The sequence below is a fragment of the Chiloscyllium plagiosum genome, chromosome 11, assembly GCF_004010195.1.
Source record: "Chiloscyllium plagiosum isolate BGI_BamShark_2017 chromosome 11, ASM401019v2, whole genome shotgun sequence".
Taxonomy (NCBI): domain Eukaryota; kingdom Metazoa; phylum Chordata; class Chondrichthyes; order Orectolobiformes; family Hemiscylliidae; genus Chiloscyllium; species Chiloscyllium plagiosum.
The window spans coordinates 65,443,836-65,515,924 of record NC_057720.1 but is presented as its reverse complement, the minus strand read 5'-3'; the positions used below and the strand labels follow the sequence as shown (position 1 = coordinate 65,515,924).

The window sequence follows — 72,089 nt, the reverse complement described above, 5'->3', positions numbered from 1 at the left end:
AGTGCCATGCCTCTAGGAATTCCCTGGCTGTTCTCTGTTTGGCCTGTCCTATGATAATAGTGTTGTCCCAGTCGAACTCATGTTGCTTGTCATCTGCGTGTGTGGCTACTAAGGATAGCTGGTCGTGTCGTTTCATGGCTAGTTGGTGTTCATGGATGCAGATCGTTAGCGGTCTTCCTGTTTGTCCTATATAATGTTTTGTGCAGTCCTTGCATGGGATTTTGTACACTACATTGGTTTTGAGTATCGGGTCCTTCGTTCTGGTGAGTTGTTGTCTGAGAGTGGCTGTTGGTCTGTGTGCTGTTATGAGTCCTAGTGGTCGCAGTAGTCTGGCTGTCAGTTCGGAAATGCTCTTGATGTTTGGTAGTGTGGTTAGTCCTTTGGGTTGCGGCATGTCCTCATTCCATTGTCTTTCCCTTAGGCATCTGTTGATGAAATTGCGCGGGTATCCGTTTTTGGCAAATACATTGTATAGGTGTTCTTCTTCCTCTTTTTGCAGTTCTGGTGTGCTGCAGTGTGTTGTGGCCCTTTTGAACAGTGTCTTGATGCAACTTCTTTTGTGTTGTTGGGGTGGTTGCTTTCATAGTTCAGGACTTGGTCTATGTGTGTGGCTTTCCTGTATACTTTGTGGTGAATTCTCCGTTAGGTGTTCCCTGTACCATCACGTCTAGGAATGGGAGTTGGTTGTCCTTTTCTTCCTCTCTAGTGAATTGGATTCCTGTGAGTGTGGCGTTGATGATCCAGTGTATGTTCTCTACTTCTGTGTTTTTAATGATTACAAAGGTGTCATCCACATATCTGACCCAGAGTTTGGGTTGAATTTGCGGTTTGCCGATACCCAGCATGAGCAAAACCAATGTAGTGTACAAAATCCCATGCAAGGACTGCACAAAACACTACATAGGATAAACAGGAAGACAGCTAACGATCCGCATCCATGAGCAACAACTAGCCATGAAACGACACGACCAGCTATCCTTAGTAGCCATACACACAGATGACAAGCAACATGAGTTCGACTGGGACAACACTACTATTATAGAAAAGTCTGTTTCGAATGGGCAACCTTTTACTCTGAGATTATGTCGTGTGCTTCTAGACCATCTTATAAAGTGAAGCTAATTCTTCTGCCTCTGCCATGTCAAATGCCCCAAAAGGAGATTCTGTGTTGGGCAGCATGGTGGCTCAGTGGTTAGCACTGCTGCCTCACAGCGCCAGGGACACAGGTTCAATTCCAGCCTTGGCTACTGCCAGTATGGAATCTGCACATTCCTCCCTTGTTTGCGTGGATTTCCTCCCACAGTCACATGGATCTGCAGGTGAGATGGATTGGCCAATGGTAAATTGCCCAAAGTGTCCAGAGATGTGCACATTCAGTGTGTTAGCCATGGAAAATGCAGAGTTACAGATATAGGGTAAGGGGGAGGTGGGTCTGGGTGGGATGCTCTTTGGAGGTTTGGTGTGGACTTGATGGGAGAGTTAGGAGGGGGCATGAAAAAGCCTTGGTGGGAAGGATTATGGAAAAAACAAAGGTGTTTTACATGTATGTGAGGAATAAGACAATGATCAGAGAGAGGGTAGGGCTGATCAGGGATAGTGGAGGCAAATTGTGCCTGGAGTCTGATGAAATAGGGGGTCTCTAAATAAGTTTTTTGCTTCAGTATTCACAAGAGAGAGACCTTGTTGATAGTGAGAACACCGTGGACCAGGTTAATAGGCTTGAACAGATTGATATTAAGGAAGTGGATGTGCTGGAAATTCTGGGAAGCATCAAGATAGATAAGTCCCCAGGGACAGACCAGATATATCCAAGGTTACTACAGGAAGCTAGGAATGAGATTGCTGCACCTCTGGTCATGATCTTTGCATCCTCACTCTCCATGGGAGTAGTACTGGCTGATTGGAGGAAGACAAATGTTGTTTCTCAGTTCAAGAAAGGGAATAGGGGGAAATCCCTGGTAATTACAGACCAGGCAGTCTTACATCTGTGGTAAACAAGGTACGGGAAAGGATTCTGAGAGATGGGATTTATAACTATTTGGAAAAATATAGTTTGATTACAGATAGTCAGCATGGCTTTGTGAGGGGCAGGCCTCACAAGCCTTATTGAGTTCTTTGAGGATGTGACAAGACAAGGGGTCGAGCAGTTGGTGTGGTATAAATTGATTTCAGTGAGGCATTTGATAAGGTTCCTCACGGTAGGCTCATTCAGAAAGTTAGGAGATATGGGATACAGGGAAATTTGGCTGCTGTCTGGATACAGAATTGCCTGGCCGAAAGAAGACAGCAAGTGGTAGTGGATGGAAAGATTCAGCCTGGAGGTCGGTGACCAGTTGTGTCCTGCATGGATCTGTTCTTGTGCCTCTGCTCTTTGTAGTTTTTATAAATGACTTGTATGAAGAAGTACAAGTGGGTTAGTAAGTTTGCTGATGACACAAAGGTGGTGGTGTTGTAGATAGTGTCGAGGGCTGTTGCAGGCTACAACAAGACATTGACAGGATGCAGAGCTGGGCTGAGAAATGGCGGATGGAGTTCAACCTGGATAAATGCAAAGTGATTCATTTTGGAAGGTTGAATTTGGATGCTGAATACAGGGTTAAAGACAGGATTCTTGTTAGTGTGGAGGAACAGCAGGATTTTGGTGTCCGCGTACATAGATCCCTCAAAAGTTGCTACCCAAGTTGATAGGGTTGTTAAGAAGGCATATGGTGTTTTTGGCTTTCATTAGCATGGGGATTGAGTTTAAGAGCCAGGAAGTTTTGCACGGCTCTATAAACCCTGGTTAGACAACATTTGGAATATTGTGTCCAGTTCTAGTCGCCTCATTATAGGAAGCTTTAGAGAGGGTGCAGAGATTTACCAGGATGCTGCCTGGATTGGAGGGCTTGTCAGATTGAGTGAGGACTTTTCACACTGGAGAGAAGAAGGAAGAGAGGTGACTCTTAGAAGTGTACAAGTTAATGAGATGATGTGGAGGAGCTGGTGTTGGACTGGGGTAGACAAATTAAAATTCACACAACACCAGGTAATAGTCCAACCAATCTGTTTGGAAGCACTAGGTTTCGGAGCGCTGCTCTTTCATCAGGTGGTTGTGGAGTATAAGATCGTAAGACACAGAATTTATAGCAAAAGATTACAGTGGGCCTTTGTTTCCAAAGTGGAATTCACAAAACATTATATGGATTGACTGCCTGACTGCCTGCAGATTGTGCATCTTTTGAGCAAATAGAATGTATCTGCAAATATAATTCAGCAAATACAAATCCACCCCATAGACGTGTGTGTGTGTGTGTGTGTGTGTTGGGGTTCACAGGGCCTGTACTGTTCTATGTAACCTAGTCAACCTTCTCTGGACTGTTTCCAATACCATTATGTCTGTCATTCGATAAGGGACCAAAACTGTACATGCTGTGGTCTAACTAGTGCCTTATATCAGTTTAGCAAGACTTCCCTAATCTGTGGAATGTGTTCCATCTCTACGAATGATGCTGCCACTTCAGAGAGAGACGCAGCACCTAAAGAAAGAGAGTGACAACAAGAGAGAAAGGCAGCAGCTAGAGAGAAGTACTAGCAATAGAAAGACAGTACAACAGCCAGAGAAGGGGGCAGCCTCTAAAGACTCGAAGATAAAGGGCAGCACTTAGAGGTAAGGGCTTACAGTTAGAGGCAGAAAGGCACACCCAGGGAGAGGGGCCATACCCAGAGAGAGAGAGAGAGAGAGAGAATGGAAGCAGCCAGTGTTAAAGGGGAGCACCCAGAGAGAGGGTCAGCACTCAGACTGAGATGGTGAGTTACTCAAGGGTATAAACTGTCTAATCAAAGAGGAGGTGCTGTTTCTCAAGCTTATGCTGAGATTCTCTGAAATAAGCACCTCTTCAGGCACACAGATAGCAGTGTTAAAGTAAGATGAAGAATTACAATTACAGGCCACCACAATCTCAGGGACATGCTTGCAACCTGAATGGAGTTTATCCACAAAGCGGTCACCTAATCTCCATTTGATCTCCTCAGTGTGTATAAGATGGCACTGTGAGCAGTAAATACAGTCAATAGATTGAAAGAATAATTCACCAGGAAGGACGTTTTGGACCTTGAATGATGAGGATAAATAAAGTAATGGAGCAAGTATTCCATCTTCTATGCCTGCAGTGGATGGAGAGAGTTTGTTGGCAGTGAATGATCAGTGGATTAGGGTGCCATAGAGTGAACACTCCCTTCAGAGTACTGAAAGGGAGGGAAAGATGTGTTTGGTAATGACTGCACACAGGATAATTGAATATAGAGGCTAGGGGGATGAGGATAGGGTGAAGGAGAAATCTAGCATGGTTCTGAGAGGGAGGTGCACAATTGCTGAAATATGGTGGAGATGGTCAAAGGGGCTATCAACAACCATGTGGCGACTCCTCAGTACAGGAGAAAGGATGACATCTCAGAAACAGTGAAGTGGAAATTTGCATAATCAGAACAGTTATTCCCGAGACAGGGGAAAATGGAGAGAAATCTTTCCAGAAGCCAAGGTGTGAGGAAATGTACACACTGAAGCTGAAATAGTACATTGTGTTATAGTGAATACTAGTTGATTGCTTATTACCAGAAATGGCAACAGAGGAATTAAGGAAGAGAAGTGTTGGAGAGGGACCATGTGAAACTGACAGAAGATTGGAAACTGGACACAAATTTGATTAACTATTTCAATTCAGGGAAGGAACAGAACAGGACATACTGTCATTTATCTGAAATCAATTATCATCAATGATCTTCCCTCCATCATAGGCTCAGAAGTCAGGACGTTCACCAATGATTGCACAATGTTCGTCACCATTTGCAACACCTCAGATACTGAAGCAGTCCATGTTCAAATGCAACAAGATCTGGACAATATCCAGGCTTAGGCTCACAAGTGGCAAGTAACATTCGTGCCATACAAATGCCAGGCTATGATCATCACCAATAAGAAACAATCTAACCACTGCCCCTTGGCATTCAATGGTGTTCCCATCACTGAATCCTCCAGTATCAACATCCTTGGGGCTACCATTGACCATAAACCCAACTGGACCCATGACCATGGCTACAAGAGCAGGTCAGAAGCTAGGAATACTGCGGTGAGTAACTCATCTCCTGATTCTTCAAAGCCTGTTCACTATCTACAGGCACAAGTCAGAAGTTTGATGGAATACTCCCCACTTGTCTGGATGGGTGTAGCTACAACAACACTCATGAAGCTTTACACTGTGCAGGACAACACTGTCCATTTGATTGGCACCACATCCACAAATATCCATTCTCTCCAGCACTTGATGCTCAGTAGTAGCACTGTGTAATATCTACAAGATACTACAGCAGAAATTCACCAAATATCATCAGACAGCACCTTCCAGACCCATGACCATTTCCATCTAGAAGGACAAAGGCAGCAGGTACATGGTAACACCACCATCTGCAAGTTCCCTCCAACCATTCACCATCCTGACTTGGAAATATGTCACCATTTTTTCATTGTCACTGGGTCAAAATCCTGGAACTCTCTCCCTAATGGCATTGTGGGTCAAGGAGGCAGCTCACCACCACCTTCTCAAGGGCAACTAGGGATGGGCAATAAATGCTGGTCCAGACGATGGCATTCACATTCCATGACTGAATAAAAAAGATTATATGCCAGGTTAAAAGTTAAATTGCGAGATGGACCTGAGTACGTCTGGAACAGAAAATATCTGATATATTCTACAAAAGACAACTATAGACAGGACCCATGCAGGAACATATAGCAACTCTTTTCATTTAGGAGAAGTGAGATGAGTTTAAGCAGTAGTTGTTTAATTCATGGAAGTGTTTAGCCTGGCAAAGAAGAGTTGTAGTCAATGGAAACTAAGTAGACCCCAGTTAAAGGAAGAAGTCAAGAGCTCTCTGACCATTTTGTCAGGGTGGGGCTACAGGGAATTAGACATCCATGATAAGGAGGAGTTACATTTGGGTTCATCTGTTGCTCCAATTAATTTTAATGAATATATTGAGCATATGTATTTTTCCCTTAAAAAAAACCTATCCCTTCCCTCAACAGAGAGTTTCCTTACTCAGGAGTAACTACACAATGGGACCAACTGACTGATTGGAGTCTTGAGGGGAGGAGTGCAAGTGAGGAGGTGGACGAATAGGAATAAGCAAGAGATTAGATTAGATTAGATTACTTGCAGCGTGGAAACAGGCCCTTCGGCCCAACAAGACCACACTGACTCTCCGAAGAGCAACCCACCCAGACATATTTCTCTACATTTACCCCTTCACCCAACACTATGGGCAATTTAGCATCCAAAAGAGAAAATGTTGGAAAATCTCAGCAGGTCTGACAGCATATGTAAGGAGAGAAAAGAGCTGACATTTTCCCTTTTGGTTTTAGATTCCAGCATCCATGGTAATTTGCTTTTATTGGGCTATTTAGCATGCCCAAATTACCTAACCTGCATATCTTTGGACTGTGGGAGGAAACCAGAGCACCTAGAGGAAACCCACACAGACACAGGGAGAATGTGCAAACTCCATACAGTTGCCCGAGGTAGGAATTGAACCTGGTTCTCTAGTGCTATGAGGTAGCAGTGCTAGCTACTGTGCCACCCACAATAGATAGATAAGAGTGAAGCCTGTTTTGTACATCACCAACAATGGACGAGTAGCTGTTGTTTCAATCAACCTTCTGTTGTTTATCTGTCTCAGTGTCACCGAAAGAATGCTAAAATTAGTGTGCATAGTATCACCAGTGACCAATCTTCCTTAATTAAGAGTTCATGCATAGTTCTTTCCTGAGCCCTACAGAGGATGTTTTCCTCTAAAATTGCTGCTCTTTCTGTGTTTGGATGTTTCCCCTTTGCACCTGTTTCCTTCCCTCCACCATCTTTTTAATTGCATTAATGTTTGAAGATGTTCCACATTCGTGATTGAATATGTCAATAATCAGAACTTGGAGGAAGAAAATATCTATCCCTTGCAAAATCAGAATTTAACCTCTTCACCCACATTAGGTAAAAAGTACTGTTGTTCACTGATGTCTGCTGTACGTTAATGATTAGAAGACTATTAAAGTCCAATCTAACCAGAGTACTGTATCTCCTTATGCGTCTTCCTCTAGTTTACACTGCTACTTTGCATAACCTAGTTGATTGAACACTGGTTCACACATGTAGTGAAATCTATATGAAAAAGCTTTCACAGCTAAACGTTATTTCTAAGTAATAAGCTCAGAACTTGCCAACTAAAAACATGAGAAGATCTGCATGTTTGGAGAGGCTAGAATCACTTATGTGGGATGGCGAGACTGCATATCTGAGCAACCAAGTAAGATTCATTGTGCGGTAATGTCCTGCTCTCCTGTTACTACCACCATTTACATATTCTTAAAATGCTTAAGCTTCTACCCTGTGGCACAAAGAATAACCTCTTCTCTCTGATATAGAGATTATTCACATCACACAACCTCTGATCCAAAGAGGCCAACACCACACCCCACCAGCTCCTCTTCTCTATCTGAGGTAGAAGCCATAAATCCCTCTATGTTTGCATCAGTAATGATTCTCTTATATTCTGCACCATCTCAGACACTTTCACCTCAATGTGTTGGTTTTCTGGATTAATTAGGGGAGCACATTCTATTGAGCAAATCACTGGCACATGTCTGTAGCTATTAAATGTCCAAGGTTGCTGGCACTCAGGGAGCGACCAGAGACCAGGACCATGCTCAGCCCCAGGAATAAGCTGACCCCATGGTGTCAACCATTATCAACTACAGCGAATACACTGAGAGTTACAACAGGCAAGTTTGTTGGAGGTACTCAGTAAACTGGATTGAAGATTGCAGGGGTACAGCAATGTGATCACTATTATGCTGGTTCCAGCATGCATATGTCTCACTGTCTCCATAGACAGGTTGCTGCCGGCAACGCACATGGATCTGCACTCCATCACTATGGCCATTGATGCTCAGCATAACAGCACAGTGAGAGGAGTGGTGGTGGTGGAGGGGGTGGGCTTCGACCTTATTCCAGGTTCCTCTCCCTCTCAAGAGGACAGAATGGTGCCACAGGCCCCTAGACAGAGAAAAGATTACACAGGGCTCGCCAAATGTTTCCTCTCTGGACACTTTAGAGATGACTAAACCCTCCGTTTCCACTCTCCCTGCAATCCCCAAAGTTGTTGAAGTTGCAATCCAGGAGAAGAAATCTGGGCAGGTGAATCTGAGTGTGCCTGGGCCTTTGAGACACAAGTGCACCCTCGGCTTTCTGCTCAAATCTGCCAAACCAAAATGTCTATTGCAGAGCAGGATCCCTTCACCCCACTGCAGGACCCAAGACAAGGTGACACATCATTGTAAAAACCTTCCACCTCTGTAAGTATATAGAACATAGAAAAGTAGAGCACAGAACAGGCCCTTAGGCCCATGATGTTGTGCCAAGACTTAATCCTAATGTAAAATATAGTAACTTAACCTATGCACCCCTCAACTCACTGCTATCCATGTGCATGTCCAGCAGTCGCTTAAATGTCCCCAATGATTCTGCTTCCACCACCTCAGCTGGCAACACATTCCATGCATTCACAACTCTCTGCATAAAGAACCTACCTCTGATGTCTCCTTAAACCTTCCTCCTAATATCTTCAAACTATGACTTCTCGTACCAGCCAATCCTGCCCTGGGGAAAGGTCTCTGGCTATTGACTCTATCTATTCCTCTCATTATTTTGTACTCCTCGATCAGGTCTCCTCTCTTCCTCCTTCTCTTCAGAGAGAAAAGTCTGAGCGTATTCAACCTTTCTTCATAAGGCAAGCCCTCCAGTCCAGGCAGCATCCTGGTAAACCTTCTTTGCACCCTCTCCAAAGTCTCTGTATCTTTCCTATAGTACAGCGACCAGAACTGGACACAATATTCCAAATGTGGTCTCACCAGGGACTTATAGAGTTGCAGCAAAACCTCGCAATAAGGCTCTTAAGCTCAATCCCCCTGTTAATGAAAGCCAAAACACCATATGCTTTCTTAACAACCCTATCCACTTGGGTGGCAACTTTGAGGGATCTATGTATTTGCACACCCAGATCCCTCTATTCCTCCACACTGCCAAGAATCCTGTCTTTAATCCTATATTCAGCATTCAAGTTCGACCTTCCAAAATGCATCACTTCGCATTTATCCAGGTTGAACTCCATCTGCCATTTCTCAGCCCAGCTCTGCATCCTGTGTGCACTCTCAACCTCCACATGTCTGATGGAGTCACATTTTAATTGGAGGACCTGGTAAAGTGGTCTCCCAATCAGGGATAATGGAAGTTATACAGCTGAGACAGTGCTCATCTCTGAGAAGTCTCCTAGATAGCAGCAAATCGGTTATAGATCCTTTGACCTCTCTATACTCATGAGTGTAGTCTTGGCTTGACATGCCTTTATGAGGAGAGTATCAAAGTTCATGGCAATGTAATGTCTTGTGATTGGACCTGGCCTACACTCATCTTCCATACTTACAGCAACCTTGTGTGTATAACTATGTGATCATTCGTGACTGAACATTTCTCTGAGGGCAAAGGTTCATTCCATTTATATGCTCTACTTATATCCGTACTCTGCCACATAACACATTGTCCTGATGGAAAAAGATGGTCTAAGAGCAACCTCTGTCAATTTAGATATTAAAGTGAAATGGACTTCAACATCAAGCTTTTTTAACAGTGTGTGCAGAATTAGAAATGCTGAAGACTGAAGGGAGGGTCGAAAGGCCCAGCCTCAGGATACCTCTCAAACTGATACTGGTCACAGGAGAACTCACTAAGCAGCTCACCAAGGAATAAATGAAGTCTCAGAAGCTAACTTTCCCCAACATTATATGATGTCATAACTCTGTCTGAACGAGTGCTACTCATTCCTAATGCCCATCAGAACATATAATATTCTCATACATGGATGTGGGAGCAATATATGTTGCAAAGTGTTCAACAAGTTGTTAATTGTAACTTTTATTGCCCAGCGGGAAAGGCAAAACAAAAATGTTGCATTTGCTTTTGCCAGCTGCTTTTCTTTGCCATGACAAAAGATACAACAAATCTGAATGATGTCTTCAACCAACCCTAACGTCTTGAAAACAAGTTGTGTCTGGCTTCGTGTGCCCAACAATGCACCACTCTATCATCCTAAAAGTGGTGTTCTGTCCAGTTAATGTCCTCACCTTCATCCTCAGAATGTTGCTGCTACTCTCCTAGCCCCACAATTACCGCAACATCCTCTCTTTGCCTGTTCCAGTCAGACAGAGTACAGCATGCAAGGATTATGTGGCACTCTCTGCCTGGGGTGTACTGCATGGCCCTGACTGAGCAATCCTAAGTATTTGAACCTCATCTTGAGGATGTTCCACAGTGACTCTGGCAATTGAGTCAATTGCATTGTATCTGTGTTATGCCTCAGCTAATGGTTTCCATATTGGAATCAACAACATAGAATCACAGCACTGTTTTAAAATTAAAATTGTTTTGTTCAGCTCCCTCAAACACAATGCGAGTTTGCCCAGGCTGTTCCCTTAAAGTTCCAAAACTGCTTCCAGGACCAATTCATACACAGTTTAGAATATCCCTTTTACCTCATCATAATCTCTATAACCTCTCTCTGACAGGAATGCATAATTTCAGTCTAACTGTTAAAATTTTCTTCAGGATCCAGATCAACAAGCCATTTGTAGTTGTTGCTGTTTTGTGGATTTGCCAGCAAAAAAGTCCCATGAGACCAAAATTGTGTAAGAGAACTCATAGAACTCAAGGAGAGTGCACCCCCTGGAAAGTCCACCTATGTTTGGTTTGGAACAGTTAAATTGCTTAGCAACATCCAAATCAGAACCAATCAAAATAATACTGGGGAACCTTTGCAGATGAAGGTAACAACTTTGGTTCCAATCTCCTAGGAGAAGCAGCTGGTTCAGTTAGCACTGATTGTAGTAAAATACTCAGGCCTAACTTGATGGGGCGAAATTGGTTGAGAAAGATCCCCCGTGATTGGCTCAACGGTTTTTCAATTAGAAAATGTCTGCCTGAGTGAAATTCTAATTAAATGCCCAGAAGGAAGGTCTAGGCACTATCAAATGAGCCAAGGCCACCTTGAATGTTGACCCAGAAGCAATTCCAAGCTTCTCCAAGGCCTGGCCAGTGCCATTTGCCTTATGGGCAAAAGTGAGACAGAAATCAGAAGGCTGGAAAATGAAGGAGTCATCAAACCAGTCCAAAGCAGCACTGATCTTATCTTTTGTGAAGCCTGATGGGATGATTTGCTGTTTTGGGGATTTTAAACAAACAGTAAACCGCTTTTTGCAGCTGGACAATAGCTAATCCATTGCCTAGAGGTCATATGTGCAAAGTTGGCAGGAGGGGCTGTTCTTCACAAAGCTGGACGTGAGCCAGGCATACTTGCAATTGCAGTTAGGTGAATATTCCTAGAAGTATGCTAAAATTATTACCAATAAGGGTTTGTACCAATATATGATACTGTTATTTAGGGTATCGTCAACTTGTGCAATTTTTCAGTGGATGATGGAGAATATTTTACAAAGTCCCTCCTGGTTTCCATTTATCTTGATGATGTGCTAAAAACAGGGAAGACCAAGGAGGAGAGCTTAGAGGACTTGGGCATTGTTCTTCAGCAGGTGTGTGCCTTAGAAGGGAAAAATGTGTGTTCCAGGCACCCCGGGTGACCTACTAGGGCTAAGAAGACCAGGTTACACCCATTGAAAGAAAAGTGAGGGTGATCAAAAGTGCCCTGGCTCCCATGTCTGCACTAGAGCCTAGGTCTTTCCTTGGGCTGGTGAACTATTCCAGAATGTTCACACATAACCTGGCCTCCATCCTGGCACCATTCCATCGACTCTTAAAAATGGGTCAGCCTTAGAAATAGCTTTCAGGGAAGTTAAGAAACAGCTATCATCCTCTAAGGTGTTGGCACACTGTGATCCTAAGCAAGATCTGGCATTGACATGTGATGGTTCCCCATACAGCATTTAGGTTCTATAAGCTCATAGGTGGCCCAATGGAGAGAAATGGCCAATAGCATATATGTCCAGGACTTTGGCTAATGGAGAGCAAAAATCTGCCCAGATAGAAAAAGAAGATTTGGCGATTAATATTTGGAGTCAGGAAGTTCCATTTATATCTTACTGATGTAAATTTGTAATAGTAATGGACCACAGACCCCCTTCTAGGTCTACTTAAAGAGGACAAGGCCCCGCATTGGTAAGAGGCATAGCCAAAGCAAGGTCAGGCACAGTGACTTATAAAGTCACTGAACAAGCACGTGACCATGTGAAAGATGCAAACTTGCCAACTGTGAGGGAGCAAAACATGCCCGACTCCTTGACTGCCTTTCCGACTCTTCTGGAACCTGGGGTTCTCCCTTTCCATCAAGCATTAAAGATACCTCGGAATCTGAGATGGACAGGGCAGATGTCGCCACCTTTACCACCTGAAGAGGAGAATGAATGTCTTACATTATATGTCGCCTGTACAGAGGCAGAGTTGGAGGAACCTGACCCAATGCTAAAACACCCCAGGAGGAGTTATAGCAAGGAAGAACTGGCCTATATCCTTGGATTCATAGGGGGGCGGGATGTGGTGATGCTAATGAGGTCAGCTAAGTGGACATCATAGAATATAAGTTCCCTGATTGGGGCTGTTAATCTGGTCCAATCTGGGAGCCCTGGCTGAGGAGTCTCAGACATCCTGTTCACTCTGAGAGCTGGCTGTGAGGGAGCTGGATCAGTGTTAAGGACTTGCCTTGTAAATAAAGTGTGTGACTTGATTGTGGAAGACCCACCTCTGCGGATACATTTCACAAAGAAGATGAAGAATCTCTGAATTGGCAGCAGATAGCATATATTAAACTAGTATTGTAAACAGATCATTAAACCAATAAAATATCACAACGTACAGCACACAAAAATATAAATCAGATTATAATTACATTCACTGAAAATGTAGCAAACCCGTTGGTCTGTGGTAGCTAATATTACCTTGTTTATTTTGGAATCATTTGTTTGGCTGGCTATTATGTCAAAGAATGAGTGGTAATGTTTGTAAGGGTACATTGCAAATGCTTTGAAAATTGCTAACGATACAAAAAAACTGTAAAAGCTTGTTCCTTTTTGACACATCAAACAGAACAAAAGAAGATCTGGCATTTATATAGTACCTTCCTTAACAGCAGGACATCTGAGAGCACTTTACACCCAATGGAATTTCTTTTTAAGTGTAGTCACTATTGTAATATAGGATCAATTCAAAGTGCTCACCAACTTCCCTCAATTTTCTTTTCCCCCAGAAATGTTTGTATGACCTGATGGTCCCTGTTTCCTATGTGACTTATTTCCAAAGTTAAAGCCTTCGGTGTAGCAATTTAATTTTCTCTCTATTGCTGAAACTTGTTAACGTAATGAAAAATGTGTTCGTTCTCTTAAGAATGTCAAACCAATCTCCAGGTTAGGTTAAATGTCTCAGCACAAGAACAGGAATTAAGCCTGGAACTTGCTAATCTGAGAGGTTCAGCTGTGTGCTGCCCTTAGTAACTATACCATTAAAGGAGCTCTTCCTGTCACTACTGAACTCTCAGGTCACATTTTCATCTTCCAGTGGAACTGGGTCATGAAATGCTGAACACAGTTTCTTTTGCTTGAAAAAAATACATTTTTGTTTCCTGCCTGCCCAACCCCACACTCTTCACAGGTTGAGAAAGCAGCGGGTAAAAAAGAATGCACAGTCAAATACAGTCTTCTGAAGCTGGGATCCCAACTGTGACAACTACAGGAACACTTGAACTTCCTTTCCTACTCGATTTTTGTGAACTATCTGGAAGACCCTCAAAAAACACACCTCCTTGGAAAGTTTATGACCATTGGGGAAACCTGGTGAAGGATCTGGATTATTCTGACAGAATGTTGAACAGTGGGGCGATGGACAGTTTTAAAAAGTTTCAATAGCATAACCTTGGTTCCTGAATAAAACCTTTTTTTTAAATAGACATTTCAGGAATTCAACTTTTTCTATAGGCCTATAATTTGTGATGTAATGTAATGACAGATTTGAATGTGAATTTGATTGCTAAAGGATTTTTATCCCTTAATTACAATGCTTGCTGTGGCAGAGTTCTGAGGGCTGGTACATAATGATTATTGGGTTACCGATGGAGGTTATATGATGAGAATGGGGAGTGCATAGGGGCTTGAAAGGGGATTAGAGAGGATATGGAGAAAATGAGATAGCATGGAGGTTATGAAGGAGAGTGAAGTGATTTCTGGGACTTATGGTGCTGTATGGAAGAGTCAGCATGCAAAGGGAACCTTGGTTGGAGGTTATTGTTAGGTTTCAACACCTGAACAATGACGTTGGAAGTTGGCCTTCTACCAGCTGCCTGGTCATCCATGTTTCTCTCGCTCTGCTTTACTGTCGCTGGTTACCTTTGTTAGAAAATGAAAATCTTGGTGTCAAAAATCAGACTTGAATTGAGTGTGCATTTCTGAAACAAAAAAGGTGACTTGCATTTTGTTAATGCAAGACAAAAATACCATCCTCAGGAAGTTACTTTTACCAATATTGTACACATTTTAAGAAACTTTTATGAGATATGGGCCAGCTATAAGGATCTCCAAAAGTGCACAGTGATGATTGCTCACATGGGACATAACCTCCAGTCTTTCTTCACAATCATCAGAAATTTAATCATAATCTCACTCCATTGTTTTAAAAGGTGGTATTTTTCTCAAGTTGAATACATTTTGCGTTTTTCTAGTCAGTCATGTGACAAAATCCTCCAACTTTTGTGAAGAAAATATGTGTCTCAGCCGTCGAACATTGCCTTTCTTCTCTGGTTGAGTCTTGGAATTGGCCAGTTTATTTAAGTACTGTAATAAAGGAGTAGAAGTGAGAAGCTGTTTTCATGATTTGATCAGAGCAGTTCAAACACAGGATTCTGATTAATGTGGTGCACATTGGAGGCAGTCTAAAAAGGGCGTTAACTAGTTAGTTGCTTTATTATATTCATAACTTTTGATGGCTGAGTTACAATTTGAAGAAAGGTTTACCCTTATTAAGTAAAAGATCAAACCACACTTAATTTACATAGATTTCTGAACAGATAGAATCATAGAATCACTACAGTGTGGAAACAACCCATTTGGCCCCACACCGATCCTCTGAAGAGTATCCCACCCAGACCCATTCCCCAACACTATTATTCGACATTTACCCCTGATTAATGCACCTAACCAACACATCTTTGAACACTATGGACAATTTAGCATGGCCAATTGACCTAATCTGCACACCTTTGGATTGTGGGAGAAAACCGGAGCATCCAGAGGAAACCCACACAGACATGGGGAGAATGTGCAGATCGTAGGAAGGTTCTTGATATTTCTTTGCTTTTACAGATTCCACTGCATTTGGTGTTTCATTTAAATGTCCCCTTACAATGATAATCAAGGGAAGGTTGTGGATTGCAGTGCCAGCTCATTAGACTGAAGCGCCACTAGTTCAGAACTAATCTGATTGATTTTCATTTACCTGAGCAAATGCTTCAATGTACAGGAGCTTGGTGAGACCATTCCTGGAGTATTGTATCCAGTTTTAGTCTCGTTATTGGACAAATGATGTTCTGGCTATAGAGGGAGTGCAAAAGTTTCCAAGATTGGGATGGCAGGACCGATATATGAAGGGAGACCGGAATAATTAGGATTATATTCACTGGAGTTTGCAAAAATGAGAGGGGATTATCACAAAAATCTATTACAATTCTAACAGCACTAGATGGAGTAAATGCAAGAAGATTGTTCCGATGACCAGGGAGTCCAGAATCAGGGGTCACAGGTTAAGGATAAGATGTAGGCCATTTAGATGAGTTCAAATTTCTTCATTGAGAGAAAGGTTAGCCTATGGAATTATTTTACACAGAAAGCAATTGAGGTCAAAACATTGAAGACTTGTAAGAATGAGTTACATTTAATTTTTAGGGTTAAATGGTATGGGAAGAAAGTAGAAACAGGATATGGAGTTGGATGATTATCCACAGTCATATTGAATGGCGAGCAGGCTCCTGTTTCCTATGGAAATCTCCAACTCCTTTGGAAAGACCCTTCACTCTGGTTTCGAAAATAAATTTTTGAATTTGTTGAATTCTAAAACTGTCTTCTGATCCAGGCAGTGACTGGTTTTCCCAGATCCCTGCTGGTACTGGGGACAATCTCCTGATCACAAACAAGGGCAGCTGAGGAGCACCCACATAGTGACTGGTAACATTGTACAACTGTACTGTGTGATTGATGGTGACACTAACCAATCACACAGGGATGAAGACACTGGTACCATTTTAGACCACTTGTGTCTGTCAAGGACAGAGTTGGGTACAGAAACAAAGGCAATTGATGAAAATGATTTGCTCCTTAAATGTTTTCTTTTCATCAATAAATAACTCCAGGTCAACACCAAGGTTCAAATGTGGAGAAAAGAGAACCAATGATTAGATGATACCAAGCCTGAGGAGGAGAAAAGTGAAGGAAAGCCATGCTGTCAGGCCTGTAAAAAAACAAAGTGAAAGGAGGAAATGGTCAACAATGGGAGTAATAAGTTAGATGGAGTGATGGAGAAAATCTGAAGGGAGGGACCATAACACAAAGTTGAAGAGATTGATGGCAAAATGAGATGTAGGAAACAGAAAGTGAGAGTTAAGTAAAGGAAAGGTAATCTGATCAGAGGATAATCTGTGGGACTTGGAGTGTCAGTGAGAGATGATAGTGGGTCTACTGTCTGGTGATCCAAGTGAATGAATAACCTAATAAGCCTAATTATCTTTGAAAGTTGCCACTCAGGTGGATAGAGCTTGTAAGAAGGCCTATGGTGTATTAGCGTTCATTAGCATAGGGATTGAATTCAAGAGTCGTGAAGTGATGTTGCAACTGTACAGGACTTTGGTTAGGCCACATTTGGAGTACTGTGTGCAGTTCTGGTCGCCTCACTTTAGGAAAGATGTGGAAGCTTTGGAGAGGGTGCAGAGAAGATTTACCAGGATGTTGCCTGGAATGGAGAATAGGTCGTACGAGGATAGGTTGAGAGTGCTAGGCCTTTTCTCGTTGGAACGGCGAAGGATGAGGGGTGACTTGATAGAGGTTTATAAGATGATCACAGAAATAGATAGACAGTCAGAAACTTTTTCCCCGGGTACAACAGAGTGTTACAAGGGGACATAAATTTAAGGTGAAGGGTGGAAGGTATAGGGGAGATGTCAGGGGTGGGTTCTTTACCCAGAGAGTGGTGGGGGCATGGAATGCGCTGCCTGTGGGAGTGGTAGAGTCAGAATCTTTGGTGACCTTTAAGCGGCAATTGGATAGGTACATGGATGGGTGCTTAAACTCGGACAAATGTTCGGCACAACATCGTGGGCCGAAGGGCCTGTTCTGTGCTGTATTGTTCTATGTTCTATGTTCTATGTTCTAAGCCATGTCGGTACATAAGAAGCTAAAGCTGCAAACCTACTGGCTACAGTCGCCATTCTATGTATAAATTCAATAATTCAAACATCAAAACAGCAGCTAAAGGAAATGCATTTTATTTCACACAAATAGCTATGAGGTATTACCTTATAGGTGAGAAACCTTTCTTCATCACTAGAAAGTAAACACAGGAATTATATTAATGTACATCTCAGCTCTCAAATAAACAAAACAGTATGTGATAATTTTGTATCAATGTACATTTGAAGAACCACTTTCAAGCTGATCATTGTCACATCTGATATCTCCTCTTGCCAGAAGATGGCCAATACTATATAAAGGTTTTCCATTCCTCTCTGAACATAAAAAATTAACTTTAATATCTGTGGAGTCCCATTCTGTCAGCTTTGAATTAGTGGTGGAAATTTACAAATAAAAAGTCCTATTTTAAACTTTATCTGGCACTTTTATCTTTCTCTCTTTATGCAACCTTCCTTTTCTTCTTTTTATTTGATTTTGTGCACCTGATTTAACACTTATTTGCTCCCCGATACAGGTTTGCCTGTTCTCTTCACAAAAGTTTCAGATTTCCTGAGAAGTTTTACACACTATAGCTTGCCAAGCAAAACTTCATAAAGAGACGAAGAACTAAGGGGCCCTTCCAGCAGAATCTACCTGCTGTGTGCAAACTATGATTTGGAGATGCCGGTCTTGGAAACTAGGTCTGTTTGATTAGGAAGTGACAGTTACAAAAGTCTGAAGATAATGCCCTCTGCAAGTCCCTGCGTGTGTCAGCTGCTATGCCTACAACTTTTTCCCTGATTTGGAGACGCTGTTATTGAACTGGGGTGTACAAAGTTAACAATCACTCAACACCAGGTTATAGTCCAACAGGTTTATTTGGAAGCACTAGATTTCGAAGCACTTCTCCTTCAACAAGTGGTTGTCATCAGGTCACAACCACCCAATGAAGGAACAGCACTCCGAAAGCTAGTGCTTCCAAATAAACCTGTTGGACTATGACCTGGTGTTGAGTGATTTTTAACATTTTAACAATCTGACCATAAACCTATAACATTGCTATTTAATTATCACTTATTCATGACATCTTTCTCACTTAAATTAATAGATCATGGATAAAATTGATACACAGAATGTGTACATGAAAGAAGACATAATTTTGGATGATAACATACCAAAGAGTAAAAAGGTGAAATTTAAGGAAAGATAAACATTACCTTTCCTTGTAATGAGTATGACAGCACTTAACACAGAAATTAAGCAGACTGAAGAAGCAATACCAATGCTGATAATTTTTATTGAATTATTTTCCTTCAGGGTACCTAAAAATAAGGGAAGGAAAATTGTAAACATGATGAATAAATCAAAGAAGAAGACAGTGATGTATGATGTGAGCCTGAGCTGGATAAATTCAGAAATTCAACTTCTCGTTCATAGTGTGGGCAGTTAGCCAATTTGACTGAAGTGGAGATAGAGCAGCTTGAATTAGTTCGAACACTGCTGAGGTCAGTAGAAGAGAGAAATTACCAGGCAGAAGTCCAACTGTTAATTATATCCAATTACTGTTGCAGCAAAAGAGAGGTCTGGCTGTCAATTTGGTTTTAATTTGCCTTCTGGTTGCTTTTCTTTGATTTTTACATCAATTTAAAATTTAGACATTTGTTGACTCTTTGTTAACAGTATAAATGCTTGACTTCCTTAATTGAGAGTTTGTCTCTTGAACCTTTGTAAAAATGTACAGCTGTTTATCAATTTCAGTCAACCTCAACGTCATCATTATATTGAGCTCTCTGTGTGTTGACAGTTCAAGGAATCTCATTATGAATGTTTGGATTCCAAAATGGATACTTAGAGAGCTGTAATGGGAACTGCAGGCTATATTTAATGGGCAGTTTTATAAAGTCCTTCAGTAGATGCTGGTTTATTTTGATCAATTTGGTCAAACCAGGTAAAGATGGCAGTTTCCTTCCCTAGAGGACATTAGTAAACCATATGGGTTTTCCTGACAATCAACAGTGGATTCATGGTCATCACTGGACTCAATTCCAAATTTTTAGTTATTTCAAATGCCATCCTCTTCTCTGAGTACACACCTTTACATTGGGCGATCATTGCTGTTGCATTACGCTGGAGCCTCTGTGAGCCCTGCAGTGTAAACCCTGCAGCACAATGGAAGTCACACATCAGGCTGAAGCTGAAGTTTCCATCAGGATGGATGCAACTCATAGTCACTTGGTCAGGAACATTGAGAGTGGTGCACTGCTCAACTGCACAGGGTAATTGGAATCTCTTATTTTCCAATAAAGAGATTGGAATTCCAATATATTCTGATACTTGTATTGTCAATACAAATGCATAGGATTCATTTTTTGCCAGGTATATATTTTCTATGATGCAAATATATTTTAAATACAAGCATTGTCAGAATTTTACAGACAGGGATGAAGCTCGTTACTAAGCGTGTCCCACCCACAATGACTCCTCATCACCTTATGCAGCTATTGAGTTTCTATGCCCATTCACCTATCCCACAAAATATAGAAGCAAAAAAATCCTATAGTGACAGATGGATGTGACAATTTTATTTCCACAATGTCGTCAACTAGGTCTGGTGTCTGGAGTGCAAGCTCATGGTAAGAACTAGTCTGTACCCCTAAAAGGCATTCCTAAAAATTGGAACGCCTCAAAATGAGAATTAGGAATTGTAGAATAATGGCCTGCCCACCATTTTGAATGGGCTCCCAAGTAATCCATACTTAGTAAGAATCCAATCCATGACCTGATTAAAAATGTTCAGTGAGTTGTGGTAGAATTACCAAAACAAGAGTATTTATTAAAGCTGAATCTGACACACACATTACCTTCACAGGTTGGGAATGGTAATGACCACATTCCTGAGGCCTCACACTGAAGATTCACTGACCCATTCAACAAGAAACCTTCCATACATCCAACTTCACACGTTGAGCGATAGCTGAAAATTCCGATTGGATGGGAACATGTCATTGTTCCATTTCTAGAGATCTTTGGAATTTCACATTTCACAGCTGGAATGGAAGATTGAAAATTGAATAATACATGCATTTATATTAAAACTGTTATCTGGGAATATCTCAATGCTCCGAAAAACGATTTCTTGAATCATCATTAATGAGACTTATAATTGACATTGTGACTTTATTGTAATTTTAATTACTATTTTAGACATCCATTAGAAAAATAAGCGCATTGACTTGTAATGTATAATAAACAGATCTATGTGAGAATATCATCATTTGTTACAAATAAGTTGAAAATATACATAAAATTTGCTCAACCACTGATATTACAAGTTCACCTATATCCAAAGTCTCCATGAACAAACATCTTTGCCCAGGCGTCTCCTAACATCATACATTCATGGACCTTGAAGTAAATTCACTGTTACATCTGCATAATGGATGGTCACAGTGGATAGGAGTATTTATAAGAGACAGGACAAAATCATTCATTCCAATTCTCTCACCCATGCCCCCTTCAAGTGTAGCTGCTCGAGCTGAATGCAACATTGATGAATTTATCCATTTGATGTCAACTCAAACACAGACTTGGATATTCCTGCTAATATGTTCTAAAATTTGCTTCTAAATGTTCTCTTTCTATTAGTGGATCCAATTTGAATCCATGCCATCACAGTTGGTTTGGCGGGGGGGAGAGGGGTGGAGGTCATCGCTGTCCACATTGCTGTTGCATTACATTGGAGCCTCTGTGAGCCCTGCAGTGTAAACCCTGCAGCACAGTGGAAGAGACATGTAGAGCTAAAGCTGACGTTTCCATTAGGATGGGTGCAGCTCATAGTCACTTGCTCAAGCATTGAGGGTGGTACACTCTTCAACTGTTCAGGGGAAATGGTATCTTTTATTTTCCAATAAAGTTTATATTATGATATTGATGCTGTCAACATCAAAGCATAAAATTAATTTATTTGTCAGGCATATATTTCCTATGATGCAAATATATTTTAAATACAAGCATTGTCAGGCACTTAGAGACAGGGATAAGGCTCGTTGCTAAGTTCCTCCCACCCACAATGACTCCTCATCACCTTATGCAGCGATTGAGTTTTTATGCCCATCATCTACCCCACAAAATATAGAAACAACAAACTCTATAATGACAGATGGATGTGACATTTTTATCTCCACAAAGTAGTCAGCTCGGTCTGGTGTCTGGAGTGCAAGCTCATGGTAAGAACTAGTCTGTACCCCTAAAAGGCATTCCTAAAAATTGGAACGCCTCAAAATGAGAATTAGGAATTGTAGAATAATGGCCTGCCCACCATTTTGAATGGGCTCCCAAGTAATCCATACCTAGCAAGAATCCAACCCATGAACCTGATTAAAAATGTTCAGTGAGTTGTGGTGGAATTATCAAAACAAGAGTATTTATTAATCTGATAATTAATCTGATACACACATTACCTTCACAGGTTGGGAATGGTGATGACCACATTCCTGAGGCCTCACACTGAAGATTCACTGACCCATTCAACAAGAAACCTTCCACACATCCAACATCACACATTGAGCGATAGCTGAAAATTCCGATTGGATGGGAACATGTCATCGTTCCATTTCTCGGGATCTTTGGAATTTCACATTTCACAGCTGGAATGGAAGATTTAAAATTGAATAATGCATGCATTTATATTAAAACCTGTTACCCAAGAATATCTCAATGCTCTGAAAAAAGATTTCTTGAAACTTTATTAATAAGAATTATAATTTAAATTACGACTTTATTGTGATTTTATTTACGATTTTAGGTATCCATTAGAAAAATAAGTTCATTGATTTGTAATGTATAATAAACAGATCTGTTGAGAATATCATTATCTATTACAAATAAATTGAAAATATTAATAACTTTTCCTCAACCATTGATATTACAAGTTCACCTATATCCGAAGTCTCCATGAACAAACATCTTTGCCCAGGCGTCTCCTAACATCATACATTCATGGACCTTGAATAAAGTTCACTGTTACAGCTGCATAATGGACAGTCACAGTGGATAGGAGTATTTATCAGAGTCAGGACAAAATCACTCATTCCAATTCTCTCACACGTGCCCAGCTTGAGCTGAATGCAGCATTGATGAATTTATCCATATGATGTCAACTCAAACACAGATTTGGATATTCCTGCTAATATGTTCTAAAATCCGCTTCTAAATGTTTTCTTTCTATGACTGGACCATATTTTAGTCCACACCTTCACAGTGAGGCATCATCGCTGTCCACATTGCTGTTGCATTACATTGGAGCCTTTGTGAGCCCTGCAGTGTAAACCCTGCAGCACAGTGGAAGAGACATGTAGAGCTAAAGCTGACGTTTCCATTAGGATGGGTGCAGCTCATAGTCACTTGCTCAAGCATTGAGGGTGGTACGCTCTTCAACTGTTCAGGGGAAGTGGAATCTTTTATTTTCCAATAAAGCTTATATTAAGATATTGATGCTGTTAATATCAAAGCATAAGATTAATTTATTTGTCAGGTATATATTTCCTATGCTGCATTTAGAGACAGGAATGAGGCTAGTTGCTAAGCGTTTCCCGCCCACAATGACTCCTCATCACTTTATGCAGCGATCGAGTTTCTATGCCCATCATCTACCCCACAAAATATAGAAGCAACAAACTCTATAGTGACAGATGGATCTGACATTTTTATCTCCACAAAGTAGTCAGCTAGGTCTGGTGTCTGGAGTGCAAGCTCATGGTAAGAACTAGTCTGTACCCCTAAAAGGCATTCCAAAAAATTGGAACACCTCGAAATGAGAATTAGGAATTGTAGGATAATGGCCTGCCCACCATTTTGAATGGGCTGGAAATGTGTTGCTGGAAAAGCGCAGCAGGTCAGGCAGCATCCAGGGAACAGGAGAATCGACGTTTCGGGCATAAGCCCTTCTTAGCTTATGCCCGAAACGTTGATTCTCCTGTTCCCTGGATGCTGCCTGACCTGCTGCGCTTTTCCAGCAACACATTTCCAGCTCTGATCTCCAGCATCTGCAGACCTCACTTTCTCCTCAAAGATTTTGAATGGGCTCCCAAGTAATCTGTACTTAGCAAAAATCCAACCAATGACCTGACCAATATGGTTAAAAATGTTCAGTGAATTGTGATGGAATTATCAAAACAAGAGTATTTATTGAAGCTGTATCTGATACACACATTACCTTCGCAGGTTGGGAATGGTGATGACCACATTCCTGAGGCCTCACACTGAAGATTCACTGACCCATTCAACAAGAAACCTTCCATACATCCAACTTCACACGTTGAGCGATAACTGAAATTTCCGATTGGATGGGAACATGTCATTGTTCCATTTCTAGAGATCTTTGGAATTTCACATTTCACAGCTGGAATGGAAGATTGTGAATTGAAAAATGTTTGCATTTATATTAAAACCTATTACTCATGAATATTTCAATGCCTCTAAAATAAGATTTCTTTAATCTTAATTAATGAGACATATAATTGACATTGTAGTCAATAGATTTTATTGGGATTTCAATTATTATTTTAGATATCCATTAGAAATATAAGTGTTTTGATTAGTAACATATAATAAACAGATCTGTGTGAGAATATCATTATCTGTTACAATAAATTGAAAATATTCATAGAATTTGTTCAACCACTGATGTTACAAGTTCAGCTGTATCTGAAATCTCCAGAATGTACATCTTTGTCCAGGCGTCTCCAGGCATTCATACATTGGTGGGTGGCACGGTGGTTAGCACTGCTGCCTCACAGCGCCTGAGACCCGGGTTCAATTCCCGTCTCAGGCGACTGACTGTGTGGAGTTTGCACGTTCTCCCCGTGTCTGCGTGGGTTTCCTCCGGGTGCTCCGGTTTCCTCCCACAGTCCAAAGATGTGCAGGTCAGGTGAATTGGCCATGCTAAATTGCCCGTAGTGTTAGGTAAGGGGTAAATGTAGGGGTATGGGTGGGTTGCGCTTCGGCGGGTCGGTGTGGACTTGTTGGGCCGATGGGCCTGTTTCCACACTGTAATGTAATGTAATCTAATGTAATGTAAAAAAAAAATTCTGGACCTTGACATTAAATTCACTGTTACAGCTGCATAACGGACGATCACAGTGGATAGGAGTATTTATCAGAGACAGGACAAAAACAGTAATTCCAATTCTCTCACCCACACCCCCTTGAAGTGTAGCTGCTCGAGCTGAATGCAGCATTAATGAATTTATCCATTTGATGTCAACTCAAACACACACTTGGATATTCCTGTTAATATGTTCTAAAATATGCTTGAATGTTCTCTTTCTATTAGTGGATCTAATTTGAATCCAGTGGGGGGTCATCACTATCCACATTGCTGTTGCAATACACTTGGGCCTCTGTGAGCCCCGCAGTGTAAGCCCTGCAGCACAGTGGAACTCACATATAGGGTTGAAGCTGAAGTTTCCATTAGGATGGGTGCAGCTCATAGTCACTTGATTCGGAACATTAAGGTGGTACCTTCTTCCATTGTACAGGGGAAATGGTAGCTTTTGTTTTTCAATGAAGTTTATATTCTAATTCTTGTGTTGTCAATATGAATGCATAGGATTCATTTTTTTGCCAGGTATACATTTCCTAAGGTGCAAATATATTCTAAATACAAGCATTGTCAGGATTTTAAAGACATGGATGAGGTTTATTGCTAAGCATCTCCCACCCCCAATGACCCCTCATCACCTTATGCAGCCATGGAGTTTATATGTCCATTCATCTATCCCACACAATATAAAAGCAACAAACCCTATAGTGACATATGGATGTGACATTCTTATCTCCACAAAGTAGTCAGCTAGGTCTGGTGTCTGGAGTGCAAGCTCATGGTAAGAACTAGTCTGTACCCCTAAAAGGCATTCCTAAAAATTGGAATGCCTCGAAATGAGAATTAGGAATTGTAGAATAATGGCCTGCCCACAATTTTAAATGGGCTCCCAAGTAACCCAGACCTAGGAAGAATCCAAACCATGACCTAATTAAAAATGTTCAGTGAGTTGTGGTGGAATTATCAAAACAAGAGTATTTATTGAAGCTGTATCTGATACACACATTACCTTCACAGGTTGGGAATGGTGATGACCACATTCCTGAGGCCTCACACTGAAGATTCACTGACCCATTCAACAAGAAACCTTCCACACATCCAACTTCACACGTTGAGCGATAGCTGAAATTTCCGATTGGATGGGAACATGTCATGATCCCAGTTCTAGGGATCTTTGGAGTTTCACATTTCACAGCTGGAATAGAAGATTGAGAATTGAACGGTATTTGTATTTATATTAAAACCTATTGCCTATGATTATTTCAATGTCTCTAAAAAAATTTCTTTAATCTTCATTAATGAGAATTATAATTTATATTGTGGTCAACAGACTTTATTGGGATTGTCAATTACTATTTTAGGTATCCATTGGAAAAATAAATGCTTTGATTAGTAACATATAATAAAGAAATCTGTGTGAGAATGTCATTACCTGTTATAAATATATTGAAAATATACATAAAATTTGCTCAACCACTGATGTTACGAGTTCAGCTGTATCTGAAATCTGCATGAATGAACATCTTTGTTCAGGCATCATACATTCATGGACCCTGAGAGTAAATTCACCCCTCAGCTGCAAAATGGAAGGTCACAGTGGATAGGAGTATTTATCAGAGACAGAACAAAAACACTAATTCCAATTCTCTCACCCATGCCCCCTACAAGTGTGGCTGCTCATGCTGAATGCAGCATTAATGAATTTATCTATTTGATGTCAACTCAAACACAGACTTGGACATTCCTGCTAACATGTTCTAAAATCTGTTTCTGAATATTCTCTTTCTATTAGTGGATCATATTTTAGTCCATGTCATCACAGTGGGGGGTCATCGCTATCCACATTGCTGTTACATTACACTTGATCCTCTGTGAGCCCTGCAGTGTAAACCCTGCGCACAGTGGAAGTCATACATCAGGCTAAAGCTGAAGTTTCCATTGGGATGGGTGCAGCTCATAGTCACTTGGTCAAGAGCATTGAGGGTGGTACACTGTTCAACTGCATAGGGGAATTGGAATCTTTTATTTTCCAATAAAGTTTATATTCTGATGCTTCTATTGTCAATACAAATGCATAGGATTCATTTTTTTGCCAGGTATATATTTCCTATGATGCAAATATATTTTAAATACAAGCATTGTCAGGCACTTAGAGACAGGGATGAGGCTCTTTGCTGAGCATCTCCCACCCACAATGACTCCTCATCATCTTATGCAGCGATTGAGTTTCTATGCTCATTCATCATCCCCACAAAATATAGAACCAACAAACTCTATAGTGATAGATGGATGTGACATTTCTATCTCCACAATGTAGTCAACTAGGTCTAGTGTCTGGAGTGCAAGCTTATGGTTAAGAACTAGTCTGTACCCCTAAAAGGCATTCCTAAAAATTAGAAAGCCTCAAAATGAGAATTAGGAATTGTAGAATAATGGCCTGCCCACCATTTTGAATGGGCTCCCAAGTAATCCATACCTAGCAAGAATCCAACTCATGACCTGATTAAAAATGTTCAGTGAGTTGTGATGGAATTATCAAAACAAGAGTATTTATTGAAGCTGTATCTGATACACACATTACCTTCACAGGTTGGGAATGGTGATGACCACATTCCTGAGGCCTCACACTGAAGATTCACTGACCCATTCAACAAGAAACCTTCCACACATCCAACATCACAAGTTGAGCAATAGCTGAAATTTCCGATTGGATGTGAACATGTCATGGTCCCATTTCTAGGGATCTTTGGAATTTCACATTTCACAGCTGGAATGGAAGATTGAGGATCGAATATTTCTTGCATTTATATTAAAACTTATTATCCAGGAATATCTCAATGTCTCTGAAAAAAGATTTCTTTAATCTTCATTAATAAGAACTTTAATTTACATTGTGACGAATAGACTTCAATATGAGATTTTGAATCATTTTGGACATCCATTATAAAAGCAAGTGCTTTGGCTAATGATAAGTAATAGATTTACGTGCAAAGTATGTATTTCCATGTGATGAATACATTGGGAGCGATAGATTTAGACCTTGTTAGGCGCAAAATTTTCAAGTTGACTTGCAATCCAAATCTTTGATGACATGCAAATCTTTTTTAAAGAATATCCAGGCTCCTGAATGGTGTGAGTCGTATTGATGGACTGATATATTCAGCATCAAAATGTCAGGATTTTATTTCTCCGAAAACTGCCAAACATACTACCCTTTGTCTCGTTCTCTTTTTCTTCCCTCTTCCTTATAACTATTTTTACTCTCTATACTGTGTTTTTCCTTTCTTTCTTATTACTTTTCTTTACTGTTTCAATCAATCTTTGTTCTTCATCTTTGATTTCACTCTCTTCATGCTCCCTCATTCTCTCCATTGAACTTGCAGACGCTATTAAGACCCTGGCAATAACACATTGACCTAAGGCATGACATCTATGTTCACCTTCCAAGGGCAAAATCATGTTAGACTTAAAATGTACTCAATACACACAACAGTTTATTATCCCATGTAATGTACAGATATAAATTAGGGCTGTATTACAGCACAAAAAGAAATAACTTAGTGTGAATGATAACATTGCAATAAATGGTTTATGGTTTTGTTAATCCAACAAAGCAGGCAAAAGTGACTTCACATATATATGTTAAGCAATTTGTAATAATTCACTGCAATTTCAGACTTCAATTTAAATTCACTGCAATGATATTGTTCTTACCAGATTGACACTTTGGTCCATTGAATCCTTCATAACATTGACATGTATAACTTCCAATAGTTTCCACACATTGTCCATGACCACTGCATGAATTTGGTTTGCAAGAAGCTGTTAGGAGATAACAATATAAACCCATGTACATCACAGCAAACATGGCATCATGCACTCATCTTATCTTACTAGCACGTGTAGTTGTCAATGAGCCTCACACCAGTGGAGAACAAACCATTTAGTTTGGATCTGCATTGCTTAGGAATTTCTAAACTTATATCTGCAAAGTCATTATTGATACACATTCCAACCTCTGACGTGTACTATTAGACAGCAAGGACTCCTCTACATGTGAAATGGTATGTGAGAATTTCTACCACTGATTATTAACCACATAAGACCAATGAATATTTTATATTGACTTGATTCCAAACTCTGTTTCCTTCTCCTGGGGCTAGAGTTTACAACCTCCCAACATACATACTTTCATGGGAGGAGGTATATTAAATATTTCGGGCCCCAGTCCCACTTATCCCTATTTAGATTTTCCATTCATTTAGTGGGATGTGGGTGTCACTGGCTGGCCAGCATTTATTGCCCATTCCTAGTTGCCCATGAGAAGATGCTGGTAAGCTGCCTTGTATAACTGCTGCAGTCCACCTGCTGTGGGTTGTCACATGATGCTATTAGGGATGGAATTCCAAGATTTTGACCCAGTGTCAGTGAAGGAATGGCGATATATTTCCAAGCCAGGATGGTTGTGGCTTAGAGGGGAACTTGTAGGTGGTGGTGTTCCCATGCATCTGCGGTCCCTGTCCTTCGAGAAGGAAATTCTCAGAAATTTGGAAGGTGCTGTTTAAGGATCTTTGGTGAATTTCTGTAGTGCATTTTGTAGGTAGTACACACTGCTACTACAGAGCGTCAGTGGTGGAGGGAGTGGATGTTTCCAGAGGTGGTTGCCAATCAAGTGGGTTACTTTGTCCTGGATGGTGTCAGGCTTCTTGAGTGTTGTTGGAGCAGTGCGGAGTATTCCATCACAGTCTTGACTTGTGCCTTGTAGATGATGGACAGACCTTAGGGAGACAGGAGGTGAGTGACTGAGGAGTCGCAAATGGTGCTGAACATTGTGCAATCAGCGGCAAGCATCCCCGCTTCTTACCTTATGATGGAGAGAAGGTCACTGACAAAGCAGCTGAAGATGATTGGGCTTAAGTACTACTCAGAGGAACTCCTGCAGAGATGTCCTGGAGCTGAGATGACTGACCTCCAACAGTCACAACCATCTTCCTGTGTGCCAAGTATGACTCTAACCTATGGAGCATTTGCTCCCTAATACCCACTGATTAGAGTTTTGCTAGGACTCCTTGATGCCACATTTAGTTAAATGTGGCCTTGCTGTCAAAGGCTGTCACTCTCACCTCACCTCTGGAATTCAGCTCTTTTGTCTATGTTTGAACCAAGGCTGTAATGAGGTCAGGAGCTGAGTGGCCATGGCGGAACCCTAACCAAGAGTCACTGAGCAGATTATTACTCAGTAGGTGCTGCTTGACAGCACTCTTGATGACATCTTCCAAGACTTTGTTGATGATTGAGGGTAGACTGATGGGACAATAATTGGCTGCGTTGGATTTGTCCTGCTTTTTACATATAGGACTTATTTGGGCAATTGTCCACATTGCCAGGTAGATGCCAGTGTTGTAAGTGTACTGCAACTGCTTAGCGCAGGGAGCAGCAAGTTCTGGAGCACACGTCTTCAGTACTATTGACAGAATGTTATCAGGGTCTATAGACTTTGCAGGACCAATGTCTCTAACCATTTCTTGATATCATGTAAATTGAATCGAATTGGCTGAAGATTGGTATCTGAACCACTGCAGGAGGCCTAGATTGATCATCCACTCAGTACTTCTGGCTGAAGATTGCTGCAAAGGCTTCAACCTCATCTTTTACACTGATGTATTGGGCTGTTCCATCATTGAGGGTGGGGATATTTGTGGAGCCTCTCCTCTAGTAAGTTGTTTAATTTCTGACTGGATGTAGCAGGACTGCAGAGCTTAGATCCGAATCATTGGTGTGGACTTGTTTAATCCTGTCTATCACTTGCTGTTTATACTGTTTAGCATGAAAGTAACCCATAATATGAGTTGGGTAAGTCCCCACAAGACCACACACCCTTAGACTAATTGAGGCCCTTAACTGCCTGATTAATTGGCAGTTAAGGTCCTCAATTTATCCTGCCCAGTGCCATAAAACATAGCGAAGTGTCAGAGCATAGAGGACGGGAAGAATTTCTGGCTATAACAGCTGCTCCTTTTTTGAGGCATTTTAGGTGTTGGAGGTGATTTCCTCAAATTCCAGGAGCAGCAATTACTGTTTTATAGGCTGTTGCTTTGTTTTGGAACTTTGGAACACGTGCACCCTCTGAGTGAAAAAGTTGCCCCGTAGGCCTCTTTTATATCTTTCCCCTCTCACACTAAACCTATGCCCTCTAGTTCTGGACTCCCCAACCCCAGGGAAAAGAACTTTGTCTATTTACCCCTCATAATTTTGTAAACCTCTATAAGGTCACCCCTCAGCCTCTGAAGCTCCAGGGAAAACAGCCCCAAACTATTCAACCTCTCCCTGAAGCTCAAATCCTCCAACCCTGGCAACATCCTTGTAAATCTTTTCTGAACCCTTTCAAGTTTCACATGTATCCCATTCACTGATGGAAGCTGAACAGAAGCAAGTTGTGAAAGAGGAAGCAATTTTTGTGACATAAAAAACATTTTGCGGATCATGTTGTTGGCTTTCACTTCAAGAGAGAGAGACAAATCACAAACTTTCATGACTTCAAATCTGAGGAGGTAACAAAATATCTCTATGAATACAATGATTCAGACTGAAGATGATGAAATTTAATACAAAGATAGTGTATGTTTCTGAAAAACTGTAGAGGCTTTGTCACACATCCCTGTGGCAAGGTCTGTATAGCAAGATGATATTTTCATTGAAAAAGTGAAAAGGTTTACATTATTAACAACCATGACTCAACCAACAACTGCTCAACAACTGAACTAAATCAGGGAAGTCTGACAAGGACCATGCTCAGGTCAGAGAACACTGTGTCGAAGGATAGCTAGCATTCCTGCCACGTAACCCCATTCTCAGACACGACAGTAAACAGAGAGGCTATCTCAGAATAGCAAATAGTTTTCTTATGAGGGAGAGAGTGGCTAATCTGAGAGTTCTGAGTTTCGACATACAGCATCAATTGCACCAAGGACATTGGATATCTCAAAATATTGAACGAGAGTAAGATATTCCATTGTCTGAGATTTTATTGTGTGAATTTATTTATTTTTTACTTGTAAATTCCAAGTTATTCTTTTTATGTCTGGTCATGAGCCTCCTATAGCTAAGGGACTCAGATAATCAGAAGCTGGAACAGGTGCATAAGCAGACATTAGTCCTAATTCTTCCACTACGGATAAGTGACTGAACCTCATGCTTTGCAGTAGTGGAATTCAGTAACTCAGTATCTGATGAATAACAAGTATTGCTAAGTACTATGCAGTCATTAGTGAACAACCGCACTTCAGAGCTTAAACTGGGAAAAAGGTCATTGTTGGAACAGCTGGGTTGATGCTTCTAGCTGCACTGTGACAGGTCATGGCTGTGTGGTGGGAGCCTGTGGTGGGGTTGAGAACCATTTAACAGAAATTTCAAACTTCAGAAGTTATAATGCAATGGTCTGTGATATGTTAAGCATGTTTCTAATGCAGTGACAGATCACAGCACTCTCTTCTTGAAAGGTTAGGGATCATCAAATTGACTGAAATTGTGAGTACAGTATTCGAATACCTTAACTATTAGTCATGCTTTTCTGCCTTCTACAATAATGGCCATCTGTTTGTTTGCATAACTGCGCATGGTGACTGGTATTAGTTTAACAGTTCTCAGAGATCTTTCAGTTCGGTCTTTATGAGTTTATTTATTTTGACGAACACCAAAGAAAGATAGTGTTTATTCAAAAGGGGCTTGAATGCTTTTATGTTTTATTGACAGTTTTATAAGCTCTTAAGATGAACAATGTTTGCAAGCAGAGTTTAAATGAGTGATTAATTTTTTAAAAAACCTTTACAAATACTTTGAAAATTTCCTGCATGGTTACTGGGCGAATGGATATAATGGAGTATGGAAATAACATTGGAAATATGAGTGGACATTTTGGGGGTATGGCAAGTAGTTTATGGGAAATATTATTGGACATGGAAGGTGTATGGGAGATACGCATGGACCTGGAGGCAGCATGGGTGTGGGTGGAGTTGCAGCGATGACATTGACTCCAGACCCCATCAAATCACACAGTATCATGTCAAACAGAGAGGGATTGTTATTGTTCCGATCAATTCTATCAATACCAGGTCATCCCTACGGGAGTTCCTAAGTATAGTCTCCTGGGCTCAAACATCTTTAGCTGCTTCATCAATGATCTTTTACCAATTTTAAGCTCCAAAGTGCGGTTGTTCACTAATACTTAGCAATATTCGTTATTCATCAGATCCTGAAGTCATGTCCATATGCAGCAAAATGTGGACAACATCCAGGCTTGTGCTGTTAAGAATTAAGTAAGTATGCACAACTTAGTACTAGGCAATGGCCAACTCCAACATGTTACAAACTAACTATATCTCTTTGCAATTGAAACCCCATTATCAAAGTCTTGGTGTTTACCATTGACCATAAACTGAACTGGACCAGCCATTTATATACTGTGGCTAAAAGAGCAGATCAGAATCTAGGAATTCTGCAGCAATTAATTCACCCCCCAACTCCTGAAATCCTATCCACAATGTACAAGGCACAAGTCAGGAGTGTGATAGAATACTCCCAACTTGCCTGGATGGGAGCAGCTCCAACAACACTCAGGAAACTTGACACCATCCAGGACAAAGCAGCTAACTTAATTTTGCAGTTCAATTCCTGCCTTCAATATTCACTCCCTTCACCGTTGACACACAGTGTTAGGAGTGTATACCTTCCACAAGGTGAATTGCAGGAACTACAAGACTCCTTCATCATCCAAATTCATAAATTAGCATCATTTTAAATACCAAACTTTAAAATTACTTCTTGTTTTCTTTCACTCACCTGGGCCACTTACCCCAAAATACATTCTACCCAGAAATTGACAAAATTATCTTACCTAAATAGCATAATGCTCGTTTTGATCTTTCCAGACAGGGATCATTATTCCACCTTCCTGCATCTGTTGCTCTCTTTATATAAATTTCAACACAATCTTCAGCACCAGGAGTTGGTTCACCTGCAGCCCAGTTTTTTGCCTCTTCATCCAGTGTTTTGTTAGTTCCAACCCAGGTCCAAACATTATTAATCTTTCTTATTCCAATCCAGTAATACGTTGGGTTCCTCGGTATCACCGTATTCAGATGGTTAATTTCTTCACGGTTCTGAATTGCAACGAGGTCAGTGAAGAAACTTTGGCAATAGTTTCTGGCATCAGGCCATGTCATATCTGTTGTTGAATAGCTGTAGTTCCAACTCTGAACTCCTTCCCAAGCTGTTAGTTCTGGGAAGGCAACAGATTCTCTTGTAATATAACAGAAAGTATTAGAAATACACCAGAGATTCACCAGCAGCCAGAAAGTGAAAAAGCTGCTTAATATTTTGATTGCAAGCACCTCCTTTAGAAATAAATCTGAAAGAAAATTGTTAGACAATCTCTTGTCTTCCAATTCTGATATAAAGGTGTGAGCTAGCTTTCCTCTCTGTGGAGACTTGTAAATCTTACTTCGAACATGGTCTATTTTCATTTTTGATTCCCATTTACAATTTTGGTTGTTCACTGTAATGTCAGATTAACTATAACACAGGCTAATTTCAAGCAAGTAGAAACAAAAATTGCTGGAGAAACTCAGCAGGTCTGTCAGCACCAGTGGAGATTGAGACAGAGTTAACACTTTGAGTCCTGTGACCCTTCTTCAGAACCTGTTAATTTCAGACCCGATATCCAGACATGGTGATGAGAACTCTCACTTTAAAACAGAACATAGCTGATTGGCTGAGAGGGGGTTAATATTCTGTCCAGCTCATGACCATGTTAACTGAAACCATGGTCTCTCTGACAACCTTGTCTCTCTCTCTCGCCAAAATAAAACAAAGAACTGCGGATGTTGGAGATCTGAAACAAAAGCAGAAATTGATGGAGAAATTCAGCAGGTCTGACAGAAGCTATGGAGAGAGTTAACATTTCGAGTCTGTCCTCCCGAATTTAGCCAGACATGTATATCTTCTCTGCCCTTTCCATTCTTTGTGTGTAGAGCTTATCTTGTCTGAACAAGTCAAGCAAAAAGAACATTGACACAGTGAATATCTGGGCAATTCTTGTAATTTGAAGAAGACAGAAAGACAAAGTTACTGTAACCTCTTTGCGCAAAATCTACTGCTTTGCCTTGTGCTGAGTTTGGTTGCGGGGAGGATATTTAATCATTCCTCTCTGCCTTCTCTCGATTAGATCCATGGCCTGTGGATGGCTTTAGTATTCCGCCGTCAACTGAGGTGCATCTGTGGGCAATTAATATTCAAGGCCTCATCCCATTTATTAAACTAGCAGTGGGTAGTTAGATCACATATGGGGAGCATGAATTAGCAAATTTGTGTGGGCCCTCCCAGACAGGGCCTTTCTTTCAAAGACATTCAGTCTCTGATCATGTGACCCAGTAATGGGGAGAGAGGAGAAGGTAGTAGCTTGGACAAACACCCAGCTCTTGCTGCTGACCCCCATTCCTGCCTTAAGCTCCCTTCCCTACGATCTCCATCTCACAATTCTCCTCTCAACATCTTTCAGCTTTGCACTGTGGCTCAGGTGGGTGTAGTACCAGAAATAGCCACTGTATCATCAGTGGTGCTGCTGTTCAATGCAATTATTCCTGATGAAGGGCTTTTGCCCGAAACGTCGATTTCGCTGCTCATTGGATGCTGCCTGAATTGCTGTGCTCTTCCAGCACCACTGATCCAGTATCTGGTTTCCAGCATCTGCAGTTATTGTTTTTACCCTGTTCAATGCAATTGTCAGCCTCTGATTGACCAGTGGGCAGACTACTGCCTCCAGGGTCTTGGATTTCAGAGAAGGCCCAGTCCCACTGCTGTCCAGCATAAATGGTTGAGTGGCACTTAATGCGATTGGCTTTCACTAAAACAGAATATCTGAGACTCCTGTGGCTGGACAGTCAGGGATGAGATTCTTGCCAGCATCATCAAATCCAGCCCTAATGGTCAGATCATTGAGCAGAGAAGTCAAGTAGAGGAGAAAGGTGGGAGATATATCAGAGTCAGGAAATTGGAATGGATGAGGCAAGACATGATCATGGTGTAGTGATATGTATTAATTATCTTCCACTTTCACATTGTGATTCCTATGTTAGCTCCCATAATATAAGGATGAGATGTGGATTACATGACAATGAAGAATGAAACAAACTTCTATCGCAGCACCGGGTATCTGCATATGTACATTACAATCACAAGCAGTTGCACGCCCAGGCTCAAATGCTACAATTTGGAGATACTGCAGTATGTTTCCTTCAGCATGACATGCTGCATGATCAGAGCTCGATACAATGGAGACTGAGAGCATTATACCATCATGCGCACACCTTTTAAAGGTGTATCACACATCTGCTACGAGAAAGAAGCAAAATGTGAGTCAAGCTGGACACAGTCAAAAAGTGTGGTGCTGGAAAAGCACAGCAGGTCAGGCAGCATTCAAGAAGCACAAAAATTGATGTTTCGGGTATAAGCCCTGACATTCCTGATGAAGGGTTTATGCTCAAACATTGACTCTCCTGCTCCTCGGATACTGCCTGAAATGCTGAGCTTTTCCAGGACCACACTTTTTGACCCCGACTCTCCAGCTTCTGCAGTCCTCACTGTCTCCGAGTTGACAAAGAAGCTGAGTGAGTAAGAGCCTACCATGTGTTTACCTTCACTGCTTGGTTCAGTTAGAGGAAGTTCTTTTGTTTTAGTTCTGATGATCACTGAACCAAAATCTATACTTAGGTTTCTCTCACCACAGATGCTGCCTGACTTTCCAACATTTGCTATTTTATTTCACATTGATAACATCCACAGTTATTTTGTTTATATAAAAAAAACTAGATCCTTTAAAAAGAAGACAGAAGTGATTGCAGGATGGGCTGAGTTGAGAAAGCAGGAAAAGCAGAGCTGCTCAATTGAAAAAGGACTTCATTGTTGTTTACTAGCCTTTTCCTGTTCCTAAAACATTGTTCTTACACTGGCATTAAAGTCCTTTCAGAAAGACAGGAGAGTAAAGCCTTACCATGAAGCAGAATTAAAAGCCAAATGTGAGCAATCCTCTTCTGAACCAAATAATGTTTTTGTTGAGCACAAAATTCCACATAAATGCCCTAATGAAAGAAAACAAAAATTATATTTTTGATGTAAATAATATGTGCAGTCTACACATCAAATTACAGAGTCTATACACTTTAGATATGGACATTTCTTACAGAATAGCTAATATCAGTTCCTCCAAGGAATTGTTTTTAATGAAATGTTAAAAATCTAATATATATGTAACTGTAAAGACTCTGCCACTACTCATGTCATGACTATGGCCCCACCCATTCGCATCTCTTTTTCATAGAACCACAGGAGGTTTCAGCATAGAAAGATGTAAGGGTGTGGTATCTGGACACAGTTTTTGTTACAGCAATTCAAAACTAGTCCAAATGCCCCACGCTCCCCTATTATTTTTATTCTACTTTGCTTTCGGTATTTTTCCAATGTTTGCAGAAAAAAAGATTCAAACCACACCCTCTTTGTAGTGTCTCTTGCCTATATCAAACCTTGCGGCTGTGCTGTTTGTTCACTCAATTCTGTTTGAATGCAGCAACTGAGCTACTATTTGCAAGGTACTTAGCTATTTCATGAATCATGTAAAGATTGTGATATTGGTAACGTCAATATTTTTGCATGTCATTCCTTTGATCATTATTTTAGCAAAGATGTTAATCCATTCATGCCAAGTCATTGTGCACTCTGGGTGGCACGGTGGTTCAGTGGTTAGTCCTGCAGCCTCACAGCACCAGAAACCCAGGTTCAATCCCAGCCTCAGGTGACTGTCTGTGTGGCATTTGCATGTTCTCCCTGTTTTTGTGTGTTTCCTCCCACAGTCCAATGATGTGCAGGTTAGGTGGATTGGCCATGCTAAATTTCCCATTGTGTGCAGGGATATGCAGACTAGGTGGATTAGTCAGGCTAAATATGTAGTATTTTTGGAGAGACAGTGCAGACTGGATGAGCCAAATGGCCTCTTTCCACAGTGCAGAGATTCGATGACTCATCTACATTAATGCTTTCAATTCATAAATAGGAAGCTAGTATTTTTACAGCAAAACTCAGATCCTTAGTACAATGTAACACTTTATAAATCAAATCATTTAACCTTCTTTTAAAAGCTTGAATCTAACTGAAACATGTCCACCACAGCCCAATATCCAAACTTTAAAGTTTTGCTGTAATATTATGGATATTATTTCTTTGCCCTTTCTGAATGATTTAAACCTGGAACTATTCTTGTATTCTTCTCTGAATGGTTTTCCTCTTTTCTGTAAGGGCAATAACCATTTGTGCATGCTTTCCATGTAAGACCTTATGAATGATTTATTACCAATGTCACAGTTAAAGTTTAAATTTAATGTCTAATTGGGCAACTTTCCAACAGCTGCCCTATCACTGCACAAATAATTAGTAATATACTAAACTACATAACTTTTCCTTTCTGCTTTATGTACTTCCATACAATTTCTTATAAAAAAAACTACTGCAAAGCATTTCTAGCACAGAAATAGATCATTTGTCCCAACAGGTCTTTGTCAATGTTTATGCTTCACGCACAGATTACCCAACCTTCATCATCCAACAATACGAACACATTTTCCTGTTCCTTTCTCCTTCATGAGTTTACCAATCTCCCCCTCACATACTATTTGGCTCAAATATGCCTTGGAGTCTGAGTTTCACTTTCTAACAACTCTCTTGTAAGGATGTTTCTCTCAATTCTCTTTTGGATATATTATGAATGATCCAATATTGCCCCTAGTTTCAGTCTCACCCATAAGTTAAAGCATTCTATCCTATGAACCTCTTTCATAGATTTGAAAACTTCAGGTGATCACTTTGTCCTCCCTTTTCTTTCTTTATCAACATAAATTTTCAGTTTTAATATGATACTTGTAAATATTTTTTGCATCCTTTAGATAGAGATTCAAACTCTTCACAGTGCTCAAGGTTTGGTTGAGTCAAGGATCTATACCAGTTTATCATAATGTTGCTGCTTTCTAATTCCCTCCCTCCAGTAGCCATGTAGCAAAGTTTTGTGTTTTTGTATCACCATGTATTGCTTTGCATTATCCAATTTGATGATTTATCTGTTCATTTGTTAACTCAACACTTGAACTTCTACCTTGCTTAATATGATCTGAAGGCTGATGATTTTTGGATGGAATATGAACCACCATGATTTTGCATAAGCAAGTTACCCAGTTATTTTTATGTTAGTGTTTGTGGAACCTGCTGAACTTTTCACATTAATTTTTGAAATGCAATTATTACTGTACTTAGCTGGCTGTAAAACACTTTGGAACATCCTGAGGTCATGAAAGGTGCTGTATAAATTCAAGTTTTCTTTTTGATGGGAGTCTCAGGAGTGACAAGCATTAGTTTGAAATAAATCAACCTCCCCTGATTACTGTTCTTCTTTGTTCAATTCTCAGTCAACTTATGATCCAACGTTTGGACAGCTAGGGGGGTGACTATTTCAATTTTGTACATCCTAAATATGTCACCTTATAGTATACTAGTTCATACATCAATTACAGTGCAGTGAATAATCCGTGAATGTAATATCACAGCAACAATGTGTTGGCATTTTTATTTTAGCTGTTGACTCCTGTATCTTGTCACTTTTTTTATTTCCAAGTAAATCTGACTGATTGCTTTCATTATAACTGTATCACAAAATCCTAGCACAACTGAATACGCCTCTTTACTTCAGACTTTGTATACTTCTCGTCTCTTTTCTAAGAAAATTAACCACTGCTCATAAACAATCAGTGGTTCTGTGAGGTGATCTGATGAACTCCTTTAGTGCAAATATCTTTGTCAAAATATTATTCATTATGCTGTGCATTCAAACATTTTAAACACATTACAACTACATTCAACGTTTTCAAATCTCTAGTCTTTTTCTTATTCACTGTTCAAGATGAAATGTGCTTTATGACAGTTCACAGACTGGTTGACCCAGACTGTATGTTTTCTGCTCAACATTTTAACTCTTTAAAATATTTCTTTATGTTCCCACATTTATTTTAATTCCTACTTTATATTTTCATAATCTTTTCAATAAAGTTCCACTAAAACAGAATAAAATGAATGTAACTTACCATTTCAGGGATTTTCCTATGTTATGGTTGGCTTTACCCTCCCTGTTTTACTTCACTGAGAAGTTTTGTTCAGTGGGGAGAACTTTGTTTTCTTCTGTCAGCTGCAGTTGCTCAGCGCAGTACTGTGCCTATCTACAAACCAAATGCCTCAGCCCCGGCCACACCTGTGCTTCTCCCCTCACTCTATTTGCTGACCAACAAGCTTCCTGCAATGCTTGTCAAAAAAGAACAGTGTAAAATAAAAATGTGGTCTCCCTACAGAGATATCCATGTAAACTCTTTCAGAAGCATTGAACAACATTAAAGATACATCTTTATGAAATAGAAAGATAAGCAGTCACCATTCCTCCCACACTCCCTCTTGAATACAGCCAGTTCTTCTATAATGCGCTGGTTATGTCCTTGTGCAACCCCATGTTATTAAAAAAAATCACACTTTAGAAACAGCGCTTAAATCTTTGGTGCAGTAATCGTGTTATAGCCAATGCATGTTTTAAAAGTTCGTATTTAGAAACAGTGTTCTCAATTAGTCAATTGTGCTACAGTGAATTTGCGTTGATGAAAGTGTTATAGCAGAATGATCTGCACCACATATGCTTTCAAAGAGGCCATTTCTATAAATTGCAGAGCCAGTAAGCTGTACATCAGCAAGATCTGTCTGAGTAAAGATAGGATTAGATTAGGATAGTTTATAGATATTAATCAATCTGTTGGTTGATCAGGATATATATTCATTGCTTTGTTAGAAGCTATTGTGAATGTTAGGACAATGCTTCACAGTGATTGTATGATGAAAGTTTTCAAATACTTATCATTTTTAGCAGAACAGTGGAGATAGGGCATAATGCATCATTAAGCAGCATTTTATGAATATATAATGGTTTAAGTCAGAAGTAAGCCATCAGATAAGTGCCTTCCTGGTCAAAGCTTTGAGTATAGGAGTTGGGATGTCATGTTGTGGACATTAGTAGGTCACCTTTGGGATACAGGGTCATGCTTCTGTAGGAAGGATGTTGTGAAACTTGAGAGGGTGCAGAAGAGATTTATAAGAATGTTGCCAGGACTGGAGGGTGAACAACAGGGAGAGACTGAATAGACTGCTGCTTTTTTTCTCTGGAGCATCGGAGGCTGAGGGGTGACCTTTATATAGATTTATAAAGTCATGAGGGGTATGGATAGGGTGAGTAGCCAAGGTCGTTTTCCCTAGGATGGGGAGTCCAAAGCTAGAGGGCATAGGTTTAAGGTGAGGGGAAAAAAATATTTAAAAAATTGGAGAGCCAACTTTTTCACACAGAGGGTAGTGCATGTAAGAAACGAGCTGTCAGAAGAAATGGTGGAGGTTGGTACAATTACAACATTTAAAAGGCATCTGGATGCGTTTAGAGGGATATAGGCCAAAGGCTGGGAAATGGGGCAAGGTCCGATTGAGATGTTTGGTCGTCATGGATTAGTTGGGCTGAAGCGTCTGTGTTCTGCTGTATAACTGTATGATTTGAAGTAAAAGTCATTCTAATTACCAGAGGAAATACAGTATTTTCCGAAATGCCTAACTTTTATCCCACGGGACCTTATTATACTTGGACTGGTTTTAATGCAGTTGATAGATATAGGTCACACGTTTCTTCCACCTCAGACTGAATATCCTACTAAAGCATAACTTTTCACAATACCATTGATGCATTATCAAGTGATTCACATTCTAGTTACTGGTTTTCACTTCATGAGCAATCAAACTCTCAGTGAACACTGTTTTCTTAGGTTTTCTGCCAATTTATTACCATAGTTATGGTGGGAGACTGAGAAGCTTAAATGGATCTTTTATGCTGATATAAAAAGAGCATTTTGACCATTCTTGTTCTTAAGAAATGTAGTTTTAACACTTAGCAATAGCTAAAATTCATATTCTAGATCTCTTAACGGGTATTTCTAAATCCACATGATCTCTCAAATAATAGAAAGGAGCCATGGGAACTGTCAAGACAATGGACATTCAGATCCACAATTTGGTTCCAGTTTTCCGTAATCATCAGCGTCTCTATTTCCATTTGAAGGTACAAACAGGACATCACTTTAACAGCTCGACCTAAAGATGGCAGCCCCTTGATTGTGCACCACTCCTTTGATTGGAATCTTTACTGTTGGAGAATGTAACTTTTGTCCAAGTGTTGACCAGGTTTGGTCAGGGAAAAGAACATAAGAACACAAGAACTAAAAGCAGGAGTAGGCCATCCGGCCCTTTGAGCCTGCTCCACTATTCAATAAGAAAATGGCTGATCTTCTCGTGCCTCAGCTCCTATTACCCGCACTCTCACCATATCCCTTAATTCCTTGATTGTTCAACTACATCACTGGGCAGGGCATTTCATAGATTCACAAACCTCTAGGTGAAGGCGTTCCTTCTCAATCTGCTCTCCCTAATTTTGAGACTATACCCTCTTGTCCTAGCTTCACTTACTAGTGGAAATATCCCTTTGTGTTGATCTTATCTATTCCCTTCATAATTTTGGATGTTTCTATAAGATCCCCCCTCATACTTCTAGACTCCAATGAAAATAATCCCAGTCTACTCAGCCTCTCCTCACAAGCCAACCCTCTCAACTCTGGAATCAGTCTCGTGAATCTCCTCAGCACCTCCTCCAGTGCCGGTAGATCCTTTCTCAAGTGAGGAGACCAAAACCGAACACTGTACTCCAGGTGTGGCCTCACCAGCATCTTTATACAGCTGCAACATAACCTCTCTGGCTTTTAACCTCAATTCCTTTAGCAATGAATGACAAAATTCCATTTGCCTTCTTAATTACCTGCTGCACCTGCAGACCAACCTCTGTGATTCATGCACAAGGACACCCAGGTCCCTCTGCATAGCAGCATGCTGCAACCTCTTACCATTCAATTAATAGTCTTTTTTAATGTTACTCTTACCAAAATAGATGACTTCACATATATTAACATCGTATTCCATCTGCCAGACCTTTGGCCACTCACTTAAAGTCCTCTGCTCACTTTGCTATGCCACCCATCTGAGTTTCATCTGCAAACTTTGACACACTGCACGTGGTCCCCAACTCCAAATCATCTATATACATTGTGAATAATTGCAGTCTCAACACTGACCGCTGAGGCACACCATGAGTCACTGATTGCCAACTAGACTAGCACTCATTTATCCCCACTCTTGGCTTCCTATTAATTAACCAATCCTCTATCCATTCTAATACTTTCCCCATAATGTCTTGCATCTTTATCTTACGTTGCAGCCTTTGGTGCGGCACCTTGTCGCAGGCCTTTTGGAAATCTAAGTATACCACATCTACTGGGTCCCCGTTGTCCACTGTGTTCATAATGTCTTCATAGAATTCTAAAAGATTAGTTAAACATGACCTGCCCTTCATGAGCCCATGCTGCGTTTGCTCAAAAGGTCAATTTCTATTGAGCTGCCCTGCTATTTCTTCCTTGATAATAGACTCAAGCATCTTCCCCACGACAGAGGTTAAGCTAACTGGTCTACAATCCCCATATTTTGTCTACTGCTCTTTTTAAACAGTGATGTCACATTTGTTGTTTTCCAATCTGCTGGAACTGCCCGAGGATCCACCAAATTTTGGAAAATTACCACCAGTGCACTTGCTATTTTGCCCACCATCTGTTTCAGTACCCTGGGATGCATTCCATCACGGCCAGGAGACTTGTCTGCCCTTAGCTCCATTAGCTTGCCCAACACTACCTCTTCCGTAATAATGATTGTTTCCAGGTCCTCCCCTACCTTCGTCTCTTGGTCAATTACTGGCATGTTATTAATGTCCTCCACTGTGAAGACCGATACAAAATACCTGTTCAATGCCTCAGCCATTTCATCATATCCCATAACTAACTGCCCCTTCTCATCCTCTAAAGCATCAATGTTTACTTTAGCCACTCTTTTTTGTTTTACATACTTACAGAAACTTCTGCTATCTGTCTTTATATTCTGTGCTAGTTTTTTCTCATGTTCTATCTTACTTTTCTTTATACCTCTTTTGTGGCTTTCTGTTGACCTTTAAAGCTTTCCCAATCTTTCAGTTTCCAGCTGATCTTGGCCACTTTGGGTGCCTTCTCTTTCAATTTGATAGTCTTCCTTATTTCCTTAGACCCCCCTGAGAGATTACCCCTTTTCTTACAGTCCTTTCTTTTCACTGGGATATACTTTTGCTGAACAATTTGAAAAATTGCTTTGAAAGTCCTCCATTGCTCATTAACTGTCCCACCATAAAGTCTTTATTTCCAGTCTACTTTAGTCAAGTCCTCTCTCATCCTATTGTAGTCTTCATTGTTTAAGCACAGGATCCTGTATTGGATTTTATCTTCACACTCTCCATCTATATTCTAAATTCAACCATACTGTGATGGTTCCTTCCAAGAGGATCCCTGACTATGAGGTCATTAATTATTCCTGCCTCATTACACAGGACCAGATCTAGGATAGCTTGCTCCCTCATCAGTTCTATTACATACTGTTCAAGAAAACTATTGCAAACACACTCAATGAACTCCTCCTCAAGCCTACCCTGACTGGGCTGGTTCAACTAATCGACATGTAGATTAAAATCCCAGATGATAATAGCTGTACCATTTTTACAGGCATTAGTTATTTTTTTGTTTATTGCTCGCCCCAATGTGATGTTATGATTTTGTGGCCTACAGACTCTGCCTATCAGTGATTTTTTCTTCTTAGAATTTCTAATTTCCACCCAAATGGATCCAACCTTATTCTCCACAGAACCTATATCATCTCTCAGCATCGCCCTGATATCATCGCTGTTTATCAGAGTTACACCACCTCCCTTACCTTCCTGTCTTTCCTTCCGAATAGTCTGATACCCCTGCATATTTAAACTTCCAGTTGGGACTATCCTGTAACTATGTCTCTGTAATGGCTACTAAATCATATTCATTTGCGATGATTTGTGCTGTTAACTCACCGACTTTGTCACAAATGCAACAAGCATTCAAGTAAAGTGCCCCTATCCTATTTTTGTACCTTCATGAATTCCAACATCTCTAATGATATCTCCTAATTTATCCTTCCTTTTCACTTCTTTCATAGTCTGCCTTGTAGTTAACCCCCCCCCCCCCCTGAAGTTCAACAAAATCAAATCTGATCAAGCTCTCATTTAAGGTCCACATGATTATATTGACAAGCAGAAATCAATAGATAGTGATCAGAAGCAGAACTTAGGTCAATTTCTTCCCTTCTGACAATGGCATTGTGTTTAATGTCTTCGAGAGTGCACTTTCAGCCGTTATCTGTGCAGAACCGTTGGCATTGTTGGTCTGATGGAGCTGCTTCAAAGTACATCATAGTATTGTAGAGGCTGTGGTTTACAATCTTGGTTCTGAGAGGAGATTATACCAGAATTTTTTTTAACAATAAAACTGTAAAAGTAAGAGAAAGGTTTTAATAATTCCTATGTGCTTACTATTTAAGAGCAGTTGTAAACAGATTCTAAAAAGCTGAACTTATAATGAGAGGAAATATTTCTGGTTTCTTTTCATCAAATCCTTCATTCACACTGAGTATTGTAAACACAACTGGTAATGGCTTTACAAACCTGTATATTGTATTCTACTTCTCCTGTACAGGCCACAAAGCCACCCACTAACAATTTAGATTCCTCACCCATTCTGGGCTGAAAGAATGACTACAGTAAAAATATTATGATGGTGTTTAGAATTCCGGTTAAAATAACAGAATTTTCTCTATCTCAAACATTGTGGGAATCGTTAACAAAAGGCCTTGAAAATGATTTGCAAACTTTTTGTGCTTTGTTGTTTTTATCTTTTTGGATGTTTCATTTGAACTGAATGCAGATGAATCATAGAATCTCTACGATGTGGAAACAGGCCATTTGTCCCAACATGCCCACACAAATCCTCCAAAGAGTATCACACCCAGAACTATTCCCCTACCCTATTAATCTATATTTACCCTGATTAATGCACTTAACCTACACACCCTTGAATGCTATTGGCAATTTAGTATGGCCAATTCACCGAACCTGCACATCTTTGGACAGTGGGAGGAAACCGGAGCAAACCCACGCAGACACAGGGAGAACATACAAATTCCACACAGTCGCCTGAGGCTGGAATTGAACCCAGGTCCATGGTGCTGTGAGGCAGCAGTGCTGACCACTGAGCCACTACATGAAACATGACTTACAGTAGTGAACATGGACCAAAAGCCTGACCCCATAGGTGAGGACAATAGGCAAGGATAGCAACATTTTAGGAGAATGGGCTCTTGGTCATCATGAAACTACAGTTCTATGATAAAATGAAATCAGAAAATCCTGGATATTCTCAGCATCTGTAGAAAAACAAAGTGAACAGGCTGAATTTTCCCAGCCCCTGAATGATTTGGCCAATGGTGAATCAGTTGGGGAAATATGTCAAACTTGGAAAAATGTAATTCTGACATTGAGAAAAAAAAATGTCCAATTAATTGTCTAAGTTTTGAATTGTGAGACTAGAATCCATCTAGTGAGGAGCCAGAAGATTATTTGCAAGCATTTTTATCCCATTAGTACAAATTAATCCACCTCATTTCCATGCAGCATCCCATTCTTCCACTCACTGGAGAGAAGATAGGTGGTGACAATTCCTGGTATGTTCACAGCCTGGGAACATGGGCAGCTGTGGATTGCCTCTTGCTCCTCCAGGTCTCCACTTGGACAGCACTTCCCAAAACCTTGGGTTATAATTCAGGGACAGAGACAGTCTTCCCACACATGCCTTATCCCCAACATCCACTGATCCACACCAGCCTCACCTTGTTGTATCTCGAACCCATTTAGTTTACAATGCTGTATTCTGGAACACACCAACACCTTTCATTGTAATGCTGCTGCCAGAATGCTGTGCCTACTTGGACAGGCACCCATTTTCAGCATTGGAATTGGGTGCATCTCCAGCTTCTTAGCTTTCTCACTTGGTGCTAGCTCACTTTGCAATTACATGACTGCTGACAGCATTTCTGCCTTGCTATGCCTTTTTGTGCTCTGTGGGTTACTTCAGAACAAACAAGCACGCAGACCTTCGGACATCCTTTGCAGTCTACCTCCAATAGAAAGCCAGGCAGCTTGTCTTGGTTGTCAGTGGGATAAGCCACAGGGATCGCTATGTCATTGTCTGGCACCGTGCTGGATCAATGCAACACCAACTCCATATGTCAGAAGCATGTGCAGCAAAAACAATGCATCGGCTTTAACCAAATGACCATGTCTCAGTCTGCAAGGAGTAATCCTCAGTTAGTTCAAGGGAGACAGACTACTGTCAGGGGGTCCCAGCACAAACAGTCAAGGACTATCAGTGCAGGGGGCTTGGGCTTGTTCAGTCGGATACTTGGTGGTTCTCAGAGGGTCTGAGCTCTGCTCTCTGGGGTTAGGGCTATCTTTTGTCACACAACCTGTGGATGCATGATAACTCATTTGGGGAGCTGCATAGAGTCAGGGGTCTCTGGTCACTCACTCGTCAGGGCTCGAAAGAGTAATACTCCTTCAGACAGTTTTGGAATGGTATGATGCTAACGAAGGGCAGCTCCTGTATCTTAATCACCAGTCTTACAGCTAAACTGGCAGCTGATCAGAGAGATGATGATTTAAAGTGAACCTATATTAGAGATGTGATATTCTATTTATAATGAAATCTTACCTGAGTCATCTATGCAGCCTCTGAGGGTTTTCTTTATCCTTGTCTTCCCACTGTCTCTCAGGTCTGTATCAGGGAGAGAAATGTAGCCTATAGTAGTGATGTATCCTTTCCACAAGTTCAAATACTTCCTTCTCCAATGAGGAGAGGAGATGAATGTCACCCAATGCCTTGGCCCTCTCAGGCTGATTGTGATAGTAATGAGATGGAGGGGAGGATTGAGTGAGATGAAGGTGCCTGGTTGAATTGCCAGTGGTGGGACAGGAACAGGAGAAGGGGTGAGATGTCCTGAGTGAGTGAGTAGGAGTGTAGAGGACAGGAAGGGCTACTGGGGCTTGGTGAGAGTCATTCAGGAAAGGTACTGAATCCACCCTTGGGCATGGTGGATCATGAGCCTTGCTGGGAGGTGTGTGCAGTGGCAGAGACAGAGTGAGTGTCAGCTAGAAGAGAGAGGCTGGTATATTAACTCTTGTGGAGCATGAAAGGCCATTGTCCCTCCTGTGGTGCTATTGCATATTCCTCTGAACTGTGGACACCGTACAAGCCTGGGTGGCTACTTCAGATCAGACTTCTGTGCAGTGATCTCATTTCGCAGGCCTAGAGAAAGAGGACAGCTCTCCTCTCCACCAACCCATCTCCCAGCACTGCCAGTTCCCTGTCAGGGAAACAGGATTCTGAGCTCTGCCTCACAGCCGTTTCCTTTGGAATTGAGCAGTGATATACCATTTCTGCTTTGCAGAGTTGAAGTGATGCTTGGCTGGTATCTCAATAGGGCACTCATGACCTGAAATTAGACAGTCTCGGCCCTGGTGAGCACTCTATCTCAGCTTACTGCAGGATTGTGAGGGAGTGGCACCGTGCAGGCCAGACAAACAGCAGAGCATTATGTGGAAAATAGTTTTGGATCTCACGCAGTTGAAACTTCTCAAAATTGACACAGAGGCAAAAATGGAAGATTCAGCTCTGTATATATACCGATGGCCCATTCTTCATTGTTCCCTCATCCTGACCTTGCCATGGAATGCTCACTGTAAACAAGAGGGGGACATCTTTATTCTTGTTCCATTTCCTCAAGGAAAAGTGGTGACATTATGTCATAAAATATAAGTAATTGATCTTAGAAGACCACTAACTGATTGAGTACCTGGGGCTTTCACCAAATCACTGACTTAAAATGTTCAGAGGGATTACCTGGTCACCCAAATTGGCCAAGTTTCATGAACCCAACATGGATTAAACCAGGTTCCTCTATTTGCAGCTTCTTCACCTCCTGCCATTGAAAGAGGGATCATCATCATCAAGAGTAACATCATCCTAATGGCAAAAGTCAACACTGCCACTGAAGGTGTCAGGTTAACATTGAGAGAATTATAAGGGTTAACATTGCTCTATGCTCCCATGGTAAAACAAGCTCATCGTGAATTGGCAGCTTGTTATTACATTGCACCAATTTGTATTTTCCAGTGACTTGAGAAATGTTTCCTTAAAATTTCAAACAATTAAAGTAACAGAAAGAGTGACTTTAGGAAACCACACTCCAATAAAGTTTGAATTATCGTTCTGTGATTTTTAACAGAAAGAAGACCTGATGTAGCGAAAAGTAGATATTTTCTAATCGGCCGATACTAAGATGTTAAAACACACCTATGGAACAAGTGGGATTTGAAACCAGGCTTCCTGGTCCAGGGGTCAGGACACTACTGATTATAAGTTCATAAGATACTGGAGCAGAATTAGGCCATTGGACCCATTGAGTCTGCTCTGCCATTCAATCATAGCTGAGATGCTCCTCACCCCTATTTTCCTGCCTTCTCTCCATATCCCTTCAACCCATTACCAATTAAAAATCTGCCTAACTCCTCCTTAAGTTTGTGCACTGTCCCAGCATCCACTACACTTTGGGGCAGCCAATTCCACAGATTCACAACTTTTTGGGAGAAGTAGTTTCTCTTCACCTCTGTTTTTAATTTGCTACTCCTTCTCCTAACAGTGTGACTTCTCATTCGAGAATGCCCCACAAAATGAAGCATCCGCTCCATGTCTATTTTATCCACACGCTTACTCATCTTGAATATCTCAGTTTGATCTCCTCGCTTTCTTCTACATTCCAGAGAGCATAGGCCTAAACTGTTCAATCGCTCTTCATACGATAAACCTTTCATCTCTGGGATCAATCCAGTGAACCTCCTCTGAACTGCCTCCAATGCCACCATATCCTTCCTCAAATAAGGGGACCAGAACTGTGCACAATACTCCAGATGTGGTCTCACCAATGCCTTGTATAGTTCCAACAATACTCCCTTACCTTTATTTTCTATTCTCTTAGCTATAAAAGCCAACATTCCATTAACTTTCTTTATTAACTGATGTCCCTGCATGCTAGTTTTCTGTGACTCATGAAAGCCTGAAAAGTAAACTCTCCATTCTCTACGAACCTGTTTCCAACAAATAACATAGGCTACAACCGGGTGGCATGGGAGCTCAGTGGTCAGCACTACTGCCTCACAGCACCAAGGTCCCGGGTTCAATTCCAGCCTTGGGCGACTGTCTGTGTGGAGGTTTGCACATTCTCTCTGTGTTGGTTGTCTCCCACAGTCCAAAGATGTGCAGGTCAGGTGAATTGGCCATGCTAAATTGCCCATAGTGTTAGGTGCATTTGTCAGAGGGAAATGGGTCTGGGTGGGTTACTCTTCAGAGGGTCAGTGTGGACTGGTTGGGCCGAAGGGCCTATTTCCGCACTGTAGAGAATCTAATCTAATAGGCCAACTTTAACTCATAGACTTTCACAGCACTGAAGGGGACTATTAGTTTTTAACTCCATAGCCATGCAGTCTTTTCTCCATTTCCAGTTATTTATCCAATTTCCTTGTGAAAATTACTTTGAATCTGCTTCAAAAAATCGGGGTAAATGCAGCAACAAGGGAATAAAAGCAAATCACGTACCTGATTGTTTCTGTGGTACTGTGGAAGTTGGCCAGCATCTAAATGATTAGGCTCCATCACAGCAGCCATTATTACAAAAGTACTTATTTCTGATGAATATCTATTATAAAGGCTACTAATTTGTATTTGTATTATAATGTCACATTTCAAGAACCTTGGAGCATTTTCTCCAGCTACAATATGAGATCAAGAGTTACCATTAATGCTTCATGTTCCAGAGAAATGCATAGACCATACACATTTCAAATGGCAGTTCGACAAAAGGTCATCGGAAGTTGTTTTTCTAAGTGTATAAATATATGAAAATGGTGAGCAGACAAATAGTAATAGTTAACTAAGTCTTCCTCCAACTCATGACAAACATTCTATCATTACAAAATGGATCACTCACCCATTCATCACCAACCACAATATGTATTCACCTGAAACAGGAAAAAAGTTTGAGAAAAACCCATGACTATGAAGAATGCAGGAGCAGGTGTTACACGTGGGGCCACAAGTAATATAATAACGCAAGTTAGGAATCAAGTCAGGAAGCTTCATCTTGAAGGTACGGGAGGCGTGCAAAGGGAGTGGCACAGTGGCTCAGTGGTTAGCACTGCTGCCTCACAGCACCAGGGTCCCAGGTTTGATTCCAGCCTCGGGTGACTGTCTGTGTGGAGTTCGCACATTCTCCCCGTGTCTGCGTGGGATTCCTCCGGGTGCTCCAGATTCCTCCCACAGTGCAAAGATGTGCAGGTCAGGTGAATTGGCCATGCTAAATTACCCATAGTGTTGGGTGCATTAGTCAAATGGAAATGGGTCTGGATGGGTTACTCTTCAGAGGGTCTGTGTGGACTGGTTGGGCTGCAGTATAAATGCTGGAGGATAGTTAAAAGGAATGTTTAAGTAAGATGACTACCAATGTGGTGAGTGAGGTACATGCTGTACTTTGGACCATTTTATAAATCGATGATTAAACTAAATAACTTTGATCATAACTCTTGTTCAACATTGCATGTCTTGTGCATTAAAGCAGTCTAACAGTTCTAACCTCACCAATTGTTCTCTCAATGTGTTTCAGATTTCAAAGGCTGCTTTGGTTAAACTGGTTTCTTGTCCTACACCAAATATCTTGGTTTCTGATGTCCAGTATTTGGAATAAATCTGACCCTGTCAGGTGGTAGAGAGAGGAATTTTAACATGTGAAAGGAGGTGGGCTTCTGAATGGGCAAAGAAGGCTTTGGAAATTTCAACTACCTGTACATATTGTTTCTTATTTACACTTACCTATATATTTATACTGTACATATTTATACTTGTCTTTTGTTGGGTAATGTGATAAAGAATTTGAAATGTCAAATGCTAATGAAGTGGGTGTTCCTCTTAAAATGCTGAGAGAAAAGGAATGCCACTGAGTGACATCCACCCTCTTCAACATACTGCGGTTTCATGATACAGCTTTCTTTAAAACATCTGTTTCCTGCAGACCTTGTTTTTCTTCTTTCTGCCCATTTCTCAGGGGAGTGTGAGTTGTGGAAGGCATGTGACTAACTGGCTATCTTGTCTGTTAGAGAGAAGAGAAAGGAAACAAGGCAGGAGAGTAGAACAATGACTTGGCTGAGAAACAATATAATCAAGAGCAAGAAACCGTGTCACTTACTGTACAAGATGTATTCTCACAGGAGATCAATTTGCTCGATTTGTTTCCAAGTCGCCTAATAACTTCCTGAGTGATCAGATTCAATGGCTCACCTGTTCTTCATATTTACACTTCAGTTGATAGCAGAATAGAAAACGAAACTACAATCAGTCAAATACTTACCGTATCTAATTTAATAAATTGAAAAAGATAAACTGAATAGTCAATTTTACAGATGTGGGATCATATTCAAGTAATGACCGAAATCAGTGAGTGGCAACAATAGCCTCTTTATTCAGCAACAGCAGTAGCTCAAATTCAAGAAGGCGATGGAATCCTGAAATATTGTTCTTACAGTAGTCTCTTTTACATTCGATTTGGAGATGCCTGTGTTGGACCTCCATGGGATGTGCAAAGTTAAAAAACACTCAACATCAGGTTATAGTCCAACAGGTTTATTTAGAAGCATCACTTTTCGGAGCGCTGTTCCTTTATTCACCTGATGAAGGAGCAGCGCTCTGAAAGCTAGTGCTTCCAAATAAACCTGTTATCTATAACCTGGTATTGTGTGATTTTTAACTCTTTATACACAGTCCTTATGTTTATTAAAATTCCATTCATATGATGTTACATAGTTTTATCTATAGTACACAAATGTTTGAGACCGGAGATGGGTTAAACATCTGTTTAATAGTGACTGTTACTTCTGATGGGATTAAGAGTGTCTGTCCAGTCTGCTTACATAATTAAGAGATGTTGGTCCTTTTGGCTTTAATTTATTAAATGTCAGTAAAAAAAATACTAGGCCTATATGCTGTAAATAAGTTAAAAATTATACCTGTACCTAATAAAAGAATAAAGGATATTAAACTGATTAGCAGAGCTGGGTTGTGAGTTTCAGGTGTGAGTTTCATTCATTCATGCAATTTCACAGAAGCACTGTTTTGTCAGTTAAGAGGATAGTGGCCCTGTTAAAAGGTGTTCAACAAGTACATAAACTATTTAGTGTTCTGTAATTTATTCTGGTCCAAGAGACAGTTGGTAAGAGCTGATTACTATTATAATGTTTCACTTGATAAGGATGGTGTTTTTTATGATGTTGACACTTATTTAGAGGTTCCTTTTGTTGTAGAAAAAGTCTTGATAAGGGTTAAAGGTGCAAAGAAACAGTAATTGATTGAAAGGGATGTTTTCATTTTAGTCCATATTGTAATACAAGATATACTACAAATCTGCGGTTTTATGAATGAATGAATGAATGAATGAAACCGTGTTAGATTAAAGAGTTATGAATCAATGAAATGAAACATGGTGTTATTAAATATAGATGTCTGTGAGTGGGTTAGTAAAGACTTATGAAGCAGTAAATGTAAAGTGCCAGTGAGTGGGTTGGCAAGGAGACCTATAATACAATATCTCACATAGAGTTAAATTGAATTGTCAGTTATATAGAGTTAAAAAGAGAAATTAAATTGTACACATACTGCTTATTCTGAAACTTCTAGTAACATTTAATTTAAATTAACTCCCAAATGTGGAAAATGTTGGTTACTTTTTACATTTGAAGTAAAATCTTTTGAGAACTAAAACTGTAGTCACTTGTGACAGAATACCCTTCAAATTTCAAACAGGCTTCTTTTTAAAGAGATGTCTTTATTAGAGATGGGTAGGTAAGATGTTGTGGCAAAGAAGATTGGCCTTTCATTTTTACCACAGGCTGATGGGGATCATAGAGATACCACCATCAAATCTAGTTGTCCTCCTAAGCAGAGATCTCTTTTGGTGGTCAGTGATCATTATCTGATGAAGGATTTTTACCAGCTAGTTTTTTTTATCTCCCTCTCTTCCTCTCTGGGCTTTGTTTCCACTTAACCGTTCATTTCTCCAACACACCACCCCCTCGTCATTAAAAGGTAATTACCACTTAGATTCATAGAGTCATAGAGATGTACAGCATGGAGACAGATCTTTCGGTGCAACCTATCCATGCCAACCAGATATCCTAAATTAATCCAGTCCCATTTGCCAGCACTTGGCCCATATTCCTCTGAACCCTTCCTATTCATACACCCATCCAGATGCCTTTTAAATGTTGTAATTGTACCAGCCTCCACCACTTCCTCTGGCAGCTCATTCCATACACACACCATGCAACATCCATGTAAATCTTTTGTGAACCCTTTCAAGCTTCACAACATCCTTCCTATAGCAGGGAGACCAGAATTGCGCACAATATTCCAAAAAATGGCCTAATGTATGTCTTGTACAGCCACAACAGCTCCCAACTCCTGTACTCAATGCTCTGACCAATAAAGGAAAATATACCAAACGCCTTCTTCACTTTCCTATCTGCCTGCAAATCCACTTTCAAGGAACAATGGACCTGCACTCCAAGGTCTCTTTGTTCAGCAACACTCCCCAGGACCTTACCATTAAGTCCTGACGTTCGATGTCATGCCGTGTGTTGAACTCGTTAATCCGAGAGTGTAGGGGAATGAAGGTGAGGGGTGAGGGGTGAGGGGAATAAGTCCTGCTCTGATTTGACTTTCAAAAATGCAGCACCTCATATTTATCTAAATTAAACTCCATCTGCCACTCCTTGGCCCTTTAGTCCATCTGATTAAGATGCTGTTGTAATCTGAGGTAATCTTCTTTGCTGTCCACTCCACCTCCAATTTTGGTGTCATCTGCAAACTTACTAACATTATCTCCTATGTTCACATCCAAATCATTTATATAAACGATGAAAAGCAGTGGACCCAGCACTGATCCTTGTGGTACTCCACTGGTCACAGACCTGCAGTCTGAAAAGCAACCCTTCACCACCACCCTCTGCCTTCTACCTTTGAGCTAGTTCTGTATCCAAATAGCTGGTTCTCCCTCTATTCCATGTGATCTAACTTTGCTAACCAGTCTCCCATAGGAACCTTTTCAAACGCCTTACTGAAGTCCACATAGATCATGTCTACCTCTCTGCCCTCATCAATGCTCTTTGTTACTTCTTCAAAAAAGTTTGTGGGACATGATTCCCCACTCACAAAGCCAGGTTGACTGTCCCTAATCAGTCCTCAGCGGTGTAAAGGTCGGTGCGCCAAACTAGTACCGCGCCTCCCTTGTCTGCCAGTTTGATAATGAGGTTGGGGTTGGAACGGAGGAAGTGGAGGGCTGCACGTTCCGAGGGTGAGAGATTGGAGTGGGTGAGAGGGGAGGAGATATTGAGGCGGTTAATGTCGCGGCGGCAGTTGGCTATGAAGAGATCGAGGGCAGGTAAGAGGCCAGCACGGGGTGTCCAGGTAGATGGGGTGTGTTGGAGGTGGGAGAAGGGGTCGTCAGAGGGTGGGCGGGAATCTTGGTTGGAGGAGTAGGCGCGCAGGCGAAGGCGGCGGAAAAATTGTTCGATGTCACGCCGTGTGTTGAACTCGTTAATCCGAGAGCGTAGGGGAATGAAGGTGAGGCCTCTGCTGAGGACTGATACTTGTAAATCTTATTCCTCACGATTCCCTTCAACAACTTTCCAGAACAGAGGTCAGGCTCACCGGTCTATAGTTCTCTGGCTTTTCCTTACCAGCTTTCTTAAATAATGGTACCACATTAGCCAACCTCCAGTCTTCTCACCCCTCACCTGTGACTATCGATAATCCAAATATCTCAGCAACGGGCCCAGCAACCACTTCCCTCGCTTCTCACAGAGTTCTAGGGTACACATCAGGAATGAAGAGCTTATGCTCGAAACATCGACTCTCCTGCTCCTTGGATGCTACCTGACCAGTTTTGCTTTCCCAGCACAACACTCTTTGACTCTGATATTCAGTATCTACAGTCCTCACATTCTCCTGGAACATTAAGCTGCCAGTCCTGCCCACCCCTGAGCCACGTTTCTATAATTGTTATGATATCCCAGTCCCATGTTCCTAACCAGGCCCTGAGTTCATCTGCCTTCCCTGTTTGGCCTCTTCCATTGAAGTAAATGCAGTTTAATTTATCAGTTATACCTTGTTCTCTACATTGTCCCTGCCGCTGTTGACTTGCTCCTTTTCCCACCTGTACCAGTTTCAGATTGATCTCTTTTTCCTCACCATCTCCCTTGTAACTGCACACCCACTCACCCCACCTCCGCCCCAACAACTAAAACCCAACTTCCTGTATTCCTATATTCTCCCTTTGGAATCTGATCCTTTTCCCTTCCTATATTGTTTGTTCCAATGAGTACTTCAAATTCCTGCTAGTCCCTCTTCCCTTTGAGAACATTCTGCACCCTCTCTGAGACATCCTTGATCCTGGCACCAGAGAAGCAACACACCATTCTGATATTTTGCTGCCAGCCACAGAAACGTCTGTCTGTGCCTGTAACTAGAGAGTCCCTTAACACAACAATTGATTGGAACCTGACATAACCCTCATTACATTACAGCCAGCCTCAATACCAGAAACCTGGCTGTTCGTGCAACATTCCCCTGAGAGTCTATCACCCCCTACGTTTTCCAAAACAGCATACTTGTTTGAAATGGGGATAGCCACAGGAGACTCCTGCACTATCTGCCTACCCCTCCTACCTTTCCTGGAGCTAACTCATCTACCTGACTGTGTCTGTTGGTTTTCTCTCCTTCCTACAACTGCCATCCATCACACCTCCTAGCTCCTGTAAATTCCTCATTGCCTCCAACTGCAGCTCCAACCAATCCATGCGATCTGATAGGATTCGCAACCAAACACACTTCCTGCAGACATGAACTCAAACAGCAAAGGTAGTAGCTGTACAAATTCACTGCTGTGACAGAGAGCAGTGCAGGTTTCTTTCTCTCTCTCTCTCACTGACTATGTTATCTCTACCTTTGTCTCTCTTCTTCCTTTTTAAAGTGCTATTGTTTTGTTCTTTTGTCCCCAAAGTTCCAAAACAATGTAACAATTTATAAAGCAGTAATTACAGCTCCTGGAATTCAAGGAAATCAGCTACAATACCTCAAAAAAAGGAGCACTGTTACAGCCACAATTTGTTCCTGTCCTCCATCTTGGATTTTCTTCACAGACACTACCAGTTCTAAAGAAGGGTCACTGGACTCGAAACTTTAACTCTGCTTTCTCCCCATAGATGCTGCCAGACCTGCTGAATTTCTCCAGCAATTTCTGTTTCTGATCCTGATCTTCAGCAAACATTGTTCTTTATTTTATCTTTTTTTTAGATGTGGTTGAAGAATAAATGTTGGTGAAAGACACCAGGAGAACTTCCCTGCTTCTCTTCGAAGAGAGCCATGTGGGATCTTTTATATGGCCCCACAGAACCTTACCGTAATGGTGGGTTTGCATGCGACTCTCCTGTACTGCAGCACTTTCTCAGTTCAGCTCAAGTACCACCTTCGACTGTGTGTTGGAATCTCTCAAAATCAACCAGGGTTGCTAGTTGCTGCCTAGTTGTCTGTACTAGGTTCTTTGGATGTAATGTTGATTATGACACAGATTATTTAAAGAGGTAGTGAGAAAAATAACGTTTTTTTTAAAGATATAGGTTGGCATTGTTTTTGATGCCTCTATCACAGTGCACAAGGATTTAACAAAGAAATCCTATTCTTCCTGATGTAAGTGTTTAGTTAATTTGCCTTTGCCTGGAAAGGATCAAGCCTTTCAAGTCAAACACAAATATCGGGTGGGAACTGTTCAAACGTTTGTTTGATCAGCAGAAGTTCCCAATAGTGTAATGTTGCACTGGGGCACATTATCATTCAAGTGGCCTGGGAACAAAGAAAAGTGATCATGGCTGCTTGATGCAGTGTTGTTCACCATCCCATTTTGCCAGGCTGCAAAAAAGGCAATTGTAACATTGCCATTTTAGTGGAAACCAAGAAAGTTAGTATTTGAAATTGGCCTAGAGGCTAATCTATCTAGGTCCTGTTCTCTGGCTGCTGTCTTCAATTTTAACTTGGCGGAAGTGTGAACTTCACCAGTTTCCTCATTTCTTCTCCCCCAACCTTACCCCAGTTCCAACCTTCCAGCTCAGCACCATCCTCATGACATGTCCCACCTGTCAATCTTCCTTCCCACCTATCCACTCCACCCTTCTCTCCAACACATCACCTTCACCCCCACCTCTATCCACCTAGAGTGGCACAGTGGCTCAGTGATTAGCACTGCTGCCTCACAACACCAGGGTCCCAGGTTTGATTCCAGCCTTGGGTGACTATCTATGTGGAGTTGCACATTTTTCCCTGTGTCTGCGTGGGTTTCCTCCCACATTCCAAAGATGTGTAGGTCAGGTCAATTGGTTATGCTAAATTGTCCATAGTGTTAGGTGCACTAGTCAGAGGGGGGTGGGTTACTCTTCGGAGGGTCAGTGTGGGCTGTTGGGCTGTTGAGCCAAACCTGTCCTTCCCAGCAGGTAAACAGAGACACTCATCTGAAAATGTTTATTTAAGCTGTAACGATGATATCGGTGCCTAATATTTTAATACAGATTGTGAGAGTGTGACATCCATTATAATTCTCTGCTCAGTGAGAAAGTTGGCCTGTGTCAGTACTGGGCCATAGAAATAGTCTCTCCACCTCCGCTATGGAGCCAGGACAATGATGAATGTAACCCCCTAACCTGGGTCCTTTGGACTGTTTTTTTGGGTCCTGCAGTTTCCTCATGACTACCAGCTGCTTTTATTGTGAGTTTCCTGATACTCACAGGCTGAAGGTGTGGAGTTAAATGATATTTGTTGCCCTCTTTGGTCCCCACAATCCAAATCCCAGGTCCACTTGAAACTGCAATGAAGCAGCACAGCTTTTGGCTTTGGAGGCCAAAGCTTCACAGCAACGTTAGCTTTTTTTGTTCATTTCCTGCCCCTTTACAGTAAGCAAACAAAATAAGTTGTATTGACTGACCCCAGGAAATTTTCCCAAAACACATCATCGTCAGTAAGGCAGTTTTAGTAGTACAGTCCAAAAGAAAGACTTCCAGTTGTACAGTTCTTTTCACAATGTCATCTGTGTCACTGTATTTTATAACTAATAAAGAACCATTGAAATAGTGGTTCAGTAGCCCAGCCTGCGTGTATTGCTGAAAAAAGGATATTTTGTTTTGCACTCATTAGGACAATTCACAAGAAATATTAGTGTAAAGGGAAAACAGTGTGTATGAGAGCAGAGTGCTGATTGGTTGACATGTGGGCCTTAATTAATCAAAGGCAACATGTCTAGTTTAAAATTTAAACAAAACTTTGCAGTTAACTGTTAGCTGTCATTAACTGGTGCATTCCTTTGGCAATGCCTCTACCAATCAAAGTCTGTTTGCCAAACAATCATTTTTCTCTCATATGGTGTAAATATTATTTTCCCTTTATGTTGGTATTTCTTGTAAGTTGGCCTAATGAGTGCACGATGAAAATTTTGTTCAGAAAGGGGCCCTGAACACTATTGGCGATGGTGAGAAATCTGGGACAATCGCAAGAGAGGTCAAGTGAGGTCTATCTCAACATCGGGAGCAACTCATTGCATTTTCAAACAAAGTTCCAGGTGTTGAGACAAAATTCTTCCTGGGCAGCAGTGAGGTGCCTACTAAGGAGGATTATCACTTATTGTTGGCATTATTAACTGCACAACTCACCTCATTAATATGCAGCTAATGTCCTGCCACACCTCACATGGAAACTAGTCACACGGGGAATTCTCGATAAAAAAGTCAGATCCAGTTGCTGTTCATTCCTGTGGACCGCCATCTTGATTACATGGCAACAACATCTCAGGACATGCTCAAGACAGTCTTTACTCAGGGATCCAAGCAAATAAGTCAAGGGCAGCCTTCAATAGCAGTCCAGAAGATTGAATCCAGTCAGTCAATCACTTAGGGTGGTCATTGTCAAGATCCTCTCCTTATGGAGAGTGAGGAGCTGACAGTTAGGCAGCAAACCACCAAGCTTGTCTCTTTCTTTCTGTCTTATTGTGGGTTGTTTTCTTCTGGACTGAGGAAAAGCGAGGGATTGAGTGAAATGAAACCGGGTGGCACAACTGTTGGTGCTGGCACAGGTTTGGAAGTGACCAAGTAAATAGGCAGCACAGAGGCTATACAGGGTTAGATGTCTGGGCTGATGGATCAGAAAGAATGAGGGAAAGTGTTGCATGCAATGAGAGAGTGGTAGAGGATGAGCCTTGCTGGAAGATAGGTACGGTCACAAAGAGTGACTGTGATTTGGTAGCCCAGACCACATGGTGTCATTGACCTTCCTTCACTTTTCGGCATTCCACCAATCAGCTGAGACTTGCCCCAGAGAAGGGGCTGAAAGCCAGGTCCGTGCTCCATGGTACACCCAAAGAGCAGTGCAAAGGCATCAGTACATTCACTGGTTGACAGTCTCAGAGCAGGCTGACAATATTCAAAGCTGTGGCCTCCTCTACTAGTTCTGAGGGACAAAAAGGTCCCTCTCTGCATCCCCTTGAGCACCAGGCTTCCTGGTATCTTTCTGTAAGGTGAGATTTCAGTTTTCCTATATCTGCCACATCCAGGGCAAATGGTATAAACCGTGCGGGATCATTCTGGACTGACAGAGGTCCTGGTGCAAAGCAGATTTTTGAAGATGGCAAGAAAGGATGCTAATCTATTCCAGGATATCTCAGTAGTGATGAGTTTGTCAGACTGCATTAATTGGTGCTCCGGTTTCCTCCCACAGTCCAAAAATGTGCAGGTCAGGTGAATTGGCCATGCTAAATTGCCCATGGTGTTAGGTGAAGGGGTAAATGGGTCTGGGTGGGTTGTGCTTCGGCGGGTCGGCGTGGACTTATTGGGCCAAAAGGCCTGTTTCCACACTATAAGTAATCTAAAAATAAAGGATTAATGAGTGGATGACCTTCATCCACGAAAACAGGATGAACCCGTTGCAATGTTTCAGCTGATTGCAAAAATGTAACCACTGTAGAAAGTACTCAGTGAAGTCAAGCATCATTTTCATTGTGTAGTTCATGATGATAACCTTTTCTCTACAGTCATAATGCACTTTGATGTGACTAATACTTTTATATGGTGTTTCCCAGAACACCAGTGAGTAAAGCTTGACCAACCATTGAGGAATAACCATGGTGCCTCAAATTATTGATTCCCCTCCTTTTATTTTGGGAAGTCTGCTGATCCATTTGTCAGTCATTCAATATCTTCCTCTTCATTTATCTATATTATGTCAGGATTTGTTTGACTTGTTTTAGACTTTCTAAATCTGTTACTCAGCCCCAAACTGGTTTAAGTAAACAAATTACACTTCCTGTGTTACTCATTGGTATTTCACAGTCTGGCTCAGAATAATATGGATCAGATCTTATCACAATAAGCAAATACTGTCATTGTATGACTGGAAGTATAAAAGCAATTACACTGTTCGAATACAAACATGTTGTGCAATAAAGGGCATTTCCACATTTCACAGCAAAACACCACTGACAACATAACAATATGGCAATGCACAATGCGCAAAATGCTTAAAAAGTAACTTATTTTATATAAGTTCATACATTTTGAGTATCAGTCACTCAGTTTTTAATTGGTCTACTCAGTGAGATACTGAGTTACATAGACATGGGGTATTTCATACTCTGGGAGGTGATGGTCTTGTGGTATTACGACTAGACTATAAATCCAGAGGCTCAGGTAATATTCTGGGCACCTGGGTTCGAATCCTGCCATTGTTGACATTGAATTCAATAAAAAATTGAAATTAAAGGTCTAACAGTGACAGAGAAACCATTACTGATTGTTGGGTAAAAACCATCTGGTTTACTAACGTGTTTCAGGGAGGAAACTTCTGTTCTTACCTGGTCTGGCTTACATGTGATTCCAAACCTGCAGCAAGGTGATTGGCTCTTAAGTGCCCTCTAAAATGACTGAGCAAGTCATTCAGTTGTATAAACCTCTCAAGCATAAAAAAGAATTATAACAGATGGACCACCTGGCATTGACTTGGTACTGGAAACTGTTGACCCTCATTAATCAGCATGTATCTTTCCATATATTATGACAATGGTTCTAATAGTCTCGGAGTGAAAAGATTCCAGGGTCAATTCCCAATACTAACATCTGGGATCAGTGTCGAAAATAGAAGAGCTGTCTCACGCACTAGTCAAACAACAGCCTGATGAAGAGCAAATTACTGCAAATGCTGGAATCTGTACTGAAAACAAATAATTAGATTAGATTCCCGCCAGTATGGAACCAAGCCCTTCAGCACAACAAGTCTACACTGACTCTTTGAACAGTAACCCACCCAGACCCATTCCCCTACCCTAAATTTACCCCTGACCAATGCATCTAACACTATGGGCAATTCAGCATGACCAATTCACCTGACCTTCACATCTTTGGATTGTGGGAGGAAACCCACACAGACGCAATGAGAACGTACAAGCTCCACACAGACACCCAAGGCGGGAATTTAACCCAGGTCCCTGGCACTGTGAGGCAGCAGTGCGAGCCACTGAGCCACCATGGCACCCATAAAATGCTAGAAATCACAGTGGGTCAGGCAGCAACCATATAAAGAGAGCAAGCTAATGTTTTGAGTCTAGAAGACACTTCATCAACAGCCTAATGTTAAATTCACAGAATTATACCTTACAGACAATGTCCCAGACACCATCACCATCCCTGGATATGTCCTGTCCCACAGGCAGGACAGACCCAGCAGAGATGGCGGCGCAGTCATATACAGTTGGGAGGGAGTTGCTCTGGGAGTCCTCAACATTGACTCCAGAACCCATGAAGTCTCATGGCATCAGGTTAAACGTGGGCAAGGAAACATCCAGATGGTTACCATGTAGCATCCTCCTTTGGCTGATGAATCAGTAATCTTCCATTTTGAACAACACTTGGAGCAAGGAATAAGGGTGACAAGACACAAAATATACTCTAGGTGGGGATTTCAATGTCTAGGAGCTATACTGATCAAGCTGGTCAGGCCCTAAAGGATGTAGCTGTTAGACTGGGTCTGCAACAAGTGGTGAGGGAACCAACAAGAGGGAAAAACATACTTGACCTTATCCTTACCAACCGCCAGCTGCAGGTGCATCTGTCCATGAGAGTATCAGTAAGAGTGACCCATGCAAAGTCCTTGGCGAGATGAAGTCCTGCCTTCACATTGCGAATAACTTCCATTGTGTTGTGTGGCACTATTACCATGCTAAATGGGACAGACTTTGAACAAATCTAGCAACTCAAGACTGGGCATCCATGAGGTGCTGTGGGCCATCAACAGCAGCAGAATTGAACTCCAAAACAATCTGCAACCTCAATGACTTGGAATATCCCCCATTCAACCATTGCCATCAAGTCCGGAGATCAATATAATAAAACAAAGAACAGCAGATGCTGCAAATCTGAAAAAAAACAAGAAACTCAGCAGGTCTGGCAGCATCTGTGGAGAGAAAGTAGAGTTAACGGTTCAAATTTAGTAACCCTTCTTCAGTACTTCTTCAGAAGTTGGGAGATCAAGCCTGGCATAGCAGGAGGAGCATCAGGCATGCTTAAAGTTAAAGTATCAACCTGGTGAAGCTATAAAGCAGGACTACTTGCATGACAAATAGCATAAACAACAAGTGATAGATAAAGCTAGCAACCCACAACAAATGGATTTGATTCAAGCTCTGCAGTCCTGCAACATTCTTTTGTGAATGGGAGTCAGGGTGCAAACTTTTTGCTTAGTCCTGGAGTTCTTCGATTACTGAAAGGCTTCATACTGCAGCCCAAGACTGAAATAATTGGGCAGATGTGGGATTTATTAATTCACTCATGGAACATGGACATTGTTGACTGTGTCAGCATTTATTTCCTTGCTTCCTGCCCTTGCTGGTTGGAGTCATACCTGGCACAAAGGAAGATGCTAGCGGTTGTTGGAGGTCAGTCACTTCAACTCCAGTGCATCTCTGCAGGAGATCCTCAGCATAGTCTCCTAAGTCTAATCATCTTCATCAATGACCTTCCCTCCATCATAGGGTCAGAAGTGGGGATGTTCGCCGATGATTTCACAATATTCAGTACTATTCACAGATACTGAAACAATCCATGTCCAGATGCAATAAACCTGGATAATATCGAGGCTTTGGCTGATAAATAGCAGTAACATTCCCAACACACAAATATCAGGCAGCGACCATTTCCAATAAGGCAACCGAACCACCACCCTTGACTTTTAACAGTGTTTCCATTACTGAAGCCCACTATCAACATCCTTGGGGTTACCATTGACCAGAAACTCAACTGGACTTGCCACATAAACACAGCGGCTACAAGAACAGGTGAGATGCTAGGGACTCATCTTTTGACTCCCCAAAGCCTGTCCACCATCTACAAGGCACAAGTCAAAGTGTGATGGAATACTCCTCACTTGCCTGGTTGGTGCAGCTCCAGCAACACTCGAGAAACTTGACAGCATCCAGGACAATGCAGCCGTTTGATTGGCACCACAACCACAGACAGCCACTCCCTCCACCACCTAACTTAGCAGGGTATTCTATACTATTCTATTCTTTTTTATTCTATTCTGCAGTGCATATAATCTAGAAGATGTACAGCAGAAATTCACCAAGGCTCCTTAGACAGCATTATCCAAACCCACAACCACTTTCATCTAGAAGGACAGGGGAAGCAGATACCTGGAAACATCAAAACTCAGCGATATATTTCCAAGCCACTCACCATCCTGACTTGGAAATATATCGCCGTTCCTTCACTGTCACTGGGTGGTATTCTCTGGATGCTGGAATTCCCTCCCTAATGACATTGTGGGTTTGCCTACAGCACTTGAACTTCAGCAGCTTAAGGCAGCAGCTCAACACCACCATCTCAAGGGCAGGAAATAAATGCTGACACAGCCAACAATGTCCATGTTCCACGAGTGAATTAAAAAATTTCACATTAATTCATGTAGCACTACTGTGACAGGCAACTTAACATAAAATTAAAAATCCCTCCTCACGTCATCTTCCCTTTCCTCATTTGTTGTTCTGAATACATTCTCTTTGCTGCAACCTTTTCCATTTTTACTGGGGATTGCTTAACTGGAAAAAGCATTCGAGGTGACCCTCTTAGCCTACTTCTTTAAGTAGTCACCACGCAACTGGCAGGTTTAACAGAAATTGTGCTAGGTTTTTGGGAGTGAGGCAGGAATGGGAAACGCAGTATATCCCTGAACCGTACTCAATGTTGGGACAGCAAATCTTAAATTGTTGTACACTCTTCAGATTCTGTCAAGTCTTGCTACCTAGAAAAGTACAGAAACAAATTTGGGTGCCATGTAGGTGGAAAACAGAGTTGGGAGAGTGGGAAAATGATTAGCACTAATTTGTTTTGTGCATCATGCCCATTTTTTTAGTTTTAGTTGGGCACAAAAAGCAGGAAAATCAGCTTCATTAAATTGCACATTTCTTGCTGATAGATGGATTCATTCCACAGATATTCACGTGAGTTTAAATTTTGGGCTCTTGTGCTGCAGTGGTATCCCTATCTCTGAACCAAGAGACCCAGGTTCAAGTCCCACCTGCTCCAAAGGTGTGTAATAACATCGCTGAGCAGACTGATTAGAAAAATAGGTTAAATTAGAAAAAGCTTGTCAGTTTAAATTTAGGACTCTTTGAGTCACACTGGTAGTATCCCTATCTCACATTTCAAAGGTCACCTCCAGCTCTCAGCTTACAGCTCCAAACCAAAATTGATTAAAAAAAGATAAAATCGGAAAGGGTTTCTAACACCACCCAGCTTCTCAACTGTAGATACAATAAATCCAAACAATTCTATGAATTAGTTAATCTGATCAACCTTAATGGACTCACACGGTAACAAACAGAGATGCATTCTGCCTCAAACAGTAATACTTTTATTCCAGTTGTTGTTGTTAACTTTGGGACATGTGTTTTAAATATTATTTTCATTCTATACACCAGAAAAGTATTGCTTGTGAGGGAATCATAAATAAATCAAGATATACGAATGGTCATTGGGAAACAGCTTCCTGACCAGTCAGGCTCTCGGCCATGTTTAGGTGGATACAAAACGTGGTTGCTGTGGATTTCTCAAGCCATCCTTGTGTTGTTGCCTGGCCTCTTCGATCGTTCAATTTGCGAAGGCTCAGAGGTAAAGCTGGACCGCAGCTTCTTTCTGGTAAGATGGAAGAGAATGAGGCAAGGTTTAACTTAGGTGTATGTCTAGGTCCACCATTCTGGGAAGCCTCTGAAATCCTAGCGTAATCTAAAGAAGGTGAAAGTGAGGCCTGCAGATGCTGGAGCTCAGAGACAAGATTAGAGTGGTGCTGGAAAAGGACAGCAGGTCAGGCAGCATCCTAGGAGCAGGAAAATCGGCATTCGGGCAGGAGCCCTTCATCAGGAATCCTGATGAAGGATTCCTGCCCGAAATGTTGATTTTCCTGCTCCTCGGATGCTGCCTAATCTGCTGTCCTTTTCCAGCACCACTCTAATCTTGTCTCTAATCTAAAGAAGGCTACATTTGATCTCATAGATCTCATACCATACCCAGTTCTTAGCTCTCATTATGGGGTCAACTTGATAGACTGATGAGGACTTTAGGAAAACAGGACAATAGTCATTTAGTTCCTACGCACATGTGGAGAGGAAGCCTTAACCATGCAAAGTTTAACGCTCACTCCAATGGATGCAGATCACCTCCAAGCTTTATACAGATTAAAGCAGTCATATTACACTTTCCTCGCTTCAATATCCACGTGCTCCAAATTATCTTCATTTCTCACACTTTTCTATAGGCATTGTCTGGTTTTTTACCCAAGGCCTTTGATTGCATGATATCCGAATGCCTTGCTTATTATTCATTTCTCTGTACATCTGTGGTTCCCACATGTTTGTCAAAGCTTTAATCCCTAACTAACTTAACCCGTTTTCACTCCAAGGTTCAATGTTTCCAAAGGACAAGCCATGGGAGATTTGGCCCCAACATGTTCTCATGGTTTATTTTTAAAATACATAGTTATTTGGAGGCTATTCTTTTTTTTTTACCAGTTATGCACCCATTAACATGATGAATAATAGGGCTAGAGACAAATTGATTGTGTAAACATTCATTCATGTTCCTCACAGTGTGCCCAGTGTCTCCTTCACTTAGGTTACACAGAAAAAAGCTACCACTGCAATGCTTGTGTTCCTCATTTGGACATTACAAATTGTGATTCACAACCCAGTTCCAATTCATTGGAAGGTTCCATAAAACTGAAGAGATAACTCCTAGGATTGGTAAAGATTTCCCTGTTTTCTGAAAAGTATATGGTTCCAGCTAATGTTCATGTCCCACCAATATTAAAGTTGACACATTCTCCCATCTTAAAACACATATGTCAGGAATGAAGCAGGATGGTGATACCTATGATCCGTGACGTGCCCAGACAAATGGAGTAACTTATTGACGATGACAGAAATATTCCCGTTGGAGAAGAACTCACCATTGCCTGTACCTCACTTGAACGAAGTTGCACACTTAGAATACCTGTCAACCTAATCTTGATCTGGAAATAGCTCTCAGCCATTGCTCCATCTTGATCAGGATGGTTTTTGCTAGTTGACTAAAACAACAAAGCCTAATTGGATCAATGTATGTAGCCCAATCTATTATAAATTTCTGTGAAATTAGGCTAGTTTTTCACTTATGTCAATGTGGTTTAAATGCTAAACTTGTTAAAGTTTGTAATTCTAGGAATTTACAAATAATGAGTAACAATCAATTCTCTGAACTCACACTATATAAAGTAAAGGCAGTGCTTCCTCCTGAGAATCCCAGTCGGAAAGGTTAATGTTAACTTTCCACCCTTGATTTTTCTGTATTTAAAACTCTATTCTTTAATATGCAGCCAAGATTGCAATTTTACTGAAAAAAGTAGAGTTCAAAGTAAAAACATTCACTGTTGAAATCCCGGAATGAATATTCAGGAAATTGTCAGTCTCTTGAAATAACTTTAGCATGACAATCACTGGGATGAGAGCAGGAATTAAACGTGAAAGTGCCTGGAAATGGACACAGGTTGACAATGCATAATTAACTGGCGCCTGACTGTTGTAATGCAGGCCAAGTGGCAAATTATGTTGCTGGCTCTTTTGTATGATTTCAGTGTCTTGTCAGCACAAACCATGCTGCATAGCTATATGTACAGGAGGGAACCATTATTAAGATGAGCTAGTCCCACTTCAAACGCACTACTTAAAGACAGCCTGAATAGCTTAAAAAATAGCTGGCTTTCATATTTGGCAAGTGCATTGCAACTGGAGAAATGGGAAAGGTCGTAGAAACAATCAAAAGAAAGATGATATTATCCTCATAGCTAGTTTTCATTTTCGCATTCCATTTCCCACAATTCTTTATGACTTATAAACTACAGATGGTGTCAGCACCCACCTCTTAGTTTCTTCTTCTCTGCACCCAACAATCTTGTCCCTGTAGCTTATGGCTTTCTCCTTTCAAACATCCATGAAATGCAGTCTGCAAAAAATCAGAACGCAAGTGATGATGAAGACACAGCTCCATCACTTGATTTCAAACTTGCAACCATCAGATGCTGACGTGATTTAGAAATGTCCAGGTGCCAACTCACTGGAGAAAAAAGATACAAATAAATTTCAATGCTGGGGACTCAAAATTGCACTTCAAATGACCAGCCTGTAGAAGAACATTGGTGAGTATCCACAATGAAATGGCTGGTGCCCAGGGAAGCCTACCAGATTCTACAGTCAGTATCAAGAAACTCAAGAGAATTCAACACATACTTAGTACAGGGCTTTGTGCAGACCATAGAGGACTGGTTTCCAACATGGAACTTGTGATTAACCTCATTCATACAGCTTGGACCCAACCATGATACCATGTCCAATGGCCAATGTCTTGGCTTTCAATGGAGCAGAAACCACAGGCACCCAATGCCTGTGGATACAATAGAATCTCAGTCAGATGTCATACAAGCTCAATCTACTGCACAGATTTGGATGAGAGTGTACACTGTGCTTGGTAAGGTGGCACAGCACTCTAACAATCATCAGATTACAGCCCTGACTGATTCACTGGAATATGAGCCTTCTGCCTCTCTCAGGGAGGTAGCAATTGTATAATGATGATCAGTTGATTTTCAGCATAACATCTATGCTGTTGTATGCTGTGATTCCGTTTATAATGCCCAGAATCCCATAAGCATTTTCTGAAGCTACCATACCACTTTCAATGATTTCTGCACAAACCCACCCATATCTCCTCCTTCTTTAGACTTACATTGTTTATTTTATATCATTTATTCTCATTCGCTTTACCAAAATGTATAACTTCATCCATTTCTGCATTAACTTTCATCTGCCGAGTTTTTGCTCAGTCCACCAGCCTGTCTCTATCCTCTTGAAGTCTATCATTATCCTCCTCACTGTTCACAACATTTCTAAATATTGTGTTGTCTGCAAGTTTTCGAACTGCGCCCTGCACATCTAAATCTGGTTTAAATCTAATAATTTGTACTCAGAAAAGCAAAGGTCCTAATCCCTGTTGAATACCATTCACTTCTACTCTGTGATTCCTGTCACCTATAAGAACCTAGGAAATTGGAGTCAGTCATTTAGCCCATTGAACTTTCCCCACCACTTCCCTTCCATCGGAGTTGATTTAGTTTTGGCCTCAACTCCAATTTCCTGACTGCCCACAAAATCTTTGATTCCCTTACAGATCAAAAACCTCATAGAATTTGGATTGACAATTGTCACTGGCAGAGGGGCTGGGGGAGTGGTGCAGGAGAGTGGGGTTCAGATCACAATCAGATCAGCCACAAATGCTGGATATTGAATGGTGTATGAGATTCCAGAGCTGATTGGCTCAGTCTTGCTCCTATCTCTTTTTTGTCTTAACGCAGCCTCAAATATATTCAAACTCAAGCCTTGTATTCTCTTGGGTAGAGAATGCCAAAGACAAATGACTCTCTGAGAAAAGTAATTCCTTCTCGTGTGTCTTATTGGAAGATCTCTTATTTTTCCTGCCATCCAGCCTCAAAAATCAGTTTCAAAATGTTTCAGTAAGATCAATTCCTTCTTCTAAACTGCAATGAGTATGGTCTTAACCTTCATACCATCTCAGCAACCAACCTAGTGAACCTTTTCTGAATTGCCTCCAATGCAAGTGTACCTCCCCATAAATAAGGAGTCCAGAACTGTGCACAGTACTCTAGGTACAATCGCACCAAAGTCCTGTAATCATAACAAAACTTGCTTACGTTTATACTCCAGCTCCAAACAATAAAAACCAACATTCCACTTGTCTTCCTAATCACATGCTTCACCTGTATAATGTTTCTATTCTTCCTAACAAAGTAAAGTCTGTTACATTTTCCCACTTTATGCAGCATCTGTAAATTTCTGTCCACTCACTTGACCTATCAATATGCACTTGCAGACTCAGTGGGCCAAGGTTTGATTACGAAGGAGATGAAAGACTTTCAGGGACATGCAGGAACGTAGAGTTGAGGTTAAAATCAGATCTGCCTTGATCTTATTAAATGATGAAGCAAGCTTGAGGGGCTGAATAGCCTCTCCCTGTTTCTTGTTCTCATGCTGATATTTTTGGTGCTGATGGGGCTTATACAAGATGTAGGTAAGATTTACAATTGTGTTCCCAGAGTGTTTCAAGATTTAACCCTTCTAGGATACAATGAAGTGCAGGTTGGGGGTTAGGAGAAGGGAGAATTAGGGAACCTATTCTATCCCAATTATTTACACATTAAGCTCCCTGTCAAGTTAACTCACAGGGAGGTCAGGCCTGCAGTTTTTTGAAATGGGGCTTTGGTGGACTTGATCAGTTAGTGTGCAGTTATCAGGCTCCAAACAGAGGAAGATGGGACAGCTTTCTCTTTATGAAGTGAGAATTATTATTTCTTAAATAATTATTGCAAGTAACCTGGAACTGGTGTGAACAAGGGATGACTAAGGGAGGAAAAGGGTTTTCAGATCCTAGAAAAGAGTGATTGAGTGCAAATGATAAAGTCATACAGTTCTGAAACAGACTCTTCAGTCCAACTCATCCATGCTGACCAAGTTTCCAAACTAAACTCGTCTTAGCTTCTTGCATTTAACCCATATCCCTCTTAATCTGGATCCAAATGCCTGTTAAACTGTACCTGAGTCTACCATTTCCTCTAGCAGTTCATTCTACATATGAGCCACTCTCTGTGTGAAAAAGTTGGCCCTCGGGTCCCTTTTAAATCTTTCTCCTCTCACCTTAAAAATATGCCCTCTAGTTTTGAACTCCCCCTCCCTAGGAAAAAGACCTTTGCTATTCACCTTACCCATGCCCCCCATGATTTTATAAACCTGTATAAGGTCACCCCTGAACATCCTACACTCCAGTGAAAAAAGTCCTAGCCGAGCCAACCTTTCCCTATAACTCAAACCCTCAAGTTCTGAAAAATCCTGGTATAAATATTTTCTGAACCTCCTTCAATTTAATAACATCCTTCCTAAAGCAGGGCAGCCAGAACTGGATGCAGTACTCCAAAATGATGTCACAACAGGACCTGATTCCTATCCAGAAGCCTGAAGGAGTACTAACCAGAATGTGGAAGAAATAAGAAATAAGGTTCACTTTAAATGTGAGAAGTTACAGCCAAGGGATTAAGGACTATATTAATAATGCTAGTTTAAAAATTTGATGTGATGGTTACATCCAGGACTATTTGCATGACTGGTAATACAATTAATCGCTGAAGTATGAGAACTAGAGAGAATAGACTCATTCCTGTCCAAATACAAGCCATTTCTAAACTAAAATCTGACCATATTCGATGTGTAATACAAACAGTTGTTTTGAAATTCAGCAGAATATTAAGACCTGTGAACTGTTCACCTCCCTAAGTGACAACTCTTGGTTCAGTTTCTGGTTTTATCAGTTTATCAGCTCTTGTTTTCAGAAATAAAAATGAAACCACAGATAAACACGACATGAAATGTTGCAGGATCTCACCTTTGCTCCAAATAATAGAATCACACTTTGAGAATACACTCAACTGAAAGACCTGTTGACAGAAAATGCCACTGAAGGCAGCTACAAGACTAAGGCTAATTTGA

At 41.1% G+C, this 72,089-nt stretch overlaps 1 protein-coding gene across 4 annotated transcripts; it reads right to left on the bottom strand.

The window, feature by feature from the left end:
- Positions 1 to 12,848: 12,848 nt before the first annotated feature.
- Positions 12,849 to 47,532, bottom strand: LOC122554490 (L-selectin-like). 4 transcript variants are annotated; one of them, XM_043699600.1, is made up of 13 exons: positions 47,477 to 47,532; positions 36,658 to 36,745; positions 33,505 to 33,888; positions 28,326 to 28,433; positions 27,193 to 27,378; positions 25,621 to 25,806; positions 23,724 to 23,909; positions 21,970 to 22,155; positions 20,371 to 20,556; positions 19,603 to 19,668; positions 18,727 to 18,831; positions 17,635 to 17,662; positions 12,849 to 14,905 (listed from the first exon to the last, which is right to left on the bottom strand). In XM_043699600.1, exons 1-13 carry the CDS (start codon positions 47,483 to 47,485, stop codon positions 14,899 to 14,901), a joined length of 1,725 nt encoding a protein of 574 aa, XP_043555535.1. In that variant the 5' UTR covers positions 47,486 to 47,532; the 3' UTR covers positions 12,849 to 14,898. The 4 variants fall into 4 exon arrangements, with proteins under 4 accessions (XP_043555535.1, XP_043555536.1, XP_043555537.1 ...); XM_043699601.1 differs by lacking the exon at positions 47,477 to 47,532 and adding an exon at positions 39,788 to 39,919; XM_043699602.1 differs by lacking the exon at positions 19,603 to 19,668 and having other exon boundaries at positions 47,477 to 47,530.
- Between the last annotated feature and the right edge of the window lie 24,557 nt (positions 47,533 to 72,089).

Coding starts and splice junctions, on each gene's coding strand:
- LOC122554490 (XM_043699600.1), bottom strand. Junction 23,910..25,620: donor ACCATTCCCAACCTGTGAAG/GTAATGTGTGTA, acceptor CTTCCATTCCAG/CTGTGAAATGTGAAATTCCA. Junction 22,156..23,723: donor ACCATTCCCAACCTGCGAAG/GTAATGTGTGTA, acceptor CTTCCATTCCAG/CTGTGAAATGTGAAATTCCA.